The following is a 68300-nucleotide window of genomic DNA, read 5'->3' as shown; positions in this document are numbered from 1 at the left end:
GGTCCACCAGGTGAAAAAGCAGTCAGCGACCACTTGAAGGGTGCCTGGCAGCCCGTAAACACAGAAGCTGTTTGGCAACGGCAAAAAGCATACACACGCTAGTATATACGTAAAATTAACAAATAGACATGTGAAAACACACCTATACGCGAACAACAATGTATAAGTGTACACACTCTTACGTATCTTCCTAGATAACATTAATCATGACATACATTAAGTAACAATAAAAAAACGCATAGACACAATAAACAGAATTCTGAAATATAACAAAGTATTTTTGTAAGTGCTCGACTATTCATTTGAACTTTTGAACCTAGCCATCTATCACAGAAGCTCTGAGTGCTAGAAGCGGCCCCCACGCACACGTCTGTCCTGCAAGGATTCAGGGATTCTTATCTTTGGATGCCTGTGGGATAATAGGGAGTAGTTCTCAAAACAAAATTATGTTTCGCATTTCACACAATTATTAGAGAATAGGTGGGATTTTTAAAGCAACGCTTTTTACCTCTACCCCCCCAAGGGTGCTTTCCCGACCGTTGGTGTCAACTGAAAACTCCCGCAAACAAATAAAAAATATACTGACACCGGCACGAACCGAACCTGGAACTAAGAGTAACAAAGCGAGAGCTCGTTGTCTTACCGATTTAGCTACGAGCCCAAGCGGAGACCGGGATGACAAGTGGTGCATTCACCAAGCACATCTACGGGTTTACTCCCGGCATTCTCGCTGAATGCCACGTGATAGCGTTGCGCGACCTCTCTTTTGTCCTCTCGAGAATCACTTACGCCAACCCCCTGTCTTCTCCTCGGCAAGGAGGACATAAAAATGCTTTATATAATGATTAAAAAGGCAGTTGGGCAGGCCATTGGTCTTCCCACGAGTGCGCCAACAGAGAGGCTGCTTAGCACAGGGACCTACAACACGGTGGAAGAGCTGATAGAGGGGCATCTTTCTAACCAGAAGCTCCGAATGAGCAGAACTGTGGCGGGTCGCCGCATCCTTCACCAGATTGGCTTGGCAGCACAAAATGTCACTCCAGTTGATGTACTCCCGGACTCTTGTCGATAAGAGCGAAAGATGCTCCCTTGGTTAGAAATATGAACCCCTCACATGATGAGGGTCGCCGACAAGCACGGGCTCAACCGCTCAACGCCACCCTCGGTGGGGATCATGCAGTAATCTATACAGACGCCTCCCAACATCGAGGGCAGCAGTAAGCCATCATCGTGGCTACCTCCAGAACCAACCTCCTTGCGTGTGTCTCACTCAAGGCCCAATATATGACGGCAGCAGAGGAGGCAGCCATCGCCTTGGCTCTCACTCAACCAGGGGTTCGTAAGGTAATCACCGCTTCCCAACTGCCTACCGGAATTACCGGTCGGGTTGGGTGTTCCGGCCTGCATTGCGTGGGCTAAAAAACACTTTCCAAGCGGTTTCATTCAGCAAATGTGGACACCCGCTCACGCTTCCATGGAGGGCAACAAATACGCCCACCAGCGAGCCTGCGCTTTTACCCCCGTGCTATGGAGCTGCACGAGGACAGTTACCCGCTAGTCTCGTTCAGGGACATAACCCAGCATTATCACCTTCAGAAACAGACCCTATTTTCGCCTTACTCTGACCTTTCCAGAGAGCAACGAACTAGTACTCTACGTCTCATAAAATCCGGCTCCTTCCCAGACCCGACGTGTGTTCACTTAGTGCACCCAACCCCTTCGAGTCTACCTTAGATGTTTCACAAGGCATGAACACCATCCATTATCGGCTGTTTCTACTACGTGTTCGAGAAGTAGTTTTGCGGCAGCCATTTTGCAACACCAACATAGGATCCCATCAGGTTTCGCCCCAATAGGGGTTTCCCAGAATCCTCTGTGGGTACTATCAAAACCATCAATCCACCTTTCCATCCCGGGAATTGGGAAGAAGTCCTCTTTGCCATCAATAGCCCTCAAACAGTTGACTCTAGCGTTCTTGACAGACAAGTACGCCGGAACTGTACATGTTTATACTGATGGCTCTGTGACTGCATCCCGGTCTACCGCGGCTGTGGTAATTCCAAGCTTATCTGTTACCCGAGGATTCACACTAGACCACAAGACAACGTCTACTGCCACTGAGTTGGTTGCCATACGGGAGGCGATTCGTTTAGTCTCCCGTGATTCACCTCAAGCTTGGACCCTGTTTTGTGATTCCAAGCCAGCACTCCAGGTCCTCAACGGAGTTATGAGGCAGGGACCTTATTATGCCCTTGCTGCGGAAGTACTCGAATTATGCTCATTCGCACTGCAACAAGGACATGTCCTCACCATTCAGTGGGTACCAGGCCATTGCGGGCTAGCTGGTAACGACTGGGCTGACCAGGAGGCGAAGAAGGTTTCTGCAGATGCAGATGTTGTACGTCTGCCCTTCGCAAGGACGGACACGACCGCCCTTCTGTCTACCATTATCCGCCACGCCTCGGCGAGTCACTGGTCCCACCCTGGCAATCGTCATAGAAGACTACACCGCCTGGACCCCGACTGCAAGTTTCGGTTACCTCCTGGTATTCAGCGAAACTACGCCACGCTGTTTCACCGACTACGGCTTGGCGTAGCCTTTACCCATCGCTACAAGCACCTCATTGGCTTTAAGAGTGACCCCGACTGTGAGGCATGCCATGTACCAGAGACTATTTCGCATGTTCTCTGCCACTGTCCACGCTATGCGCATCCTCGAGAACAATTAACGAGAACATTGGCCCGTTTGGACTGTCGTGTGGTGTCGGAAGAAGTGCTGCTGGGACCTTGGCCAGACGCGAAGCGTTCCCACAAGGCATTTAAAGCTGTGCTGACATTTCTGCGCAGCAGCGGCCTCTCAGAGATATTGTAATTTAGGCCCGTCAGGCTTAACTTTAACACATGCACATGTCTTCTATACCTAGTCATTTATTTATTTCTCCGCCATCTTCATCTCTCTCGTCCTCTATCCACGCTCTTTCCTCCCCTTTCCCTTCCCACACACAGAATAGCTGGCCAGATATACTACCATCAGGCCGACCTTTCTGTGTTTTTTTCATTTCAATAAAATGCCTATCTCTCCCTTTAGTGCACCCAAAAACGCCAAGACGCTGAATGTAAATTTCCCTCAGAAATAGGAACACTCGGGGTTTGCAACTTTAGCCCTGAACACCTTCTCCTCATCCCACCGACTTCCAAGGAATAGCAATGGGAGATGCTTCTTTCCAGCCCCTCTCTGCCTACCCAGCTCCTGCTGGTGGACAGAGCACGGGCGGCGCGGACTGCATATGAGCTCCAGTGAAGAAGGAACCACTCCCCTGGGCCGCGCTCTGGGCTGTTCAGAAATCTGAATAGAAGTATTTCCCCTCCTCCCCGTTCTCCTCCACGTCCTCCTCCTGTGTTTCTGCCGCCGATATCGTCGCCTCAGTCCGCGGCGGTAGAGATGGATAAGTGAGATCGTCTAACACCCGCTTTGAGCTTCCTTTAATTTTGTAAAAAAACAGTTTCCACTCATGTGCTTCAACAGTACAACTCAAGCAACCACCATTCATGCATCATGCATTGATCTAACCTTACCAAGAATATCTCTTTGAAGTAATAGAGGGTGTGGTGAAGTGCATTTCACTTCTCCCTGGTATCACTATTTGTAGAGCGACGTGAGTGAATTTAAGTGACGTCGCGTGGGTAATCGTTGTGGGTCCCGTTTACAGCTTTGCTTTTCAACCACATTCACGGGTGAATTGGCGCGAATTTTTTAGCAGCGTGTTCTTTGTCATAGGCTCTAACCCGCCAATTTCTTAATGTAAACGCGCGTATAAGTCCGTTGTACATGTAAAGCCAGTCAATAATCAATTCTGAAAATCTGAACTCTTTGCGTGTTCCTTTAATCGTGCTGAAAGTGAAATAACCCCGTGTTCTTGTCTTCAAATTGAATTGCATAACAACGTACAAGTGAACTTTTTAGCCTGAGCGCAAACGGAAAGGACACGCAAAGAGACATGCAGACTAGCCCAACTGTTATACTTAATCAGCGTGCGGGTATCTAAAGGTATATTTGTACTACCGCGCATGCGTGATGCCCTTTCCTTTTACAATGCAGTGGAAGTAAAAAATGGTAGTTTCAGTATTCTTCGAATCTTAAAACACTGCGAAATTCCAGGTGAACAAAATTTATTGACAAACGGCAGTACCTGCCAGCTCGCACTTCGCAGCCGTCTTCCATTACCTGTGCAACAGCTAGCTTAAAGCTTACTATGTCATTCCAATCTGCGCGTGCGCCCTGCGTGGGCCATGGGGGTTCATCGCATAGGACGTATTTAAAAATTAAATTTTTCGCCGCGTAACATTGCGCATGAGTGCAGTTGTTCGGAAAGTGGCTTTGCTGCTCCTAGGAGCACTGCGCCGCGCGATGCCGTGCTCATGCTGAAATATTAGGGTAGTACAGAGGCACAGTGTGAAAATTAAACGGCTCATTTCAGCCTATAAGAACGACAAACCTCAAAATCTCCACATTTTTGTTTATTCAAGTCTGTGCAAATGTATCAAGTTTATACGCCTTTAAAAAGGGACACGTTTAAAAATACATTATGGCAGGGCTAATTCAAACGTAGGTTCTAAAAACACAAAGAAAAACACGAGCTAGGAAGAAATCATGGTTCAGTCTATAATTGTGTTCTTCGTAGTGTACAATGACTATCTATTCTAGATTATTCCTTATGAATGAAATTTAGGAGCATTTCACGTACTGGAAACAACATATGCGAATATTACTGAAGAACTATAAACAGAAAATGCGGAACATTACTGACAGTATACATCCTATTAAATTGTGGAAATATCGGATTGCAAATCATCGGTCTTTCGCCAAGGGTGCAGAAAGGGTGAAGAAATTACTTGCGCAGCCTCACAATCACGGGCGCCTTGGCCATGACGCCGCACAGGAAAGGTTGTTTTCAGTGGAGTTAGCGGCGTCCACATTCGGCGCCTTCCGTGAGAGCACAATTTGGACACGTAGGCCGGTTAAGTAACCACTGCGCAATGTCACGCCGAGTACTGTTGCTGAGCGGCGCATACAGTGCACTGCACAGCCTGCAAATATCATTCGAAGGAATGGTCACGATAAAATGGCGTCGTTGCAAAAAGAAGGCGGTGTAAAGATCGTGCGAGCTTCTAATTTCACTTAAAGTGGCAGAGACTTCCTTTGCATTTCGGACCCTGGAAGTGTCAACAAATGAATGCGGTGGAAGAAACCCTGTTAGAGTGGTAGCACCGAAAAATACCGATACTATGTTGTAGTCGAAGGAGTCGTAGATCATTTGAAGTGGGTGTTCGTAGCAGGGAGAGGATTCCATGACAAAGAGGAAAAAATACGCCTCTTCCAGTATGCTCAGGCATTCGTCGCGGGATGTGCAAAGTTCTGCACCGCAATTAGGAAGGAGATCAACTTGTACGTGGTGAAGCACCGCGCTTGCAAAGCGTTCAGTCCCCTTCCAACGACGGCTGGAGAACAGTTGATCACCGGCCCGTCCGATTTGTTCCTCCTCGCACTGGCTGATCATCCAGATAGCAGTTCTTGTCTTGTTGTAGAACACGCTGGTAAGGTTCGTAACAATATCTGTAGTCGACGTTGCTGTCCAATTCCTGTAGGGCACCACAACATCAGCATCTTGCCTGTACGACATGGTCCAGTTGAACAGCAGCGCCACCTCTCGGAGGTCCCGCGACAACGGCGCTTGGAAAAGCCCCCGAGCCCATAAAATCCACAGCTGGCTGGCGTGCCGATAGGATGGAAGATCAGTCGAGTTGACGCTGCCAGCATCGAAGACGATGGCGTCGCTTTTGCGGATGAGGCTGCGGTTAGCGGTGATGTAGCAACCGCTAGCTCCACTAACGAACGAGCATCGAAGGGTTGCGACGTTGCCAGTATAAGGCGTTTTCTCATGTTGCCAGATAAGAATTTGTGGTGGGACAGCGCTAGGGTTGCCGCTGCGTAGATGCCAGGGCACAAATTCCATCTGCGCTTCCCATCGTACTTGGAAGTCCTGAAGAGCACAGGACCCAGCGTACGCGCACCAAAACAGCATCGCAATCGTAGTGAGCAGTTTACCGGCCCAGAAAATGTCCGGGATATTTTCCCTCCATGCGTACACGCATTCGTAGTGTTGACGTATGGCAGCGGTGAGGGAGTCGCGAGCATCTTGCATGGTTTCGCGAAGACTGTTCCCGGTGCGGAAGGGACTGAAAAAAGAAGAGTAAGGTAATTGTTAGGCACCGGTAGATGCAGCGAGTTATACAAATATACACGGAACCACGACATCAGCTTTCCTGGGGTAACCGGTATCTTAAATATTTTATAAACTGGGGTTTTATACACAGCGTGCCGTAGAGCGGATTTCATATACGACTTAGAGCATCGTACATTTTTACAATGCTATCCAGGCCTTTGTAAAGTGACCGAATTGAGAGCGCAGGAATAATGCGGATCATGGTTCTTTTGCAATAAAATGCACAGCTGATCTCAAAGATGCGGGTTTGATTCCCGGCCGCGGCGACCACGGTGGCCGCTTTTCTGATGGAGGCGAAAAGCGAAAACGCCCGTGTGATCGAGATTTCAGCCACGTTAAGATCCCAGATGGTCAAAATTAATCCGGAACCCTCCACTACGGCGCGCCTCATCGCCTGTGTAGCGTCGGCGCGTTAAACATCTCAATCAATCAATTACTCATTCAATCAAATCAATCTTTTGAAATAAAAGATACCTCAAGCTTTGCCCTCTTTGCGTAGCGCTGCCACGAGAGATGTTTGGGCTTGACCAAACTGCTGAAGCGGTTGTTTAACTGCGTCCTTACTTGTGTGCTGGCGACATCAGGCTGTTTTCTTGGAGCGTCCTTGAGCTTCCCTTGCGGCTTCGTGCAGTAGGCATACAACTGTGCGTGTGCACAGCAGGAGGCGGTCCTCAGGCGTTGACGCTTCTGCGCCGTTGCGCTGGCAAGCGGGAAGCAAAGAAATTGAACGGATAAAGCAGCCTGTATTACTAACATTGCACAATTGACAGGAATTTCAGCGCAGCATTGACTTTTCAGATACTATCTTCAAGCTTATCTGTGGCACTCAAGAAATGACATCGTCACTGGTTGAATTGCACAGGAGGCTGCAACAAGGACGTCCTTGTTTGGTCGTATCATTAAAAAATACCATGAAATTTCATGTTCGTTTTCCTCTTCATGAAACGTTTAATGTGAGACAGGAAAATTACGGTATTATGTGAAGAACGTAAACGATCCGTATAAATAATTTTTGTCGATTGTCGCGGGAGCGTCGACCAATCAGGCGACAGCACCTTTGCGTGGCCCATTTAGGCGTTTGCGAGATCAAGATTAGGCTAGCTTCCCTCGCGCTTTGGCTGTTCACTGGCAAGCGGGCGCACTTCCATGAGGCGCAGTGACGGCCATCTTTTTTTAAAGCGATGCTTTCTTTGTCTGACTTGTGTCGGTGGAGAAAAAAAAAACGCACTGCACGAAAGCAACTTTACACTGGGGGAGGGTGCATGATGAAGAGGATGGCGACGCTGGTGGAACCTTTCTCCGATACAAATTCAAAGTCCGCAACCCAATCAGCCAAATTCCAAATCAACGACATTCGGATGACCCAATCACAAACTAATTGATATATAGAAAACTATAACATCGACCCGCCGCGGTGGCTCAGTGGCTAAGGCGTTGCGCTGGTGAGCACGACGTCGCGGGTTCGATTTCCGGCCGCGGCGGCCGCTTTTCTGATGGAGGCGAAAATCTAAAACGCCCGTGTGTCCGAGATTTCGGCGCACGTTAACGGTGTTGTGCCACTGTGCATTCTTTGTTGCAAACGTTTTATATTTCTTTAGAAAGCATGATACATGGTCTCACATGCACATATTCTGAGTAAAAACATTATTATCGCACAATTCATGCGAACAGGATTCGGTTTCGCTTTCTGGGCGCCGATTCACGCAGTGACGTCACAGTGTTGCGAGGACGCTGTGCCCCGTGTGTCTACCATGCGGCGCTGCGGTACGCTGCGACTTTACTGCGGCGTCTGCTCCCGCACACACGTGCTTCACCACGGAAGTAAACACGCCGACTCATCATGTCAAGCCGCGACAGCTCCGACACAGACTCTTTGTCTGCATCCTCTGATGCAGACAAATGAAAACCATGGATATGCAAACCATGGAAATGCAATTGGATATGCAAACCATGCCCTTAAATAACCGCTCAAAAAAAAAAAAAAAAAACTGCCCCCGCCGCGAACTGAACCCGGAACGTTCACAGCGTGGGTGCGACGCGCGAAACCAATGCGCCACCGCACAAACGGCGTCGCTCTGCGAAATAGGCGGTGTATTAGATGGGGGCCCATCCTTCGAGTCGTACGTCGGTGTTTACTAGCTAGTTTACACAATTCCTTGCTGGTAAACTGAAATTTCTTAAATAGCGCTTGCGCAGCAATTATAAGGTTCCCCGAAGCCCCCGCAGTAGCTTGTCGCCATCAACTGCTCCTTCGCGAAAGCGCTCGCAAAAATAAGTGTGCCCGGCTGCGACTGCGATTTTACACTGTAGGGATAGTGCTTGCCGTACTTTGGTTTTACGTTTTACGTTAAAAACCTTGGCCGATATCGATCTCTTATTACCCAAATTACCCTACGTAACTCTTCTTCTGCACGAAACTGACCTTATATTTTCTACAGGTGAGCCGATCGCACAGGCATATGCAGTTTGCAGCTCTGGGGTAGCGGCGTAGCCGAAGAGCACCGCCGAAGCGTCGAACGCCAAAATTGATTGATTGATTGTAGGGTTTAACGCGCCGACGCAACGCAGGCGATGAGGCGCGCCGTAGTGGAGGGCTCCGGATTAATTTTGACCACCTGGGGATCTTTAACGTGCGCCGAAATCTCGCACACACGGGCATTTTTGCTTTTCGCCTCCATCAGAAAAGCGGCCGCCGCGGCCGGGAATCGAACCCGCGACCTCGTGCTCAGCAGCACAACGCCTTAGCCACTGAGCCACCGCGGCGGGTGAACGCCAGAATACGGATCGCGTTAGCGCTAGTGTTGAGTTGTATGGGCTTCATGGACCTTACTGAGTTTATGCTACAACCCAACCCAAACTCAATATTTTTATGTCCTACAACTGAGCAGGAAGTTATATATACAATTATGAACTTGAAAAACAGCAGCACGTGTGACGCAGACGACATGCAAATTAAACCGATGAAGCACGTTGCGGACGTCGTTGCACCTTGTCTAACTCATATTTTTAATGTGATTTTATCATCAGGCTTGCTTCCTAAAAAATGCAGATGGCGAAGGTGGTCCTTATATTAAAGGTGGGGATAAAAATTTACCTAAGAACTATCGTCCAATATCTATCTTACCGGTGTTCTCTAAAGTAATTGAAAAGCTTATACATGCAAGGTTATCCGATTTCCTTGGCAAAAACCTATCGCAACATAGTTTTCAACATGGATTTTGCAAGCACTGTTCCACAGAAACGGCTTAACTGAAACAGAAAGAAATAATCCTGCATAACTTCTCGCAAAATATACTGACATTAGGTATATACATAGATTTTTCAAAGGCTTTTGATTCCTTAAATCGGCAAACATTACTGGATAAACTTCACACGTATGGCGTACGCGGGGTTGCTCGCACCCTTATGTCCTCCTACTTGAAATATCGAAAACAGTATGTCTGTCTGGGAGAATTTTCGTCCGAACTTAAACGCATCGGCTCAGGTGTTCCCCAGGGGAGTATTCTAGGACCACTTCTTTTCTGCATATACGTCAACGACCTTCCAAACGCTTTGTGTCACCCAAAAGCTTCGCTTGTCTGCTACGCAGATGACACAACCTTGTTAATAACTGGTACGACAACTGAGGATGTACAGGAAACTAGTAATGATATGCTTCCCCGTCTTGCAACCAGGGGCAGGCAAAATTATCTACTAATAAATACAGACAAAACAAAGGGTATTCTTTTCAGGCAAAAAAACAAAAATGTCTCGCCACTAACACTTACGATCAATACAAACAACATAGAATTGGTAACAACTATGAAGGTGTTGGAGTCAACTTGCATTGCAACTTAACCATGGATCAACATATCAACGAAGTGCATCGGTAATTGTGCAGAACTGTTGGCGTAATTAATAGAAATCGATATACACTTCTGGAACGCATTAAACTTTTGTTGTATAATTCCCTTATCTTACCGCACTTCTCCTACTCCCATTTAGTATGGGGTGCCACAACACAAACAAATATGACCAGCTTATTGACCCTACAGAAAAAGGCCTTAAGAATTATTGCGAATGTCCCCTATCACTACCACACAAAAGAGCTTTTCACCCAATTCCGTGTCGTTAATGTTCTAAGTCTTTACGATTTCAGATTGCTAAACTCCTTTCGTATAGCTGTTAAAAGTCGCAACTCATTCTTTAGTGACATATCTAACCTAACAAAAAACGCTGTGGCGTACCAAACGCGTTTTCCGTCCCTATGGTACACGCCGACACCCCGCAACAATTACCGTCTCCAGTCATTAACGTCTAACCTCCTGGTGTTGCTTAATAGATACGACACCATTTCCATTGATAATACCGCCTTTCTCCGAAAAATCTAAAAACATTGTTTGTCTCCTAAAAAGCCTTGTGTCAGTTTCTCTCATTGTTTTGAGAAATTAGCAATTGTATAAAGTACTTATTGGTCACTGTTTCCGATGTTTTTTGTATACAGCCTCCCTTCAAAAAAAAAAAAAGAAATTTTGCTTCCTTTTGTTGAAAAAAAAAGTTATTGTATATAATGCTTCTTTTGCCCATATTGTAGCAATTGTATACTTATTACCATTCCCGCTTCCACTAAGTATGGCCATGACTGTGATTTTATTTATTATGTCTTCCTTTTATTTCTCTTTTGTGTGTGCGTGTGTGTGTGTGTGTGGTGGGTGTGTGTGTGTGCGCGCGTGTGTGCGTGCGTGTGAATGTGTCTTTTTTTTCCCTCGGTTAATCCACAAGATGTGTAATGAAATAATATCGCATACGGTCGTGATATCTGCTGTTGCCGGAAACCGGGGCAGCCGCCTCGTCAAGCCGCTTGTAACAGTGGCTTTTTGCGGTTGTGCCCTCCTTTCGTAAAAGAAAGGAAAATACACGATTTGATTGATTTGATATTACACTCCAGAAACTAACAACATAGAGCCGCATTCATTGCGGCACGAATGTTGTCGGGGCGCAGTTTTCGCTTCTCGGTCGATTCCCAACGACGCGTCGGGCGACCAGTCGGGCGACCAGTCGGGTGACCGGTTTTGGTCGGCGAGTAAATCACACTACGGCGACTTTCTGTCGGCCGACGTGTTTGTGTCGCCGTCGGCGTAGTTTGACAACGCGGCAGTTGGCCGATGGTTTTGCGACTCAACGGCGTCGCCGTCGTGTCGGCCTAGTGTGTTGATACGACCAAGAGACCAAACAAACTGTGGTAACTGGAGTTCACGTTGACGTCGCTCGAGTCGCTAGCGTGGTATGACGTCACAAACTTTGTTATGCTGGCAATTCATTGACGCTAGCGATGGGTCCCGATCTCCAGAAGAGCATTTAGGTACTTTTTAGAAGCGAAATAAAATATATATTAAGCGCTTGCTGTACCCAGCACTTCGTGTTGAGGGTCCTTGCATACAGAGAAAGCCTACAGCAGGCGTTTTACAGACTTAAAATTTGGTGGCACAACCCCTTTAAAGATCCCCAGGCGGTCAAAATCCGGAGCCGTCCACTACGGCGCGCCTCATCGCCTGCGTCGCGTCGGCGGGTTAAACCCTACAATCAAACAATCAATTATAACATCACAACCGGCTCGCTCAGCGTTGTCATAGGTTTGGACTTTGGCTGATTGTATTGTGCACTTTGCATTCGTATCGCAGAAAGATTCGAGTTTTAGCCACTTTTCTCCCAGAAAGGGCCGCGAGGTCTTTATTTTGCCATCATCTTTGCCCCATCCCCGCTTGCCATCATCTTTGCCCCATCCCCGCTCGGATAGTAACTCTGATTCAGAGCACCGGAAACCATAAGTACCAACTTACCAGGGCACAGCAGGAACAAAGCGAAAATACGTATGTCAAAAATTGGCCGCTTATCTGTTTGCTTCGCTGAAAAATTCGACGAAAGATATTCTCCCGCCCCTGCCACGTAGCTCTCGCCTCCTGCTTCCCCACTCCCTCCCTGCATGTTCACAATGCTCGTGCGCCATCTGTTGGGACAGCGCACGTCCTTTTGTTTTTTTGCTCTGCTTGGAACAGTACTAGCTGATATTTTTTTAGTGTTCGCATTTATCTCGCCCATCTGCGACGCCATTTTAACGCGTTTTTTTTCTTTTGCAATCGTAAGATCCATTCCTCATTAAAAGACCGCTAGTAGTCTGGGTTATGTACTTACACTTTGCCTCAAATGTATTTTGCGCCGCATAATGTCGACATGTGTGAGCCATGCCAGCAATTTTAGTGCTTTGGAACGGTCTTGCCTACGTATACGTCGTGTTAAAGCATTCTTTCACTTCGGCTGGGTGGCTACACCGAGTGACAAACAGACAGACAAAAATTTCGCGTTTAGCCCAAGGACTATACTCTATAAAAATACAACAGATGTCATATGTGTGTTAGAAAGATAACGGCTGTTTTGGGAAGCTGTAAAAATGCAGCATGCATACGTCAGCAACAAAGAAATACACAACGAAAGTAAAAAAAAATGGCCCCGCCTCTCGAAAGACGATACCCTTCTGCTGCCCCTGCCCCGTCAATACCTCTCTTTTCTCCCCATCCACCTCGTACGCTCTTTTGCTCCCGTCTATTTCCCTCCCGTTGCCACGAGGCCTAGGCTCGGGCACGAGCTCTTGTACTTTTATGTCAAAATATTTTTTGTCAACGCGCATAAATCAAGCGCACATTTATTTTCAATTAAAAAAAACAGCGCATAGTATTTAACTAGGGATGTTCTGCCTCAAATGTGCCTAACGTTTTCTTTTGTTGAACAATGTTGATAAGTAGGAAGTATGGTACCAGATTGAGTGTTGTGGAAAGGTTTTGCGTATATAAACTTCTGATTTCAGAAACATTTTTTTCGCAGGGTGCCTGAATTGACGGACGGACGGACGGTCGGTTGGTCAGTAGGTCGGTCGGTAGGTCGGCAGATGAGACAGACATACGGACAGGCCAAACTTTTCGGGTTTAAGTAGCCCAAGTAAGACTTAAGGCTTGAAGACTTGAAGACTTCAAGTCTTCTAGTCAAGTACGTCAAGTCAAGTCTTCAAGTCAAGTAAGACTTGAAGACTTAGAAGGCTTGAAGAGCAGGCCTTAGGAGCCGCTAATTTTAACAGCACGTCCGATGGCTAGCGTCCACGGAAAATCGCTAAATCAACCTGCCGCGTTAAAGCCGACGTTGGCGTTGTCCCCCGTCTAGGGCGGCTCCTGACTGCCCATTGGCAGCAACGCGTTCCGTTGCGCCAGCCTGTATGTCAGGAATAAATGAATAAATTTATTGTACAAGGATAGCCCCCTAGTCTTTTGGGGAGACAGGGGAAATAGTTGGGTGTCTATAAAGCTCGTGTTTTATTGACGAGGTGAACCTCCCCCTCGAAGGACCATAGTCCAAGCAGCACGTTGTTGGCCCCATTCTTTGGGTACATGCAGCCCTGTAGAAATGTGACGCCAGGGGACTTGCGTCCGTTCGGATCCCTTCAAGTACCATACGTGACGCCAGTAAGTGGCTGATTGTCGGTCGATCTTGGTGGCACAGGTAACAGGGAGCACAGAAGCAGGTCTGGTGGAACTTGCGTGTTCTTGTGTGGCTGGTAGTGTTCCCAACGAGCTAAGATGTAGAAGCCAGGAATGCCGGCTGCTGAAGGAGGCGACAAAGCAGACGTGGAGCTGGTTTGCAGTTTCAACACAAGACTAATGCCAGGAGTCGGCCGGACAACAAGTTAAGCGCTCCCCCGAAAGGTGTCCGTTGAAGAGGGCGGGGGAATGACCTCCGTTGTAAGCCGGCGGCGGCGTCGCCAATACGCGTCTTTCACAAAGGCGCACTGTCGTCAAGCCGGCGGCAGACCGGAGGGAAAGGAGAAGTCTCCGTTGGCGGGAGCCGCTTGCGCGCGGGTGCCGAGAGGCTTCCGCTACAGAGGCTACCCCCCTAGACTGCGGAGCTTTTAAAGAAAGGCAGCAGTTACCGGCTGAATGGCGAAAGGTCAGAGTCCCCTGGTCAGGCACGTACCCAGGATTTTTTTTCGGGGGTGGGGGGCCCAACTTAAGGTAACTTTTCTATGCAAATTAGGGGAGAGGGCCGTTACTAGTACAAACACGATAAACGCCCAGCGTTTACTATAAAGGCGCGTAAACCTGCATAGAGAAATGAAATTAAGTGTACCCGCCCTTGTGATGGAGGCGAAAAGCGAGAAACTCGTATGTTCGAGATTTCTGCGCACGTTAAAGATCCCTACGCGAAGTTTGCAAAATTAAAAAAAACAACAGCAGTAATTAAAATATTTACAGGAATAAATACGCGTACTGCACAGTAACTATACATTCCCTCTGCTAATGTTAAGGCATATTTCCCGAGCAATCGAAGTCGGCATAAACGGAAGTGCATGTAGGCACTCGAGAGTTCAGATCTCCGTGGCAAACCTCTTGCGCTTCCATATTTTTCTCCAAACAACACCTGTGACTATTAGTTATGAAGGAAGGAAACAAAATGCTTGGTAAATCCGAGATGTCATACGCCTAATTCCTAGTGTTATTACCCTAAAACACCCTCAGAGTTCAACGTTTAACGGTCTACCATTCAAAGCACCAACGATTCAGGCCTCGGAAACTGCAGTATCGAGACGCACCGGGACTGCACTATATGTAGATTAAAAAATGGTGGCAAGCGTCAGCGCTTACCTATGGAAGTTTTGTAAACAAGCTTGTTATTTCCAGGGATGCGCCTTGTCGCTTCCTCGGCGTCGCATCGTGGATTGTCCTGCTGTCTTTGCCCATAGCAATGGCTCAGGATCCAAGTCGGGAATGGGCTTCTCCTCCGTCCTCTCGTTCGGCCCGTTGGGGAAGTAAACTCGTTGCTCTCTGCCGACACCTTGACGATACTCCGACATCGCGAGACTAAGTTATGTTTAATGCGCCTGGTATTTTCATCGCATGTACCCGGGTTTTTATAACTTCTATAATACAAACACACAGTTGGCAGTCCAATTTTTGCAGCCGAAATTTCTATCGCTCAAAAGTCTGGTAGGTATCCGTCGATATGTCCGGCCCACGTTCATTTTCACCGATCACCCGCTGCACACCCGTCTCTCTCATGTTGACGATTGGTTACCTTGACTCCGTGCCCCTCCCCGCTCAAGCCCGGTGTTCTCGAGGTCTGTTCATAGGAATGCAGCTCGGGGTCCGTAAACCCGCCAGTAAAGTTTGGTTCGTTAATTGTTGAGGTGGGTGGTGTCGTCGTGGAAGATGGTGAAGGACCCGATGACGAGACGAGGCAAGTAGATGATGAAGAAAAAGTCTAATTACACTTATTTACAGGAGACGACGAAGCATGAACATAAGATAACACAGGACGATGAAAACTGGGCTACCATTACCAGGCACCGCAGAGCACAAAAAGGGTATCGCGGCATGGTCCCTGATGGGGGCCCGGTGGCCAAAAAGGGTGCCGAACCGCCGCGCGGTTGTCGAGAAATTCGCGGGGCTCTGGCGCCCACAAACCACTACGGGAGCAAGTCTTGATGCGACCGCTCTTGGCCGCAGCTCCGGACTCAGCAAAATTGCGCATGCAGTCGGAAGCGAAGCCGCCCCCTCACAGCAGCACACGTACCAATTAGGATTTTGACCCCCGCTCCCCCCTGTCCGCCGCTCCCGAAAGTCGGGAGGAAACGATTTGTAGGAAAACGGTTTTGTAGGGCCCTTAAATTTGATGAGGCACACGTGTCGTCGTGGATGTGTGCGTAACGCTTCGATGGCCTTTAGGTCATCCGTGAAGATGATAGCCCTGGTTGTATTGGGAGCTATAACATCTGGAATCATGTGAACACCCAGGAGGGTGGCTGGCATCCAGTTCAGTAGCGGAAATTAGCTGATTTACAGAGAAACACTGCGCACTCGTTGGGCTTAAGTTCATTGCAGTAACCGCTATGAGGAGGCACTTTTCATCTATATATAACGCTCTATCTGGGTAGATGGTTGTGCGCGGGTTGTGCGCGCCTCCGTGCTTTAGGCAACGCATAGGGAGTGTTTACTGTGACGGAGGCCGAACACGAAAACGTCTAGGTGTTCGAGTTCCTGGTGACTCGTCAAGGATGTGTGATTGGGGTATTGTAGTCCCCCGCTTTACAGCAATCTATCACAGAAAGTAACCTGTGCCAGTACTCTGAATAGTGTATGCGTACACCGAGTCCTACCCTCCACACACGCGCACGCACGCAAGAACGTGCGTGCGTGCAAAGAAACAATTGCTGTCTCTAGGAGCACGTGCACTATACGCACGCAAATCCCCCACCATGCTGCATTGGGCAACGGTTGATAGCACGGATATATGCTGCTTTTTTTGCACGATATTCCGTGATTGGCGGAGCCGATAAGCCTAACATTCCACGCGCTTGACCGTAACTTGAGTTCATGAAGTAAAACATCGCTACTCTTTTTCTGCCACCGCTTCATCACAGCTTTGTAGCAGCGAATATGGTGCATAGTTAGTTGGGCCGCTGTGCTCCGTGTATAAGCATTCAGATTTTATTACGTTTCTTTTTTTTTTTTTCAGAAAGGACTTAATACTAAGTTTTTCAGGACGTGGCCTATACGTTTGCTTCATTGAATCATTTTAAAGGTGGCTACTAAATGGCGTCCTGCAATCAATTATTTGCATGTCCTCGTACCCGCGACATGAGTTAGCCTGATTATATAGACCCTGGAAACTGGAATTCGGTTCCCAGAAGTGGCGGCAAGATATTCTTTTACTCGTTGCACTGCGCATGCTCCTTATGAAGAGCATATAATTCCTATCGCGTGGGCAATTCTAATTATAGCGCTGAAAAGGCCACGAGTTTTGACTGGAACCCTCCCCGCAGGACACAGCGTGATGGCCGAGTCCCATGCGTATACGGCCCGCGGGTTCGCCCGCATGACTGGGAATAGCGGAGAGGGCAGCTCAATTCGAAACAGAAGTGGAAATCACTTAAATGCTTACGGTGCGCTTGCGCTATACAGGTCTCACCCCAGCTGTTAAAACGCTTATGATAACGCCCGACATCAAACTTGAGGAGACTTGCCATTTGAAAATGTCGCTGTAAACAACATACGCCAGGGACGAGACCTTAAAGCTTTCTTGAAACTTCGCTGCCTGCTACCAAAAAATCATTAGTATAACAAACATGTTCCCTTCTGGGGCCTACTGTTTCGTTCCTCGTATGAGCCACCCCCACGATATATAGGATAATCAAAGGAGCAAATAGCTTGTTCTAAAATCACACATGTTGTCTTTATTCATAAAAGTACTTAAGGGGTACTTCGTTTACAAACAATCAACGGGTCACACGCCAGGACGGGCAGTCCATAAAACTGTAGTTCGAAGCATTGTGCTGTATGTGTGCAGCCTTGCGCAGACTTGTGTGCAGGCCAGCTAGTCAGTCTTTTCTGGGCTACGGGTACCCAGACTACCCGGCGCCAGCAACAGAAAACTGTTCATAATCCCGCTTGTTGCATTCCGAACGACTTCTCCACCACTTCAGTACATCCCCGTTCGAAGTACTGCCTCGCTGTTCGTAGAGGGCGTCGCAAAGCGCGCAAAGGTGATTTTTGGGCGCGACGATTTCGTATTCCTTCTTCCAGGTCATGTACTCGCGGAACTTGTCAAAGCGGGTGAAAATTCCCAGGAGCGCATGGAGTATGGCCTCCACATTAGGAAAAGTGGTGGTATCCACGAACGACATTGGTGGAGCGATGTCACCGAGACTTGAACTTCCGAAGTAGACGGGTATGATGTCGTGCTCAAGGGCGTCTAGTATCATCTGATGGGGATGTTCAAAGCAGGAGGAGTTCTCAGCTACGACAATGTAGAAATATTGCGTTCGCAGTAGCTTTAGGCACTCAGCGCGTGTCTTGCAAATCTCACGGCCACATTTTTTGACAATCCGGGTGCCGCTGCCACCCACCACCAACTGCGAAAGCATCCACTCGAGAGTAGTCGGTATCTTCGTTGCTTTGCCTTCCCTGATTCGCTCTTCTTCGCACTCACTGAGCAGCCACACGCCAGGTGAGGTTGGTGTCGAAGAGCCTATTGATGTCGAAGACTTGATGTCGAAGAGCCTCTTGAAGGTTTCGCCCGAGTACGGAGCTCGCAATCGGGTCCAGCGTTTGAACGACGTGGTCACGTCGGCATCCCTGCGGTAAGACATTGTCCAGTTGAACTGCGTCCTGATATGTTGGAGACCATGGGACGCCTGAGAAGGAGGGTCACCGCGGGCCCAGAAAACCCACACTTGGCCCCGATGCCGATGAACTGGGAAGTCCGGCAAGTTGGCGGAATCAGCCTCAATCACGACGGCGTCGCTTTTCCACAGGTAGTCCCTGTCCTTTGTGACGAAACAACTACCGCGGGCAGACCGACGAGGGCAGTGCTGCATGACGAGCTCGCCCTCAGCTGGCAAGGGCTCCTTCCCCTCCCAGCGATAGTTTGGTGCTGACCAGAGCAAGATACGGGGGTTGTCGAGCTCGTCGTCCAAGGAGCTACCCGCCGGGTTGCGCTCGTGCCACGGACTCCAGGTACGCATCAGTTTCGCCTCCAACGCCGCTTCCCTCTGGTAGTTCACGAGGAGGGCAGGTATGCACGACGAAAGACCTATCAGCAGCGCAATGCCGACATAACGCAGGACGTCGCCCCACTCACAGAAAAGACAAGTCAGCGTACGCTTAACCTTCTTCCAGCAAGGTGCGAATCGGTGCCACCAGCTCTGCCGGCGTGGTGAACCCATTGGACCGCTGCGCCACACGTGGAAGCGGAAGAGCACCCTGAAAAGAAAAAAAAAATCAAGAACGTGTCTTCCATAAAGCAATACTTATCCACCCAACACACAAGCGCCCGCATTAAAGGCACGGCATACAATTGTTACCACGAACAAGTATACACTTTTATCTGCTTGCATGACGTCTGAAGCAATCCGGCTGCAGCAAAAGGCACTGCGCTAATAAAATATCCGCAAATTGGGGTGGCCGCTCTTTAACCCGACTCGTATTACCACGGAACACGATAACATGCGCTTTGTATGCGTTCTTCCGACTTCGGCCTGAATAACGAGCAAGGCGAAAATCTTAAGCGAGGCTCGAATTGCTCGTACTCAGCACAAAAGTACACAATTCCCTCGACAGCATACCTCCCGTCGCTGTAGTGGTCTGCGTTCCTTCTTCGCCGCATATGCAATGAAAGTATAATACTGCAAGTATAACACTGCTACGCGTGCATAATTTCTTTGTTTTTTTAGTAAATGCGTAGCCAGCATCTTCTACCATGAATTCCTAAGCGTGTGAAAACACTTACTCGGGCTACGTTGCTAGAAGCTCGCACACACGTTTAACGAGTCTCTATTGGTTTCCAAGAACTTGATAGTCAACGAAGATCATCCAGCCAGACAATTGCACCCACAGCTTTTGGTAACGCTCTCGCAGTACGCTCAGATATGTTTTAGTAAGAATATCTTCGCTGTTGCCTCTGCTGACAACAGAACGATCAATAAAAATAGAAAACAAGAAGTTTCCCTTATTGTGGAATAGCGATAATCTGTGTGCGTTCGTGCGAGTCCGCTGCTAATGGTAAATGCACTATCGCCATTGTAGACTTGAGAAAAAGAAAAAGAGACAGAGAGACTGTGTCCAGCTCATTTTGGTGAGATGCCGATTACGTTATCTTGGCCTCACTGCGCGGGCGCAACTCGCAGCCCCTAGTCTGCTTTTGCCATAACTGCGTGCAAGCACACGTAAAAGGCGGTATATCGCGGTACAAGCGCCTTAGTATCAGCCACTGTTAAGTGGGTGACGAACGGCAGCGTAACTCTATAGGCGCGCGCACTGGACGCTTGACAACACAGAAACATTTTGGCTCTGAGCTAAGTAAAGCCTCCACCGGTTTGGCTCATAGGTAGCTTCTATTATAACGTGATCATGATTAAAACTAAGCAGTTTCCCATAGGTTTCCTGGCGGGGAAGGGGGGGGGGGAAGCAACGGGCCTTACCTTCATGTTTATAATTGCTGTTTACTCGTTCGACTTGTGAGCCCCTATAGATAGCTGGTCCTGACGTCACTGTACTTCCAAGTTGGTGAACGGATAGCTTGCACTGACATCACTGTATCTGCCATGATGGTGCTCGGAGTGCATGGTGGAAGGCTGTGAACTGATGTGCCGCTCCTATTTCTAGCAGCGTTGAGAAAGCCCAGAGCAGTGCACCAGAAAGGGCGGTGGTGACGTCACGCGCGAGCCATGTATAGCATTGCAGTTCGGCCCATCTACCGCAGATGCAGTGCCAGTTCTCGCTAACGTCATAACTGCAAGCTTTGGGAGGTTACCTTACCACGGAAAGAAAAGCTGCAGGGCATAATCGCCCCCGGTATTCGATCTAACTTGTCATATTATAGTTGCAAATTTATATCAGTGTGTTGTTATAGGGTACACGTTGGCATAATTTAATAAAACAGTAAAACGGAACTGCCACTGCAGCAGGCAAAAGGATGGTTTAAATTTTAACGTTACCCGCCGCGCTGGGTCAGTGGCTAAGGCGTTGTGCTGCTGAGCACGAGGACGCGGGCAGCGCGCCTCATCGCCTGCGTTGCGTCGGCGCGTTAAACCATACAGTCGAAATTTTAACGTTAAATAAGACAACAAACTTTGAAACATTAGGACAGTGTAAGAAATAGCCATTTGCCTGCCTCTCGCTGCCAAGCGCCGCGGCTGGCAACCGTCGTATCTGGCTAACGTAGAAGTTTGAATGAATTGGTTTATCGTTAACTACAAAAAGCAGCGCATGAAACAAAGAAGCACAACTTGTGAGACACAGACAGAGCGCTGATTAGTATCTGATAGCACGAACACACATTATACAGTGTGTCACAGCTATCATGCACCAAGACTTAAAAAAAAGAGCAATGGCGTTACTCGAAGAAAATAATAGGGAATAATGTTTGCAGCACCGCGTGGAGAAGCGGACAGTTATTTTTTCGTTAATGAGACTTGACTAATTAATTGTAATTAATTACTTAACTCGAGAATTACTGTACTAATCACTGAAGTGTCAATGAGGCACTTGTAGGTACCCACGAGGGGCATCTAACTGCGGAATTTTCCGCGACGAAGTAATTGCGTACTCCTTTATTCTGACTGATAAAGAAAACCCGCGAAATATGAAAAATACCACGTGACGGTGCTTCCGCGCGCATTGTAAAGCAGCGTCCCGAAATAAGCTGATTGAAAGCAACTGCTTCGCCTGTCACCCGCCCGAAGATACAGCACATCAGCTTGATAATGACATGCATGGAAGCAGCAGCAACAGCAAGATTCGCGGGGCGCGTGTGCAGATAAGGCACAAACTCGGTCGCGATTTCTTCTTTCTTTCTTTAGTTTATTTCATTATGGCTAACTCAGAGGCAGCCTGTTTGAGGGCATTGCTTTACGATGCGCGCGGAGGCGCCGTCACGTGGTATTTTTCATATTTCGCGGGTTTTCTTTATCAGTCAGAATAAATGTGTACGCAACTAGTTCGTCGCTGAAAATACCGCAGACAGATGCCCCTCGTGGGTACCCACAAGTGCCTCATTTACACTTTGGTGATTAGGACAGTAGTTCTCGAGTTAGATAATTAAAGGAGCCATGAAGAGAAAATAAAATTTTGTTTTATTCGAAAGATTAGGTGTTTCATAGTACCGTAAGCGCTTTCCCGGAAGCAAATAATGCTTTATTCACTGAGAAATAAGGCAATTTAAGCCAAAATTTTAAATCTCCCGCTAAATTGCACATTTCGTGACGTGAACAATGGCGTCATACGAGCCGGTCCATGAAACAGATACTTAGTATGTCGACTCCATATAGCACCCACACGCGGGAATCAAACAGGAACCGGAACTCGTGCCGAAACCGAGACGGCGGCCATTTTAAAAATACTAGTAAAACCTAGTGCACCCGCAGCCCTAGTCATGGAATCGCCTGATCCGGAGAACAAAACTCTCGCCGAGAAGCTCGGGCTTGCATTTAACAACCTCACACCACTTGAACGCTCAATGCTTCTAAGTGCACGAGCGGCAGGAGTTGTGGGATACGCGGATGGACCGGAAAGCGACCATTCCGCGATAGCCACACCAGACGAACGCCCAGCCGTCGGCAACGCTGCCTCGTCAGCCCCGTCGCGACGGACGAATACAGAATGGTATACGTATGTGCCGTATTTTTATTACGGTTAATAATAGTTCAATTTCAGTAGCAGTATCGCTTATACCAGTTGGCCGGTGTCGTGTATGGAAAGCCGTTCGCGCGAGCTCTCTGCTTTGACCAGAAAGATACGAGCGTCAATGCGCGGTGTGTACGGCATTTTTTTCCCCCAAGGTCAGAGCGCTTTGACGGCGATTTGACGAAGTCGGCGACGAGCGCCAGCATGCCCCAGGAGTGAGCTAACGTAAGGGTCCCTGCCGTAATCACTTCCTCGGAAATGAAGCCAACACACTCGTACTTCCTTTAGCTCTCTTCCTCCTCCGTTTGCAAAGTTCACAAAACGTAGCCACTTGCTTCGCCGAGGTTCGTCGTTGGGCAGCACAAAGGAGATCTCCTCACCGGCGGGGATGTCGCACTCCCTCGACGATTTGCCCGCACTACATGGGCATTTCAAAACGTAGCAACGAAATTTCATTGTAACGTGCTCGAACAAACTGAAGTTTTCAGTGGTTGTAAACTGGAAACGAGCTCCTAACAATAGCAGCAAGCCAACACCATTCCGAAACTGCGACGACTGTCACCATCTCGTCGCTGCTTGCTGTTCCTTACTCCCCTCGTTTCTATTTTTACCTTTGCTGGTTGGCGATATGACGGCCAACCTCCTGTGAAGGGATTACGATACCAAGCAAGGTCGCGGCTGTGCGTGCTAGAACGGTTCGTTTACCCCGAAGAGCCTCGAACCCGAAAATTACTCTGCGCGACGGTGGCGACGGCGAGATGTCGAGTTCGGCTGGCGGTAGTTTCGTACGCATTGGCGTACACGCTTGCGTGTTTATTCGGAACTTCAACCGTTTACTCCACCATTCTTAGTGTCATAAAAGGAATGTGCAGTATGTTTAACGGGCATATAGCTCACTATGCAAACTGGTAAGCCCTGTCTATTGCGTTTGCTTTTGCCGGCCTCCGCCAATCGCAGAGCATTCTCGTGTGACATCATAGGTTCTGTTGCGGGAAATGAGCTGGTGGGTCGCATGGTCATCCCCTTTTTTCCGAATTATGTAGCCTATATGGTCCGAAGTTTGTGTTAAAAGTGGTGTCAGTATGGTTCTAATGAGGCAATCTTTCGAATGAACAAAACTTGTGTTTTCTCTTCATGGCTACTTTAATTACAATTAACTAGTTAAGTCATATTAACAAAAAAAATGCTGCCCGCTTCTTCACAGTACTGCAAACATTATGCAGTAGGTTTTCTCCGAGTTATGCCATTACTCTTTTTTTAAATCTTGGTGCATGATAGCTGGGACACCCTGTATAGCTCAAGACGGCACCCGGCATGTTTTAAAGGAGTCCTGAAATACCTTCCGCCGATGCATGGATGTACATGTAACCAAATAAAGCAATGTATTAGCTATCTCCTCCCGTAAAAATTTTGTTAAAGCGATGAGTATTAGCTGAGAAATCGTAAATCAAAAACCGTGCATTATCGTCGCGCCGCGTTTCCTCCTCCTTTCAACGTATTCTTCGCTGTTGACGGCGCACGAGCCTTCCTTCCCATGATGCTGCGCTCCTCAGCGGTGACGTACTTCCGCTATTGCGCTCCTCCGACTGCTGTCTGCTACGGGCAAGCATTGTTGACACCGTGAATCCCGCACTCCGCTCAAGGCTGGAAAAGCGAACGAAGAATCTGGCCGCATGTGTGCGGCGGCCTGGCCTTGCCCTTTCGCGGTGTACGTTTCTGCAGTTGCTATCGGCGGCACGTGACTTTCGATCGGCAGCGAACTCGCAGCCGCATGGGGAGGATCATGCGCTCGTTCCCTTTGATGCACCGCGCACTGTTTATCCAATAAACGCCGTATCAGATGTGGCCCCGCTGGTGCCGGGTCTTATTTTGCGGCAGTGGTAATTCCTGCCGGCGACATGCGAAAAAGACATTTTAAACCGATACAGAACCCGTGCACAAAACGCTTCAATCATGTGACCAGTTCAGCTTGGGGCGACGCGTGGTGGAGAGCGGCAACGTTGGCAAAACATGCTCCGGCGCGGCTCTGAGCTTTCTAGCGCTGGAGCGAGCGCCTTTCTTTGACGATCTCAAACATCGGTTGCCTTGGCAACAAGGCACAAACCTCCCCAGAAGTCAGTTACGGTTGCGTGATCCCGGTTCAGCTCGGGGCCCCACCTCGCGACATGTGGGCACTGCAGGCGTACCACTCAGTCTCATTAGGAATTGTGAGATGCGTTTGGCATTACAGGAGGCGATGGTGTGTTTGTTGTGGACGCCTTTGTTTCGCGATGAAATGCGACGTTGTGCTTCTGCGGGTGGATAGTGCTCCCATGGTCTGGATTATCTTTCTCGAGCGACGTACGACTCAACCTCGCATGGGGTATGTGCAGTGTGCGTGGCTAAAAGCCATCTCGGCTTGCGCGCCAGAGTTAAGTGACTTGCTGTTCGTCCCCGCAAACCGCGCGCGAGGTGAGTGCCGAATTTACGACGTGCAGGAGGAGGCAACCCATCGTCTGTCAATCGCGGTTCAGACTTGCAACGCATGTTATGACGTTGTGTTCGTTCGAAACGCATCTCTGGATTGTTTTGAAGTGGAAAAAAATGTATCCGTCAAACCCGGGCATTCGGCTTAGGGCGTTCTCTGCGATTGCACGAAAGAAGTGCCACGGGGCTTCAAGGCTTTCTTTATGGAACGTACTCCGGTAAGAGAATATCCATGTCGTGTTATGGCCAAGTTGCATTCAATACGAACGGTTAAGCGTTTGTTTACACTTGTTTCGTTTGTCGTAAAATGTTCAAGCACTCCGACACTCCCCTGGCAGATCAGCCGGCGAGTCGACGCTGAGCAGACGACTCATCTCTTTGCCGGAAGTGCGTGAAAAAGCCGCCCAATAGCAGGATGTCTAGCTCATGACGAACATCTGGGAATCGATGATGTAGACATGTGAAGATGGCGGCGTCCAAAAACACGAAGGAAAGGCTGAGAAAAAAGGGAGAAACTTTTCAACAAAAGTGTGAGCTTTCCGCTGCGCGTAAAAGAGTAATACTTGGCCCAGATGACCTTGACAACCCAATCTAACGATTGCGCTACTTCATTTAGTGTGCTCAAAATGCCTTTCAGGGCCGCTTTAAGTACGGGATGTGCTTGTTGACTACGTTCTGATAGGACTTAGGATTTAGAAAAAAAGTTTAAAAAGATGTTGCGGGATCCTTTTACATCAAGGTTGACCTCTTGGATAACCTTTATAACCACACAAATATGCCATACTAGCATTGGTAATACAGGGGGCTTTGACAATGCATCCTACGAATCAATTCTGACAGGCCTAGCTCCAACCAACTGTGGTATCCGATTATACGACTATGCGAAGACATCCCTCACAGATCGTACAGTTACCGTAGGCTCGGTCGCCTCGCAGTCCAACATACCATGCAAAAACACACTCTATGGAACATCTCAAGGATAAGCAATTTCGCCGCTGCTCAACTTAGCTATGAAGTAGCTCCCTCCACTTTGACATCGATACCACGCATCTAACATATGTGCAGACGATTTAGCGCTCTAGACATCGACTGGGTCCTTTGGGGACCAGCACGATGCCCTACAGGAAGCACTCAACGCCACTCAAAGATATCTGCAAGCTCGCAGCCTAACCTGGGCTCCGTAAAAATCATTGCTCCTTACCCTCATGAAACGCACTACAAAAGCTACGTACACGAAAATCCCAGATTCCACCATCTAGTTCTCCAATCAAGCCATGCCGATCGTCCCCTCTTTCCGTAATTTAGGCCTCAAGACTTCCAAGAATGGTGATGGCCTTAAACAGCAAGAAACGCATGCCGCGAACAAGCATTTATGTAGGAAGAATTACCTAGGGCGCGCCATACCTGCTTCTCCAACCCACCGAAATCAAGAAACTGGCCATCCTCATTCATCAAGCCTATAAAACGGCTTTGCCTCCCATTAATACCATCGACGAGAAACTCCTACAGCTAGGCATAAACAACGCGTGGTCTGAACTGTATGAAGTACATTTCACAGCTCAAATGCGTCGTCTCGCCCTCCCATCCACCGGACGGTACCTCATGACATCACATGGGCATTGAGCTCAAGCCCCGCAAGACATCAAACAAGCACGTCCATCACACATTGGTCAACATTTCAAAATAGCCCCAATACCGCATAACATGCAAATCACTCTGAACACTGCTCGCAGGCTATTCCACAGAAGATATATCTTAAAGCAAAATACAACAACCAAGACACTACGAGATACACTGACGCCTCCCCCTACAGTCAACACAGCGCACACGTTGCCAGCCACCGTGACCGGCAATCAGGACCGTAAAGTCGCTGCTGTCACCACAATGATTACGAGCTCAGAGACACCAGAAGAAGTCGCCAAGGCGCTCGCCCTTTTCGCACGTCAGGAGTGCATCATGATCATCACGGACTCTCAAACAGCCTGCCATAATTGCCTCAGTGGCCAAATCTCAACTCAAGCACTCCAGATTTTCCGACAACTACCCGAACGCTCCTTCGCCAACATCATATGGACACCTGGCCATACGGGGGTATACGGTGCAACGAAGCGGCACATGCCGCGGCCTGAGATCACGTACACCAGACAGTTGACCCCCAGACGCATGAAGCCTCTTTTCCCTCATCCGCAACGACTACTTTTCTCCTCACCTATCCAGATATTCTCGCCCACTACCAACTATCCCACCGAAAATTCCGCCACCCCATTCACAACTCTCTCGACACGAGGCTACCATCCCCCGAAAACTTCAAACCAACACATACCCACCGAACATCCTTCTACACGCCATATTTCTCCCAGTGCACAGCTGCATAGCAACACTGTCCACAATTACGCTCCCTCTTTCACATAACATTCGCATGCCCACGCATCAACTTTCTCCCCACTCTCTAACATTACACAGCAGTGGATGGAGCTGCTAACTAGCTCGACTATAGCCGCCCAGCGTCTGCAGTTGAGAGAGCCCATTTCGCAAGCAACCACTGAGGTACCCTGAAATGAATTCGCCTCCCAACGGAAGAGCGCCCGAAGATCGTGCTTGCTGCTGCATAAAGTTCCCACTCCACTCCACTCAACTCAGGTCAACTCAATTCAGGTCAACTCAAATCCACTTTACTCCACTCTATTCCACTCACTCACTCACTCACTCACTCATTTGTTGCCAGACAAAAATGTATACAATATATTATTTCAGGAGGAGGTCCGTAAGTCATACACTGAAAATGAAAGCTCCTGATACGCCGAATTACTTAATACGTAAGAATGTAAGAAACAAGAAACATTTTAGTTAGTGAAACAAAGCTAAAAAAATCCAAGCAAGACAAAAACAGTATATATACAGCACATCACAAAAAATAAACGTATCTATTCACAAAACATACTTAACAAAACATAAATGAACAAACAAAACTCAAATAAGTATATGCAAGACCAATTAATCTGGTTGCAATAGTAATGACACGGCCGGTAATGCATGCAAATTACTTTTGAGTATACAGTCGGACGGTGGCGTTTTAATAAAGACCGGTAACGTATTCCAAAAACACATAACCATAGTTTGTTGTTACTTTTGGTAATTAGAATTTTGTTTGAGGATAACCGAGTGAAGTTACGCGGGGAAGTTTGTCGCTACGAATTAAGCTAAGAGCGAAGTTTACACAATCAAATTGTCAATTAATAAGCTACGAGAATAGTTAACCAGTCCTGATAGTGTCAAGACATCATAAATACGAAGCAACGCAACTGGGAAAGGGAAACTACTTTTCCGGCGAGATTTTCTCTCATGGCCCGAAACCGGCTTTTAATCGATTGCTAAAAAATGAAGGAACGCGTGCCGCCTGGGCAATTTTTATAGAAGACAGACAAAAAATTTATACCTTTCAGCAAAATTTTAGCGCGAAGGATTCAGTGGTTTGTTATTGAGAATTGTTTCAAGGTGCTCCTTCATTGTCAACCCGTAGACATGGGCGCAGTCCCAGTTGCGCCGTACAGCGGCGGTATTACAGCACTGGACGCAGATTACTTTAATAAAAAAAATCGGCTATTTTTCCTCTCCCCGTAGTGAAATTGTGTCCCTTGGCTGCCAAAATTATTTTACAACCTCTACTGTCGTACTTAATAGCTATATTTGGGACTGACTTTCACTTTTCGTTCTTTTTGTGCAATACATTTTAGCAATAACCCAATGTTGGTTCTAAATTTCTCTAACTGTTAAAATCCTATTTGGACTTTCTAAGTTATTCCCGGCTATTCCCAGATATTCTTGAGGCTTCTTTTATTTGTATTCAGGCGGTTGTGTACTTAATACAAATATGCCGTAGCAACCTTTTTAAAGTGTGTACGCAGTCCCAGTTGCGTCGCAATGTGCCGTATTTGCTGCGCTGGACCCGCCTTATTTTTTTTTCGAAGTTTAGGTCATTCTAGCTCTTTCCACTTTGATAGTGCGTGGCCCGGGAAGTAAAATTTTTTGACAATCTTACGAATTGTTCATGACTACCTAAGTGAAGATTTAATTGAGTTTTAGTAGTGCTGAAGTGACATTTTTTTCGATAGGCCTACTCTCTATTCCAATTTTTTAGTACTGAATTAAAAAGATTTGAGCTTCTCAGACTATCGTGAACAGTTCAGCGGTATTCTCAGACTTGTCAAACACCTTTCTGTTAATAATGCAGACGTTAGTTCGCAGTAATTACTTTTAAAAGGAGTAAATTTGGGGAGCTCACCGAAAGGACAACTTCACCGACCCGCTGTTGTAACGGACGCAGACGAAACCAGTGATGTAAGCAATAACATGTTGCTTGTCTGTTTTTTGCTTGTTTGGAGTCGCTCTCACCACCAGAGTCGTATCTGCTCGTTAGCGGTGGTCATGGCAGTGGTTCTGCCACACTCTCGCGTGCGTTTCTTCTGCGTTTTTTTTATGTTTATTCGTGATTTAATTTCGGAATTCGACGGTACGTCCACCGCTTGCTTTGTATACATCCATACAGCTGGTCCTGGATTCCAACAGTGGCCGTAGCGTTTGTAATCGATGTGAGTTTGTGAGTACGGCGAGCACTTCCAGCGCGTACATTTTGTTCCGATTGACTGCTTTCAATACAGGGTGTTGCGACGATAATTGGAACACTTTAAAAATTTTTCCTGAGCGATCCGCCCCTCTGTTCGCGCTCAAACTTCACACAAAGGTCGCATTTTGTGGTTTATTTTGTTTGACACCGGGAACAACAACGGTACTTACCTGCGTATTCTGAAAATAAATAAAAACGATTTTCGCCTATGGGAAAATGGCCGCTGATTTGGACGTGCGAGCCAGCGCAGGTTGAGGTTGGAACGACGGAACCACCTGCAGAGTAAAACGCATGTTTGGGATTACGTACGGAGCCCAATGGTGCAGCAGACGATCAGAAAATGCACCTAGAAATGAGCTAACAGGCGATCAGAAAACCCGGTTTTCGGGCTCGCACGTCCAAATCGCCGCCATTTTCCCATACGCGAAAATCGTTTTTATTTATTTTCAGAATAAGCAGGTAAGTACCGTTGTTGTTCCCGGTGTCAAACAAAATAGACCACAAAATGCGACCTTTGTGTGAAGTTTGAGCGTGAACAGAGTGGCGGATCGCTCAGGAAAATTTTTTAAAGTGTTCCAATTATCGTCGCAACACACTGTACAAGTATGTTTTCTTTTTTGCTTTCCTGGATTCTCGTCGCGTGCTCTCTCCATGCGTACAAATTATATGAGCGGAGGAAATTTCCTGTAGCTTCTCGTGACTTGTGGAACTCGTTAGCAATGGTCCTAAGTGGTTGCCTCCGCAGCTTCGCAATTGGTTGCGCAGCCTGGATGCAAGCGAGCGAAAACGCGCACTCATTAACAAGGCAGACAGATACGACATGTGATCAAGGGCAGAGGGGGGGGGGATATAATAAATTTTTATTCTTCGAGCACAAGTTGATCATATTTTTGGCCTCGCCCCGTGAAAGGCTGCCTTAGTCCGGAATTCCTTGGCTTGACTAGCTAGGGAAACCCTCCACTGCTGGACGGAGGTGTTGGGGATAGCGTTGGTTGGGGAGAGGTAGCACATCTGGGGTGCGTTGGCATGCCCATACAATGTGAGTGTGAGTGAGTGAGTGAGTGAGTGAGTGAGTGAGTGAGTGAGTGAGTGAGTGAGTGAGTGAGTGAGTGAGTGAGTGAGTGAGTGAGTGAGTGAGTGAGTGAGTGAGTGAGTGAGTGAGTGAGTGAACGAGTTATTTGAATAGAAAGTGGTAAAGAAGTGGATACTATGTGCTATAGCGAGCAAGGCTGGAGACAGTAAGCGCACCGAGGAGTTGTTGGTTGGGGCAGATCAGGTGTAGGCGGAGGATAATGTTCGCCGCGGCCGAGTTGTAGCTTCCTTCCGTGAGAGGCGCCACTGCCGCGCTATTGGGGTGGTGCTGGGCTGCACCAAATTTGCGAATAGTGCGCGAGCGTCTTTGCGTATCCACTCAAAGAGGGAGGGGATGTTAAGGTTGGCCACAGTTGGCAGGGACTACGGTATACATATAACTACGGTATACACAGTATACCGTAGTTATGGGGGTCTTCAATGCTAAAGTACGCAAGAATCACGCTGGAGACAAGGCAGCTGGGAACTATGGTCTGGGCTGTAGAAATAGCAGGGGGGACCTACTAGTTGAGCTTGCAGAACGGAATAACCTACGCATGATGAATACCTTCTTCTGTAAACGGGACAGCCGGAAGTGGACGTGGAGGAGCCCGAATGGGGACCATAAAAATGAAATAGACTTCATATTATGCGATAACCCTGGCGTCGTGAAGGATATGGAAGTGCTCGGAAGGGTAAGGCGTAGTGACCACCGTATGGTAAGATCTCAAATTAGGCTAGATTTCAGGAGGGACCGTAACAAGCTAGTACGAAAGAAACCGATTAATGAGCTAACAGTAAGACGTAAAGTAGAAGAATTCAGGATCGCGCTGCAGAATCGATATTCAGCTCTTACCGAGCAAGCAGAGTTTACGACACAGAAAGCCAGCGACAACCTTACACGCATCATCACGGAGTGTGCAGTAGAAGTCGGGGGCACGATGGCTAGACAGGATTCTGGCAAACTTTCCCAGGACATGAAAGGTCTAATTAGGAAACGGCAAACCATAACAATCTCGACCCCAGCTGAGAGAATAGAACTAGCGGAGATTTCAAAGTTAATCAATAAACGTAAGACAGCTGACATACGGAAGTATAATATGGAGAGGATCGAATACGCTGTAAAGAACGGAGGCAGCCTGAAAGCAGTGAAAAGGCGTATTGGCGTGGGGAAAAATCAGATGTATGCACTTAAAGACAAGCAAGGCAATGTCATCACAAATAGGGATAAAATAGTCACAGTAGCCGAGGAGTTCTATAGGGATCTGTACAGTAGCCGGGGCATCAAGGATAATGCCGAACGAGAAGGTACTTCCGAGGAGATAGACATCCCACCAGTAACGACCGAAGAAGTAAGGAAGGCTTTGAAAGAAATGAAAGGGGGCAAAGCACCTGGGGAGGATCAGATAACAGCAGACCTCTTGAAGGATGGCGGAGAAATTGTAGTTGAAAAACTGGCAAACCTGTATACGCAATGCCTAATGACCGCAAGTGTACCGTTATCTTGGAAGAAGGCGGACATCACCCTAATCCATAAGAAAGGTGACATGAAGGACTTAAAAATTACAGGCCGATCAGCTTACTGTCAGTCGTCTACAAGGTACTTATCAAGGTAATCGCTAACAGAATTTCTGCAACCTTAGATTTCAATCAACCTAAAGAACAAGCAGGGTTCTGTAAAGGTTATTCAACAATTGACCATATTCACACGACAGAGAAGTGCGCTGAGTATACTGAACCCCTATATATAGCCTTCATAGAATATGAGAAAGCATTTGATTCGGTCGAAACCCTAACAGTCATTCAGGCATTACGGAACCAGGGGGTAGATGAGCATTATGTAAGAATACTAGAGGATATCTACAATGGGTCCACAGCTACCATCATCCTCCATAAGGGGAGCAGTAAAATATCTATAAGGAAGGGCGTCAGGCAAGGAGACACAATCTATCCAATGTTATTCACAGCATGTTTACAAGAAGTATTCAGAACGTTGGATTGGGAACAGGTGGGAGTAAAGGTTAATGGAGAATACCTCAGTAACCTTAGATTTGCTGATGACGTTGCCTTGCTAAGTAACTCGGGGGACGAATTGCAAAGCATGCTTTCCGCACTGGGCGAACAGAGTAGAACCGTGGGCCTGAGAATTAATATGCAGAAAACTAAAGTAATGATCAATAACCTCGGGACAGCACAGCAGTTTGAGATAGGTGGCGAGGCAGTGGAAGTGGTAAGCGAATATATCTACTTAGGCAAAGTTGTGACCCCGCATCCCAACCATGAGGCAGAGATAATTAGAAGGATCAGAATGTGGTGGAGTGCACACGGCAGACATTCTCAGATAATGAATAGCAGCCTACCATTGTCCCTGAAGAAGCAAGTGTATGACAGCTGCATCTTACCGGTACTCACCTACGGGGCAGAATCTTGGAGGCTCACTAAGAGGGTTCAACTTAAATTGAGAACGAGTCAGCGGGCAATGGAGCGGAAAATGATAGGTGTAACATTAAGGGACAAGAAGAGAGCGGAGTGGGTCAGGGAACAAACGCGTGTTAAGGACATATTAGTAGAAATTAAGACGAAGAAATGGACGTGGGCAGGGCATGTAATGCGGAGGCAAGATAACCATTGGTCATTAAGGGTAACAGAGTGGATCCCTAGAGAAGGCAAGCGTTGCAGGGGGCAGCAGAAAGTTAGATGGGCAGATGAGATCAAGAGGTTTGCGGGGATAAATTGGTCACAATTTGCACAGGATCGGGGTAAGTGGAGACTAATAGGAGAGGACTTTGCCCTGCAGTGGGCGTAGATATAATGATGACGATGATGAGGATGATGATGACGATGATGAATGTTCGCCGCGGCCGAGTTGTAGCTTCCTCCCGTGAGAGGCGCCACTGCCGTGCCATTGGGGTGGTGCTGGGCTGCAGCAAATTTGCGAGTAGAGCGCGAGCGTCTTTGCGTAGCCACTCATGGAGGGAGGGGATGTTAAGTTTGCCACAGTCGGCAGGGGCTCGGTGTATCTTATAACGCCTTATAACGGTGTATCTTATAGTGCCGATTCATTGCCAGGGATGTCGACGTGCCCAGATGTCTTTTACTGAGTTTTTTTTATTCAGTGACTTGAAAATGAGGATTTTCACTTGATATTCTCCTTGGCCATATGCTGTTCTAGCTACTTTACCTGCTATTTCATTTCCTGTGTTGCCGTAATGACCTTGACCTATGCTATCCGCCGCGATGGCTCAGTGGCTGCCATAGGTGTTGTGCTGCTGAGCGCGAGGACGCCGGTTCGATTCCCGGCCGCGGCGGCTGCTTTTCTGATGGAGGCGAAAAACAAAAACGCCCGTGTGTGCAAAATTTCGGCGCACGTTAAAGATCCCCACGTTGCCTCGTCGCCTGCGCTGCGCCGGCATTTTCAACCCTACAATAAATCAATCAACGACTTTGACGTATGTTAGCCGAATCGTACGTTTTCGGTTGATCGATTCTATTTTTTTGACATCGAATACTAATAATTTGATTTGCCGAACGTGCTTGCAGGACCGAGAAAGTGTCGGTTAAAATCTGTATTTTTCATTATTTTGTTTGCATTTATAAAACCTAAGTCCGTGCCAATGGCTATAACCTTCGCTTGAAAGTTGTTGGTATGTTTTGGGAGGTTGTATTGCTGCATATTTACCATCTTATTGCCGCTGTTAAATACCACAAATGCTGCTCCTGTTTTGTTTCCTTTTTTACCGGTATGTGCATACCTGAAGGTCAGAGTCTGTAACTTCTTTACTGTGAGGAAATGAAGTGATTTTCTATGTGTACTATGTTTATTGTGCTATGCCGTGCAAAGGCATCATCCTCCAATATGAAGCAGCTTTCTTGCTTCATAATGTTTTCCTAATTCTATACCGTTTCCTTAATTTCTACTAATATGTCCTTAACAAGCGTTTGTTCCCTGACCCACTCCGCTCTCGTGTTGTCCCTTAATGTTACACCTATCATCTTCCGCTCCATTGCCCACTGAGTGGTTCTCAATTTAAGTAGAACCCTCTTAGTGAGCCTCCAAGTTTCTGCCCCGTAGGTGAGTACCGGTAAGATGCAGCTGTCATACACTTTCTTCTTCAGGGACAATGGTAGGCTGCCATTCATTATCTGAGAATGTCTGCCGTATGCACTCCACCCCATTCTTATCCTTCTAATTATCTCTGCCTCATAGTTAGGATCCGGGGTCACAACTTGGCGTAAGTAGATATATTCGATTACCACTTCTACTTCCCCGCCACCTATCTCAAATCGCTGTGCTTTCCCGAGGTTATTGATCATTACTTTAGTTTTCTGCATATTATTTTTCAGGCCCACGGTTCCACTCTGTTTGTCCAGTGCGGTAAGCATGCTTTGCAATTCGTCCCCCGAGTTAAGAAGAAGAAACGGACGTGAGCAGGGCATGTAATGTGAAGGCACGATAACCGTTGGTCATTAAGGGTAACAGAGCGAATCTCTAGAGAATCCAAGCGTGGCCGAGGGCGGCAGAAAGTTAGATTGGCGGATGAGATCAAGAAGTTTGCGGGGGGATAAATTAGTCGCAGTTAGCACAGGACCGGGATAATTGGAGATTAATGGGAGAGGCCTTTGCCCTGCAGTTGGCATAGATAGGTTGGTGGTGATGATGATGATGATTCTTTTTTCGCTCGCTAGGTTAGCAGGCATAATTACGTTTATGTTTTACGAATGCTTGGTGTCATTCTAAATGCTGTCGCAACATTATGGAGGGCTATTTGCTGGGTAGATCACAGCTTTCGTTTTAAATGACATTTCTTTGTGCCATAGCGGTGCGGTATATATATCTACTACCCTTTGTATAACTTTCAAATAAATTATTATTCGATGTTGGCCAATACCATCAAGGTGCGGCCTATGCATTATTCCTTTTACAGCACGTAATGAAGTATTCTTGATGTTCGGTAGTGAATCCTTTTTTCTCACCTGCGAATTTTGCTAGATTTAGGACTGAATGAGCCAGTTTCTCTTCAATGAGGTTCGTGTTGCTTATATAGGTCAAACGAATGTCAATTGTTATTACTAAGACGTTGAACTCTTTTTCAACCTTTAAATTTGTAGCCTGTGGTTTTAAAATCGGTGCTATATGTCGGTATTTGGTCCTGATCACTATTACTTCATACTTTTCTAAACTGAATTTGAATTTGTTCTTATAGGACCACTTTTCAACTTTCGTGGGTGCCTCGTTTGCTTCCGCTGCAATTGCATGTCTGGTTGTGCTTTTAATTAGAATTATTACATCCTCCGCAAATGCATTTACGTGGCCTTGCTGACCACTCTTTTCCATAAGCAAACCTTGAATCATTATGTTCCAGGAGAGAGGACTCAACGGAGACCTTCGTGGTGCCGTGATCGGAATATGATGCTCTTTTTTGTAGCCTGTTTCAGAAATAATTGTCCTGTTTGTCAAGAAGCTTACCACTATTCAGTTAATTTGTTTTGTAGTCTCATTGTCTTATTGACCTGACCTGATTGAATGACAGGTGTTTTTGATATATAACGATGTGAGTATAACAGTCTCCCCATCGAGTTTGGCTTGGTCTTTTCATTTTCTTAATTCTTGTAAAGCATTCGTGATCGATGTATTAGGAATAAAACTTGCTGCTTTTTATAGAACAAATTTGTGTTCTACTTACAATAATGTATTCTATTTTTAACAATTTTTCATATACTTTTCCTAGTATTTCAAGGACTGCACATAAAACACATCTGCTGCCTAAACTTCGCTTACAGAAACGATCACTTCGCGTAGCTTCATGTTCGCGTAAAAAAATAATGAACACGTTAGAATTTTTTATCCACTCAAGGTGTAGACCTTTGTGATGTATAACATCGTTCAATTGATCTTCCTAACCAATCATCGAAAATTAATATTAAAACCGTGTGCCTCCAACCTTCTCATCATACTAGTGATGTCTGGATATTAAATTATATCGTTTAGGCTGTTTCAACTACATTGATGATTCCAGTGCACAATTATTAGGTGAAAATGTTCTAGGAGACCAACAAAAAACTTGAGGAGTGCCTCTAGCGTGAGTAAATAAATTTAGTGGCTCCAACTCCCACTGACGGGGATACAGCTGTCAGATGGCAACTGTCATGGGTAGCACTGAAATGCTTGAGCTATGATGAACACACCGGTTCTAAAGCATGTGCGAGCCCTTGTAACTTTCTGCATACCCCTCCCCTTTGTGCCTGTACATGTTACAGCGTGTTTTGTGGCGTGCGCAACGCACTGCGCCAAATTTCTGCTTTGCGCCCGAGAGAATTTTACGATAAGTAAAAATTGGCCGTATTGATGTTTGGATGTTTCCGTGTTTGCTGCGCTTGAACTATGACGATAACATAAAATTTAGCTTTATTCCAAATGTCCCTTGGTTCTCATCTTGCCACAGCCTTGTTCTACGGGCAGCGACGCTGCCAACACTTAGGAATGGAAATATAAATGTAAATATAAATGTAAATTTCAAGTTGCCTGCTTCTCAGCTTAATATGACTCACTTGGGGGAGCAGCCAAGGAGGGGCAGCCAGTATGCAAGTTGGACTATCACCGATTAAGCTTAGCAATACCTAACGGCATTCCCCTGTGTGAACGGATTTGATACCGGTTCTGCTCTTGCCTAGGATATAAAGCTCGGGCTAAGATCACTTCGCCGCAACTAGACAACTGGAGCCCACTCCAACTGTTATTGCATTAGTGTCACCATAAAATAAGGAGACTCATTGATGCGAGTTGGTCTAATTTGAAACATTTTAATTTGGCATTGGAGACGCCCAAATTACAATGCATCCGGTAAATGGGTCACACCACGTTGAAGGGCTGGCATTCTCTTGCTGTGAGATCCTTCGCAATAAAGGCGAAACTAATCGAAGGAAAAACAATATTTTATTGTTGCCGGTGAAAGAACTATGTGATGCTCGTCTGTTTCGCGTTCGCATCTTGTCCCAGAAGACCGTTATCGAGCTGCTCAATGCATGGCATCAATTCTTGGTCGCCACTACTACGTACTACGTTGTTACGAAGCAGGGGCAGCATGTTTCCTGTTTCTGCCGTTGTAGGCGCTTGTCGATGCTCCTCGTCGTCCGCATGGTCAGCTGCATCGCCCACAGCTGTATCAACGATGTAGCGGTGGGCAGCACTCCGGTAACGGTGACATCGGTTTCATACAACACGTACTTTTTCGTAAATTTGCCGTTCACGACCGCGTTCGGCCCGTATAGGAGCTAAGCGAATCGAAAAGAGACCCTACAAGCTGCCTGCAGCGGACGTTGCCTTGTGTTTCTCTGTCATAATTTCAAGATATCCGTGGTACAGCGAAAACGAAAACATTTCGAGATAGAGGGGACGAAATACATAGCGCCTATTGGAAGTAAATGTACGGAAAAAGATTCGACTTACTCGATATTTCGAGATATCCGAGTTCGAGTTAATCACGGATTACTGTATGTATGTATGTATGTATGTATGTATGTATGTATGTATGTATGTATGTATGTATGTATGTATGTATGTATGTATGTATGTATGTATGTATGTGTGTATGCATGTATGTATGTATGTATGTATGTATGTATGTATGTATGTATGTATGTATGTATGTATGTATGTATGTATGTATGTATGTATGTATGTGCTATCCTTTTGTGCTATCCGTAAGCGAGTGGAACGAGCTACCCCGCGAGATTGTAGCGGTGGATGACCCGTCTAACTTTAAATCTGCTCTGCGCAAATTTCTGAATGTGGAAAGTTCCGAGTGATACTTCTTGTGTGCCCTGTTGTATCTTGTGTGCCAGTGCAGCGTTGATGTTCGGCTGCCATGTGTACTTCTTGGCATTGGAATGTACTGCGGGTATGAGATGCGCTGTGTGGTAACTCCATGTCGCTTCTTGTTCTTCTTTTTTTTCCTTCCTTTTTTTTACGAATGTTTCTTTCGCCCAGTTGTCTGTTCTCTCAGTGCGGTCTTTTTTATGCGTGTTGACGTATGCATTGTATGGATAGTATCCCCCCCTATGTAATGCCTCTCGGGGCCTTTAGGGTATTCAAATAAATAAATAAATAAAAGTATGTATGTATGTATGTATGTATGTGTGTGTGTGTGTGTATATGTATGTATGTATGTATGTATGTATGTATGTATGTATGTATGTAAGAGAAAATGTTCCTGGCTATAAGGTTAACTGTACGTTTGAGTGGTGTTGCCACGTCGACATACAACCGCTGACAACCCGTTGCTGCTTACGGGAAGGCGTACCCGAGCCGAGCTCCGTCGCCTCCGACATGCTTGTGGTAGCGTGTTGAAGCGAGCGGCAGCCAATGTTGCTGCCTCGAAGAAGACCAGAAAGCCGAAGGCAAACTTGTTTACTTCATGGCGAGACATGGGCCGAAGCAAGACAAGAGCAATGACAAGAGTAACCCCGATGGGCGAGGTTACAGCACAGGACTCTAGCAGAGAGACAGCATTGATTCACTGCTCAAACAGGAATGAACTACAGCGCTTGGGGGGGGGGGGGTCTTATTTATACCCAAAGCTCTAACGGTGAAACAAGCGTTCCCTCCAGATTGTGCACACGACACGAACGGCACAGATACACACAACTCACTTTACAGAGTTCATGAGCGGTCGCTAGTAGTGGCGCACGCTGAGTCCGAGAGAGGGGAGAGAGGTCTCCGCAACTGCTTTCGCGTCCTTCGGACAAGTCTCTGCGTGTTGCGTCGGCCGCCAGCGAAGCTTGATTACGCCGATAGTGAGGCGCCCGCGATCCGGACATGTAGCGACGCGTTTGAATACGTTGGCTGCAAGCGTGAGTCACCGAAAGGGGGGCCTGCTTGAAAGGCGCACGTAGTGGAGGCTTCGCCACACGGCCCCGGACTGTTGCACAAAGCCCAGCGGCGGGATGATTAGGAACAGTGCTCACAGTGCTCGACCGGAGACAAAGATCGGTTCCCGGTCCCTGGTCGAAACGCTGGAATAAATATTGTTTTGCACTGTGACCGCTCACTAGTATATATATATATATATATATATATATATAAATCTAGAGAAAGATAAACTCACAAAGCGCGCAGAAATAGTATAAGTAAAGAGTCGGATACACAGCAAGAACAATAACAAACAATGTTTACTTACGTAGCGGAAACGGGACTTGCCTTCCCCAGAGTAAAGTTACATGATTTTGGTGTCGCAAACATTTTGAACACATTTCTTATATAGGTTTGCATAAAGCTGTGAGAAGGAGCGGAAAATGTTTCGGAAATGGAGAGTGTGCATACAGTCAGGCTACGCCTATGTCACAACATCAACAAACAAAAAAAAAGGGGGGGGGGGGAGCGAGAGAGAGAAAAAGGGGTCGTGTTAGCAATGCAGCGTTCAAGGTTGCACCATGACGGGTCAACGTATGCCGCGCGGGCTGCAAGTTCAGACAATGGGGGAAACTGGACAACCACGGTTTGAAAAGAAAGGGAAGAGTATACAATAAGGTATTCAGTGGCTGGGGAGACTGGTTCAGGTGGAAGCGAAGATGGGTGTGCCCCCCGCAGATGAAGAGAATAGATAGGGGGCACAAAAGAGCATTTCACAGAAGCTAGCAATTGAACAGAAAATAGGTAGGGTCACAAAAGGTTAAACATGAATAGATCACAAAGAGTTAAACATTCTTAAGTGGTGGTGGGAACGAGGCCTCCTTCCCCAGGACAAATGGCATGTTTGTTGAGCCGCATTAGGCTAATAAAGCTGCTGTATTAGGAGAGTTTCTGCGAATTCTGATGGCAAACTCGAGGGTAGGAATAATGAACATAGTTATAAAAATTATGAAGCCGCTAATTTTAATCGAGGGATAAGCACGTTAGTTTTCCGTAACTTTCATTAATTCCAAGTGTGGATGACCCAAACTTATAAATGAGATAAGATTCCCGAACCTCGCGGTCGTGGTGCGTTTTGAAGGCGGATTCTAAAATCGTTGCTTTAAGATGTTCAAATGCATGCCCGGGACTGTTCACATGTCTTGACAGGGGCAAATAAGGGCAGCTTTTTGCATGAGAGCGGTGATTATTGAACCGTATTCGGAAGGGCGTTTCAGTTTGGCCGATATATTGTTGCCTACAAACAGTGCACTCTAGAAGATATACGACGTTAGCGGAGTCACAATTAAAGTTACCTTTTATATTTACGTAGTAGTCTGAAGCCGTGCTGGTGGCGCGCTGTGTAGTGGTCATGTGTGGGCATACTTTACATCGGGGTTTATTGTAGGGCATGCAGCCAGTAGTTGCCGGTCGGTTGATACGAGAGTTAGTAAGAAAGTCACCTAAATTCTTATTACGCCGGTAGACAACGCGTGGTGGTTCGGGGAATATGCTTTTTAAGCGGTCACTTTGCATTAGGATATTGTGATGTTTTTTTAGCACGGTTGACACTCTTGGAGCGGAGGATTAGTGGGTTAAAACTAAGTTAGTTTGCGGGTTCCCGTTCGGGGCTTTTTTCTTACAGATTTCGTTACGGTCTAATTGGTTGGCTCGCACAATAGCGTCGTCGATAACTTTTTCCGGGTATTTTTTATTCAGGAGGGCGGTCTTGAGTTCTCGACAGTTTGAGTCAAAGCTTGGTTTGAGCAAATTCTCCTAAATCGGTGGGCTTGGCTGTAAGGTATTGCTGTCTTGCAGTGTCTGACATGGCTACTTCGGAAGCGCAAATACTGCCGCGTGTCTGTCGGTTTTCTATACAGTTTAGTTTGAAGCCGACCTTGGAAGGTAGTAACGGTGACGTCCAGAAAGTTTACACTGAGTTCCGAATAGGAATGAGCAAGGGAAATTGATTGATTGATTGATTGTAGGGTTTAACGCGCCGACGCAACGCAGGCGATGAGGCGCGCCGTAGTGGAGGGCTCCGGATTAATTTTGACCACCTGGGGATCTTTATCGTGCGCCGAAATCTCGTACACACGGGCGTTTTTGCTTTTCGCCTCCATCAGAAAAGCGGCCGCCGCGGCCGGGAATCGAACCCGCGACCTCGTGCTCAGCAGCGCAACGCCTTAGCCACTGAGCCACCGAGCAAGGGAAATACTAGGATGGACTAGGTTAAATGCCTCAATGAAGGTGAGGAGCTCCGCCTCACCGTGTTGCCAGATCATGAATATGTCATCAATATACCTTTTATAGTACATTGGCTTTAAGTTTTTTGGGTGTCAAGAAAGTTTGATTCGAGGTGAGCCATAAAGATATTAGCGTAGTTAGGTCCGATTCGAGTTCCCATTGACGTTCCGCTGACTTGCACGTAATGAACTCCGTCGAACTCAAAATTGCTAAGTTCAAGAATAAGCCTAAGGAATGTTTGGAGAGCAGAAGAATCGATAGGTTTGTCGCACGATGACTGCTCATACGCAAGGGATACAGCGGCGATGCCATCTTCATGGGGGATGTTAGTATACAGTGACGCAACATCAAGGGTGACTAGAAGGCAGTTATCAGGAATTTCAATTTTTGAGATGTCTGAGAGAAAGTCATTGGTATCCTTAATGAAGGAGGGAAAGCTGGGCGGAATGTCGCAAATGAGATTATCCACATAGCGCGAGAGGTTTTCGGTAACAGTGCCAATGCCAGAAACAATGGGGCGCCCTGGGTTGTTCACCTTGTGAATCTTTGGGAGAAGATAGAATTTACCGGCTACTGGGCTTAAAGGGATCAGGGAACGAGCCGTGGTTTCATTTATTGTTTTATTTTTAACAAGCTCAGCAAGTTTATCTTTGACAATTTGCTTATAATCTTGAGTGGGATCATTGGGTAGTGCTTTATAGAACTTCGATACTGATAGTTGCTTATTGGCCTCGTTAACATAGTCGGTTTTGTCAAGGATTACGATTGCGCCTCCCTTGTCGGCAGGTTTAATAATTATGTCGGGACAGCTTGCGAGTTCCTCTAGGGCTTTCTTTTCGTTGGTAGTCATGTTGTGGTGGAAAGAAATTTGTGTTTGGTATGCTTTTCGCACATCGCGTTGGACAGCTTTGATGTACATGTCGAGGCAACTATCACGCTGTGTGGGAGGGGTCCAGTGCTTATAGCTAGGTAGGGTTCTGCGGGCTTCTTCCGTCGCGGGTTGATCGTAGAAGTATTCTCGTAGCCTCATGTTTCTGGCGAAGTTATCTAAGTCCTTAAAAAGTTGAAATTCATCAAAACCACCAGTAGCCGGGCAAAAGTTTAGGCCCTTTGACAAGACGTTCATCTGAGCTGGGGAGAGGGTTATACTTGAAAGGTTCATTACATTCCCGGTAAGGTTTTCTTTTGTGACGGCAGGCGAGGGAAAAATATTAATACAGGGGTTTAACTGAACTGTTTGGGATGCAGTAGTCGAAGCATTTATTACAGTCGTAGTGACATTACCGGCCGTATTGTCAGAGTTGGGGCAGTTACTAGTGCCGGAGCTTGTTAGGTTCTTACGCATGTGGCCAGTGTTAGAAATCTTATCTCGGTTAAACTTTCGGTCTTTTGTTCGGGATATGGCGGAGGCCGTCTTAGATTCGTAGTTGCTTAAAAGGTTCAACTCTCTTTTGCTTAGTTCCTGACTAAGTAGTTCCTCTTTCTTTCGGAGAGAATGGGCCGTAGTTTCGTAGTGATTGAGGATTATTTCAGTTAATTGTAAATATGCTTTATCGAGTACCTGTTTCCACTTATTCATGTTGGACGAGGAGAGTTCGGTAGTAGCAGGTTTTATTCTAATCTTAAGACCCCTGGGAGCGACCGCGGCAGCCAAGTACTGTGCAAGAGCGGAAACGTGCAATTCGGAACGTATGCGCTTTTCGGTGATTTTTCTTAGCTTTAAAAACTGTCTTGAAACGGGGAAGGAGGCCGCGTTACCTGTTTTTTTGTGTTGTAGTCAGTTGCTGCTATGCCGATTCTTTCGAAGGTTGTAAGGGCATGTGGCACGGAGGGCTGGATTTTGGACCCCGGAAGGTCCGGCGGACGCGCTGCTGTTGGTTTTCGTGGGCTTGGCGGTCGCTGAAGATGCGGAGGTTGGGCGTGGCATGCTGTTGGTGCGGCGCCGGTCAGGGAGCTTCTTAGTGTCGCCGCGAGCGTTCCCTCGGGGCGTTGTGGCTGCTGCAGGTTTGCCAGTAGGGGTTGGCATGTCGCTGGCGTGCGTGGATGCTCGTGCGTGGACTTCGGGGTTGGGGCGCTGGCGCTCGCCCGGGGCGCCGTGGTTGTGGTGGATCTGGGGGGCGGTGGCGGTGGGCTGCTGGCACGACACTGCTCCGGGGTCCTTACACTGGATAGAATTGGAGGCAGTGGTGGAAAGTCGCTGTCATTTGGCAATATAGCCGGGGCTGCAACTGGGTCGGCGGTGCATGCGAAGTCGCGCCAGCCCAGAGGATTGCAGCGCTGTTGCATGAAGCAGAGTGCACGAATGTGGCCGGCCAGCAAGGCCACACCCTCGAAGCTCGGGTGTAAGCCGTCCGCAGCGAGTACTCGGCAGGCTGGAAGGTGCTCAAAGCCATGATCGACGAAGCGGACAAAGCGTGAGTGGCGGCAAAATTCGCGGAGAAGTGAGTTGAAACGGCGTGCCTTTTCGTTGCAGCAGCGAGCGAAGCGAGAGATGCGGTAGTCGCGGCGGCGGTTAGCGGAGCGGGGAAGAATGAGACTGGCGTTAATAGTGGAAATGTTCGGTCGAGATTCCAGAATGAGGTCAGTCAGTGAGCGGTAGTCAGAGAAAGCATGTTCAGCGGAAGTAGAGCTGAGATCATTAGTACCAACATGCAGAAAAACTGTAGTGGTAGAGGCAGGGATAAAGTCGATCAGTGAGCGTGCGTCAGCAATGCATGCGCCAGGCTGAGAAACAAAAGCGGGGGTTCCAGGGCAGAGGGGATAGAAGTGATGACACAGATATATATATATATATATATATATATATATATATATATATATATATATATATATATATATATATATATATATATATATATCTGTATCATCACTTCTATACCTATATATATATATAAATATATATATATATATATAGAGAGAGAGAGAGAGAGAAAGATAAACTCACAAAGCGCGCAGAAATAGTATAAGTAAAGAGTCGGATACACAGCAAGAACAATAACAAACAAGGTTTACTTACGTAGCGGCAACGGGACTTGCCTTCATCAGAGTAAAGTTACATGATTTTCCACGTCATGTAACTTTACTCTGATGAAGGCAAGTTCCGTTGCCGCTACGTAAGTAAACCTTGTGTGTTATTGTTCTTGCTGTGTATCCGACTCTTTACTTATACTATATATATATATATATATATATATATATATATATATATATATATATATATATATATATATATATATATATATATATATATATATATATATATATAGGACAGAAAATAAGGGCATCCCATAGCAGATTTCGGTAACGTTCGCGTTGATTGTGGATTTATTTCTGGTTTGTATGCCTGAAGCTTTCAGAAGCATCGGTAAAAAGAATTTGGGTGGCTGGCAGATGACGTGGGAACGTGGGAATGCATTTGTGATAAACATGCAGACCTCATTTTGGCATTTCTTTTTGCCGAGATGCTTCGTGCACAGGAGCAATTTGATGCACAAACAGACAAAACAGCATACCTAAAAAGTAAACGAGGAGTGGTACAGGATGCTATGGGGCAGAAGTCCCATTGGCACCCTGTGCTGTACAGAGGCTGCTGACAATGCACCACTTTCTCTAATAAATCCGCCTGCAATGCACTCTAAAGCTTTGGTAAACGGGTGGTAATTTCCTGAATAGTTATCACGCAGAGCCTGACACTGCACACAGTTTTGTGGAGACCGCACTGAAGTGCAACTTTTTAAGCAAGCCAAGAAAATTGCAGGGAATGCTCCGGTGTCATTCTTTTTTTTTTCTTTTACCGCCTAACCAGCTGTCACATCAAGACTCAGGAACACTTGATCTTCCGGGCTAGAACAGTAGTGATTGTTCTTGGCTTGCTGAACTAAAGAGGCCACCCACATTTATTTGATTTTAATCGGCTCAAATAGATGTTTTCCCAACAATCGGATTGGCCGACCGCAAACTCCATCACTGATATCGTGTGATTTTCACAAGTTCCTCAAACCGATGTTTTCTTGTGAATTCCATTATTAAACCAGTAACAAAATGCCTGTACCCTGGCATTTGGTTTTGTTCAAGTACTCCTAAAGCTCGAATAGCCGCATTTGTCAAATAAATGCAGCAGACTGAAATCACAGAACCTACCATACCTTTATTATTTCTGTTGCAAAGCCTTGGCCATAAAAATAAACACCGGCCAAACAAGAGATGCAAACCTTTTCAAAGACAAACAAGATGTTTTGGTTAAAAGAGGCACGACTCCTTTTGGCTTTACTAAAGGCAAAACTCCTCTAGTAAAGCCAAAATGTCGTTTGTTTTTGTTTTTAAAAGTTCTTTGGCCGATGTCGAACACGGTCCAACGAGAAACACCACTCCAGAAAGGACAAAGCCCCGACAACATCCTCCTACTCTCAATACAATAAAATTCTCTCTCCCTTCATCCCGACGACACGGGCTCCTGTCAAATTCTCACTCCAAAGCCTGGACGAGCAAAGTTTGCTCACACTTTATGTTATACTCAGGAGCTCTACCTCAAGCTCTCTTTGCTGGTTTATCAGCTGGTTCTCTCGCTGTATTTTCTCAGGTGCACCTCCTTATCAGCAGAAGGCGCAGGTTGTGCTCCTCCTGCAGAAGCTCCACCCTCGTGTTATCGTCAGCTCCGAGTTTTCACTCGAGGAGAGCCATATGACCGTTTGGTTGCCCTCCGGCATTCGTAGCGGGCGCTGCTGCATCACTGCCACCGCTACTGCCAGCTGCGGAAGCTGCAGCTGCCGCCACCGGACGTGGCTCCGAAAGAGACTCTCATGGCAGGCTGTCGTCTTGTGCTGTCGCAGCCCATGTTTCCCCTGGGGATGAGTCTGGCTTGGATGAGTCATCTGAAAGGAACAAGCAAACCATATCTGTTGAATGTGAAATCTGATGCGATATGTGAGTGCACAGAAGGGTAGGTAGACGTGATCTTCCTTTCAAGGCAAGGGTGACGTCACTGCCTATTCCACGACACACAAATTGGCTGCCTTACTCTTTACACAGCCATTTGAGTATGTACGGGGAATTAAAGGGGCCGGATGGAAAGTTGGGCGAGTTGGTGTTCATTCATCTTGAAAACAGGCGTGGAAAGACGTTGACTGAGTAAAGAAATACACAGGACGACGCGCTTGGACGACGCGCCTGTTTTCAAGATAAAAGGGCCGAGCGAGTTACCACTCCGCTTCTTCACCACATGGCCTGGGGCAAAACAAGAGTTAGCTTACGGCGTGGCATCTGACAGGTAAATGTGATGGCATGCAAGTAAAAAAGGCGCACACTGTAGCTGCGGAGAACTATGTCTCTGGGGTAGCTGTGACGTGACGTGTCGCCAGCCTGCTTGGGTTCGCAACACTGTGTCCTTGTGTGTGTATTGCCGTGAACTATGTATAAGTTTATTGTTTGTTTTTGCTGCCCAGCCATTCCCGGCTATGTTATGTGCGTCCCAAGCGAAGCGCGTCTTCCGTTCTTTATTTTTATGCCGCACGGGCTATCACATTCAGATAAGGATACTTTCTCCCCCTAACGTCATTAGCCCAGAATGATCTTCTTTGATCTACAATGTTCTGGATGTAAATCGACGGTTCCAGAAACACTCGCGCCAACAGATAAATAAAAGCCTGCAGAGCAGACGCCATGGCATTCGAATCGCCGACACCAGTTTACGCACGTCACTTTGTTGATTGCTGTATCGCCGCCTTGTATTCTTTGAGTTGTTAGGGGAGCACAAGTTCGCTCCAATAAACTTGTTTTAGATGCGGAGCATCTTATAGCGGTGGCCTGTCCCGCGTAGGCGTCGGCGTTGTCGGTGTCCGCACTCACACTGCGCATGCGCAACTCTCCTCCTTCCCTCTCTCCATCAGCTGCGCGTTACTCTCTCCGCTCTCTCTCTCTCTCTCTCTCTCTCTCTCTCTCTCTCTCTCTCTCTCTCTACCAGCTGCGTGCACTACGCGTGCGTTCGCTTCTACTCACACCGCGCATGCTCGGCGCTTGCGCATCTCTCCTCCTCTAGTTTCCTCTCCTTCAAGTGTGAATATAAGCAGCGGTAGCGCGCTGCGCGCGTCAGTGCAGCGCTTGCTTCGGTTGACGTCAGTTGACTCCGCTTGACTCCGTTGACTTCAGATGCAATGTGATGCAAGCAACAGCCCCGTCTACGAGTGGGCTGACGCAACTTCATACTAGCATCAGCACAAACGCACACAGCAACGTTACTTCCAATCAAGACAAAGAAGCGAAGGACACGCGACTCTGAACGTAAACGTTTGAAGCGAGCGGCAGAACTACGACAACGAGAAGCCGCTTCGAAACGACAACGTCGAGCAGCAGTACCTGAACTTCGAGCATGTGAAGCTGCGTTGGTTCGTGAACGTCGAGCGGCGGATGCTGAACTACGACAACGTGAAGCAGCGGCGGTTCGTGAACGTCGAGCAGCGGAACCTGAACTACGACAACGAGAAGCCGCTTCGAAACGACAACGTCGAGCAGCATTACCTGAGCAAGCAGCAGTACTCGCTCTGCATCACCCCATGGTTCCCCTCGGGAAGATGGTGTAATTTTCAACTTTTTTCTTGAAGACAACTGCGTCGTCTTTGGCAACGTGACATCTGGTAGAGGTGCTGGGTACATGCACCCTCAACCCTCTTCAAGTCGTCAAGCAAGCCCAACTCGTGCCAGCCGCCGACAGCAAGGCCTAGAGCCGGAGTTTGGACTACTGCCAGATAAATTGAACGCGGAAGACGTCATGGCCGTTGCCATGAACAACGCATCCACGACGACCACGAGCCATCCTGTAGTTCTGCAGCAACCCCGGGAACCACCATCATTTCATGGATGACCCAGGGAAGATCCTGAGGACTGGTTGGAGAAAGTGGAGCGTGTTCGGATCTTTAACAGGTGGGATGACGAAGAAACGTTTCGGCATGTCTTCTTCTATTTGGAGGATGCAGCTCGAACTTGGTTCGAGAACCATGACAGCTCTTTGACTGACTGGACTCTCTTCAAGAGCGAGTTCCTTAAAACGTTCGCCACCGTCGTGCGAAAGGAACGAGCCGCACTTTTGTTAGAAATGCGCACGCAACACCTCAACGAAGGGGTAGGGATCTGTGTTGAGGAGATGAAGAGGTTGTTTCGGCGTGTGGATCCGGAGATGAGAGAAGAAAAGAAACTAAGGTTTCTCATGCGAGGGGTAAAGCAGGAGCTTTTTGCTTACCTTGTCCGCAACCCTCCTAAGACGGTGACCGAATTCGCGTCTGAGGCGGCCGCGATGGAGAAGACGCTGGAAGTTCGAACAAGGCAGTACAATCGCCCAGTCAACGCGCTGGTTTCCGAGACGATCGGTGACGGGGCTACAAGCTCCGACACACTGCGCGAGACTATCCGAGCAGTGGTCAGGGAGGAGCTTCGGAAGCTTTTTCCGGCGACGCCGCAACCTCAAGTGGCTTTTCTGACTGACGTCATCCGCGAAGACGTTCGAAACGCTTTGGGCACTTCTATGCCATCCGAGGCACCCCTCGAGCCACAGGCGATGACCTACTCCACGGCTGTTCGTCGACCCCGCCCTGCTCCAGCCCATCTACAAGAAGCTCCGCCGTACCGCCGTCCACTCTCGCCGTCGTCCCCACTGTCGCCGCCATCCACCGTACCGCCGTCCACAGGCCAAAATCAGACGCCAAGAAAGACCGACGTTTCGCGAACCGCCGATAATCGTCCGCTGTGCTACCACCGCGGAGAGGCCGATCACATCTATCGTCGTTGCCCATACAAGAGACTCGGACTGCTTGGTTTCTCCGTCGACGCACCTCGCCCTCTCCCTGGGCAACGACCACGTGAGATCGACGACTACCTTTCTCAAAGCAGCCGTGGCACAGCCCGTGTCAACCGTTCGCCGTCGCCCTGCCTATACCAATCACCGAGCCACCGTAGCAATGCTGACTTCTCACGTGGAAGGTCCCCCAGCCCACGCAGGGGAAACTAAAAGCAGCAACTTCAGGAGGTAAAGTTGCATAACGGCGGAAAAATGAAAACCCTCCAACGACGCAGCGACTCGCTGAAGACAGTGATTAACGACATGCCCTCACCCCGACGACCCGACCTAACCCTGACGAGACTCCCGAACACGACGACAGCCACACTGCGCGACGGGTACCCGACATGACCGAATCTGCCGCTGAGAAGACGACGACAACGACGACGCACAGTGCGCGACCGTCAACACGCACAAGCCCAGATGCGACGCCCCGATGCACCCGGAACTCGAGCAAGGCGGCATCTGACATCAAGGTGTCCATCGACGGCTTTTATGTAGTCGCCCTCATAGACACGGGAGCCGACTACTCAGTAATGAGCGGACCATTTGCGTCTAAGCTGAGGAAAGTTATGACCAGATGGGACGGTCCGCACATCCGCACAGCAGGAGGCCACCTCGTGACGCCAAGTGGAACGTGCACATCGCGCGTCACCATAGACGGCACATCGTACCCGGCGGCGTTCGTCATTTTGCCAAACTGCTCGCGCGACGTCATCCTTGGAATGGACTTTTTGACGGACAATGGTGCAATAATTATCTACAGGCCAAGTCAATAACTTTTTCCTCCAATCACTCCATGACACCGGAACCGAACCCCGAACACCGTGCTTCTGTAAGGATCGCCGATGATCATGTCACCTTGCCACACCTCGCAAGCTTGATGATCACGGTTTACTGTGAAGATGCTTTTCCTGACGTCGACGCTATCTTCGAGAGGGATCAAAGGTTGCTCCTCGACCACGGTGTCTCCGTCGCAAGAGGCATTGCGCCCTTTAAGCAACGCCAATCCCAAGTTTTGGTCACTAATTTCAGCGAGGAATATTAGCATTTAAACAGGGGCGCTGCAATTGCGTTCCTCGAAGAAACACAAGAAACAAGTGACGTGATCGCAGTCGCCGACTTTGAACGCTCACCCGAAGATACCTTCAAGCTTCCGAATCCCTTCGACGTGAATCCGGCGTTACCGCAAGAACAGAAGAAATTATTGGATTTGCTTCGTCACTACAGCGAGTGTTTTTCGTCGAACTCAAAATTACGTCAGACACCTCTGGCGAAGCACCGGATAATAACCGAAGATGGAGCCCGACCTACCCGACAGTCACCGTACCGCGTCTCTTCACACGAGCGCGAAGCCATTCGTACTCAATTCGACAACATGCTCACCGATGACATTATACAGCCATCGAAAAGTCCGGGGCTGCGCCGGTCGTATCGGGAAGAAAAAAGACGGCACTTTAAGGTTCTGCGTTGACTCCCGGCGACTGAACAAAACCAAAAAGGACGTGTTCTCCCTGCCACGAATCGACGACGCCCTCGACCACCTCTGCCATGCCAACTACTTCTCATCGATGGATCTGAAGACGGCTACTGGCAAATTGAAGTGGACGAGAGAGACCGAGAGAAGACTGCATTTATAAACCCGGATGGTCTATACCAGTTCAAGGTGATGCCGTTTGGGCTGTGCACGGCGCCAGCAACGTTTCAAAGAGTCATGGACACTGTGTTAACTGGCCTGAAGTGGCACACCTGTCTCGTATACCTGGACGACGTTGTGGTATTCACCCGAAATTTCGACAAACACCTCGCAAGATTGGAGTCTGTACTCGAGGCTATTCGCATGTCGGGCTTAACGCTGAGGCCTGAAAAGTGCCGCTTCGCTTACGAGGAACTGAAGTTTTTCGGACACGTCGTCAACGCCGCAGGAGTTCTGCCTGACCCAGCGAAAACATCAGACATAGCGAAGTTCCCCAGACCGAAAGGCAAAAAGACCGTGCGAAGATTTCTCGGCCTGTGCGCATACTACCGGCGCTTCGTCGCAAACTTCGTACGCATTGTAGAGCCACTCACGCGCCCGACAAAAGATAGCGCCCCTTTCGCCTGGGAAAACGCACAAGAAAAAGCATTCTGCGAGCTGCAACTACGCCCTCTATGCTACGCCCATAGAGAAATAAAAAAATTAGAAGAGTGGACACACGGGCTTATCGCGGCCGAGTGGCCTGACTCGCGCGCCGTCCGGCTGTCGGCGCAAGTGGTAAAAAACTATATATTTAAAATAAGCTAACACACAATATTATACTTTTAAAATTTTGTTACACATTAGACTACACATTTTTATTTGTGTAATAAGTTGAATGGCTGTCAATGTAAATTTTTCTGGCTTCTTTGCGCCAAGCCTGGCCAAGCCGCCAAGCCGCAAGCGGAAGGCGCCATTTGGCTCTTTCGGCAGCGTTTGCACGTGCGTTTCTGCAGCCTCGTGCTAACCTCTGTTGTTGAGAAGGAAACGACTAGCGCTTTATTTGCGACATCGGTTTTGCATCCTGAACGAAAGGTGAGACTTTCTTTTTTAAAGTGCTGGTGTGGCGTATCATATTTACGTTTCCTTGTACTGCAAACGCTGCGAGCACTGCGTAACCTCAGGGAATCAGGCATAGCTAGTGCTGCGTCTTTAAGATAAGCGCTTTGGAAACGCCCCGGAAAGGCGTAAGACACCATTTTTTAGCTGGACGTAATGGTATTTTAGGCTGGTTGTGCCGTTTTATCTAGCGCTGAGGGATGCCAGCGGTACGCGCCCGTCGTCGCACGTAGCGTTTTACGTGCCGCAAACGACGGCTGTGAGTTGCGGAAGTGGCCGGCCGGCCGGCGGTCCGTAGGCGAAGCAGGCGTTGTGCGCTGTCGCTGCACTGAATTACGTGAGCCGCAGGCTGCGTTGTATTATACTAGCTAGCCATTGCTAGCTTGGCCAACTGTTACGCGCTGCAAAGCCGTCCGGGCTAACGTACACGGCGAAGTAGCCGTATCTGCATTAATTTGGCTTATCTGGGCATAGCCAGCAGCCGTACACTCATCGTAAGTTTTACACATGGGTGCATACCAAGCTGCCTGCGTACAAAGCGAACCCGCTCGCCGACGCCGATAACGCGCGCTCGTCGCTTCGCTTTGGTGCGCCAGGTACGGTAAAAACGCGTCTTTCGTCGGCAGATAACAGCTTTGCTCGAGGCGGGGTGAGCGCGCAGTGCATTGAAACCTTCAAATTTGGTCTTCGTTCTACATCGTATATCAATTCCGGTATCGCAGGCATTGCATACAACTGTTCCACACTTGCCGTTTTTTCAAGCGTTTGCTCTCTTTTCTCTGGTCATATTTTGGCTAGTTTCATTAAACACGTATTGCGCAGATTGCACCTATTCAGTCGGAACTGTGTGTTTCTTGTCATATCTTTTTAAGGCATGGCCTTTGGCGGTCAGTAGTACTCAGTACGACGCTCACTGCTGCTTGCCATGGTGCCCACACAGCGCCCAAATATACTTTCGCCAGGTGCCCGTTCTCGGGATGCGTTTCTTTCGCGAGCCCGTGGGGCAACAGCTAGGTTTGTTTAACGTTCAGCTCGCTCTCGCTCTTCGTCCTGATTTTACAAAAAAAGACAAAGGGATTCAGGCTATGTGAGCAGCGTTATCATTCTTGTTAACCCAAACAATAGGTGCATTGCATTAAGAATGTGCCTAACCAGTGTTGCGAAATTACAAAGACCCATATTTTAAGTGTTGCTAATAGCTTGACCGCATGATTGCTGAATAGAATAAGAGAACTTGTATTTTAAATAGGTGGCATGCACTGGAGGCAATACTTGAATACTAGTTGCTGTGAAATTTACAGACTATTCGCATATCATCTGTCATTGCAAGCAGTTTGTGTACTATATCACCTATCACCTGTGCAGGTCTACAGGTGCCCTCAAGACAGAGCCAACCACCCAGCTGCATTCATCATACCAAACATGGTGCAAGCACTTCATGAATCGTGCCCTCACAGGACTCACAAAAGTGGCCGTGCCAACTGTTCTCCCAGAGTTATTCAGTTGTATTGATGACTGCCTGCAATGCTTCTTGCTACCCTATTTATGCTTCTGATGGATACCGCAACTGTATTTCATCTATTGAACCTTGCCATTAGCACATAAAATCTAACGCAAGTCTCGGCACTCAATAAGGCGTGACCACTGAAAAGACTATCGTTGGCTCAAGGAACAAACGGTTTTTTATCACTGACATGCCTCACATCATTAAAACCACTAACAACAGCGTATACAGTCTCCAAACTCCACTCGCAAGTTATTGTTGCTGCTAGTTGTAATATTGTGAAAACAGTACTTTCACAAAAACCCTTTTACATTATGAAGACTGCCAGGGTAAGAGGTCATGCTAAATGTCGTTTGTCACCATACGTGCTGCCTGTTGTCGGACTGGCCTAGATGAAGAGAACCATGTTGGGACCTACGTTGTCAAAGGCTTATGGGATTCTGTAATGTACCACCATTGTCTCATACACGAGAAGCATATACTGCTTCCCTGTTTCTTATATTAGACTGTTCGTATTGACAGCGGAAGGCATGAATTTGTGTGCCTTAATCGAGCCTGGAACCTGTCGGTTGACTACGTGCACGTACCTAAAATATTCCCGCCTGGCCCTTTGCCTTTACTGGGAAGGCAACGCTTTCGGAAGGTAACCCGGCTTCTTGGGAAAATGCACCCACTAGGAAGTAGATTTTTTTCCTCTTAACCTTTTGCGTGTGCATCTCCACATAAATGGGATTTCTGTTCAATTACTGCTACTTATTTGAAGTTGCCCCGAGGCAACAGATCTCATTAGCGTTCATCAAATAAGCGAGGCCATCAAAGCCAAAGTTTTTCCCTTCTTTCACATCCTAACTGGAGAGATTGCCAGACTAAGAAAATTATCTGCGGAGATAGTGGTTGTAAACAGTTGCAAGTATCCAAGTGTCTAGATTATGTTATGGTTGATATTTTTGTATGACTGCAACAGCGCACAGAGTCTGAGGGTGTCGTAGATACAAGTAAACTTGTGGATGGCTGAGTTTCTGGGTTTTCTGCATTTTCAATTACCGTGGAGAAAAAAATCCTTTGTGTGGTTGTGATACCTTTACTTGTGCATTTTTTTTTCATTCCTGGAAACGTATTTTCCTCTCACTACTGTGTATTGTCTCTGTTGTGTATTACTCACTGTTTATTATTATATGTGTGTTGCAAAGAATGATGGCAATTTGAACTTGTTCCGTTTAGTGCCATGCAATAAATATTTCTTCATTTATGATGTGTCTCTTTTATGTGTCTCGGCAACATTTGAACACGCGACAGAATTCTTAACCAAGTGTGAGTGGTACTGTAAATTGCAATTTCACGTTTTCAGAAAAAGGTTTTTTTTTTGTAAAAGCATACGGGCACTACGCCTGAGAATGATATATTCAAATAAACAATAATTATTGCATGAAAGCGTCCGAATACTGTACCGATGCCCGTAGCCGTGAGCAGCGCTTTCCAGTCCTTCAAACTACCCGCCAAAATCGGTGTCCGCGAAACCGAAACCGAAATTGAACGTACGAAAGTGAACGAAAGTATGGTTAGTAGTTTGGCTCTCCGTCCGCTCGGTGCGCTACACTACAGTACAGTCATTCGGCCGCAGGGCTCTATGGGAGTGTCCACTCTTACCAGTATTTCTTTCTCTATGCTACGCCTGCGAAACCCTCCCGTGCTCGCTCATTTCGACGAAAACGCCGAAACGTAAATGCACACCGGCGCCAGTGATATAGGCTTGGGAGCCGTTCTCGTCCAAAAGCAAAGCGGTTGCGAAAAAAAAAAAATTGGCGCCAATCCACTTTGTGAATGTGGTTGGAAAGTTTACCCATGCGACATCACTTAAGTTCACTCACGTCGCTCTACAAATCGTGAAACCAGAGAGAAGGGAAATGCACTTAACCACACCCTCTATTACTTCAAAGCGATATTCTTGCTCAGGTTAAAAGAATGCATGATGCATGAATGGTGGTTGGTTGAGTGGTATTGGTGTAGCCCCTGAGTGGAAACTTTTTTTGTAAAATTATAGCTCAAACGCGGTGTCAGACGATCTCACTTCTCCGTCTCTGCCGTCGCAGACGGAGGCGACGAGCTCGGCGGCAGAGACGAAGCAGGAGCGGGAGGAGCAGGAAGAGGTGCAGGAGGAGGAAATACTTCTATTGAGATTTCTGAACGGCCCAGAGTGGGGCCCAGGGTAGTGGTTCCTTCCTGAGTGTAGCCCATATTCACTCCGCGCCGCCTGTGCTCTGCCCACCGGCTGAATGTGGGTAGGCAGAGAGGGTCTGGACAGCTGAATCTCCCATTGCTTTTGTTTAATAGTTGATGGAAAGAGAGGAGGGCGCTTTGGGCTAAAGTTGCAAACCCTGATTATGTGGCAGAGTGTTCTACTATGAGCAAAATTTACATTCAACATCGTAGCTATTCGGGTGCATTAAGTGAAGACGCGTCCGGTGTGGGAAGGAGCCGGATTGTATGAGCCGTATGGTAGTTTGTTGTTCTATAGAGGAGTCAAGGTAAGGCGAAGGTAGGGTCTGCCTCAGAAGATAATAAGCTGGGTTATGTCCCTGAACAAGACAAGCGAGTGACTGTCCTCGTGCAGCTCCATAGCACGGGGGTGAAAGTGGAGGCTTTGTGGGCGTATTCGTTGCCCTCCATGGAAGCGTGAGCGGGTGTCCAGATGAGCTGAATGGAACCATTTGGGCAGTGGTTTTTAGCACACGCAGTGAAGGTCGGGACACCAAACCCGACAGGTAATTCCGGTAGGCTTGTTGGGAATTGGTGACTACTTTACGAACCCCTGATTGGGAGCCAAGGCGATGGCTGCCTCTTTTGCTGCCATCATGTCTTCGGTCTTGAGTGAGGCACAAAGAGATTGGTTCTGGAGGTAGCCACGATGATGGCTTACTGCTGCCCTCTATGTTTGGAGGTGTCTGTGTAGATAACTGCGTGATCCCCACCGAGAGTAGTGTTGAGTGCTTGAGCCCGTGCTTGTCGGAGACCTTAGAGGGCTCCGACAAGCACGTTTGGCCGGTTAGGTAAAATCAATACAGACTGCTCCCGTCCAGTACAGCTGGTGTCGTTTCACAACTGCGAGTGATTAGTCTGTCTTGATTTTACCTAACCGGCCAAACCGCTTCCGCTCACTGACTATCCAGCGTCACTATCAATAATTAACAGTGACTCTGGCTAGTCAGTGAGCGGAAGCGGTTCGGCCGGTTAGGTAAAATCAAGACAGACTGCTCTCGCGGCGGCCGTCTCGGGGTAGGGGGGGGGGGGGGGGGATTTCACAACACCTACGCGGCCACAGCCTTTTGAGCATAGGAAAAAAGTCGCAGCAGGGCGCGTGAAAGAAACACGAATTTTTTTAACGTAATGCGAGACGGCAGTAACATCTATCGGTAGCGCATGCTAGGGTCTTTCAACAAAATTGCGAACGTGTTACTTACCGGCCTTCAATTCCTCTCGCTTTCCGCGGAAACTTTCCTCGTTCCACTTCGGCTTCATGTTGTTCCAGCATTGTTCAGTCGTGCCCCGTCTCGTTTCGTGGCACAAAAGACGGAGTTAAAATTCCGTAGCAACTTGTCGCCACTGGGCAGCTTTCGCTGCAACGGAAGATACGTCGTCCTTGCGCTATAATTTGCTTCGCCGCATCTTTAAAACCAACACAAGAAGAGTCTTTTCCCTTCTGTGAACCTTGGTGCAACTTTTCTGCGCATTTCTTGGATCCCTTTGCTGCGCACGCACAAAAATTCGAAGAAACGAACATGAAACCCACGAAACGCTGTCGAGAACGCCGATGCGGCTAGATTGCGAGCGCCCGGGTTGCCAGATTACATGATTACATTCACTAATGTCTGAAACGCGTTATGCTTTGAATGTAGATGATTGGGGATCGCTATTTGTTTAAGCAGACCATTGTTAACAATTACTGTGGGTAGTTTTTAGTAAAAGCGACTGTTTTATGAACTTGAATTGCATGTTAAAAGAAATAATTTGCGGTTACTCTCCATCCCAGCCGCGTCCGTCGCTCCCCGCTCAAGTCACCACCTGACTTGACGAAGCAAGCTCGCTGCAACGTCTATGAAACGCGAAGGTCGTCTTAGACCCGTTCAATCCGCCTGCTGTCTTGGAGTGGACTTCTTGAAGTACGGTCGCTGCTTAGGTTTAAGATAGACCTATGAATTCGGGGGCTTGGCCTTGTCAGAAAACGATACTAAGGTGGTCGCCAGAGGCGATCGGAAAGCTTTGCAGCCTGCTGTGCCGAAGTCACGCGGGCCTGGAGGAGGGTGGCCAGCAATGATAGGGCTGTTTAAAGACAACACATTCAAGACAAATAGTCGCTTCATTCAGATCTATTTTCGTGTGTATAGGAAAACACATTAAACAAATGAAGCTTGAAGGGCCACTGGAGGAGCCTGGTGAAAGAAGGCTGGGGGAGAAATAGAAGTTCTCCCAGCAAACAAACAAAAGTCGGACTGGCTTAAAAAAGCTATTTCCAAATATTGTGCAGGAAAAGGGATATAAAATGTGAAAGAAAATGACCGCCCCATAAATTCGAAAAAACCACCTGCGCCTACCAGTTTGTCACTAAAGGCAGCCTCTGCGGCAGCAAGTGCATGCTGCAAATCTCTCTATGTGAGCCTTCCAATGCGTTTGAAATAAATACATTGTCGGGATCCAGGGCCCGCTGCTCCTGCTTGGACGTGGGAGGTGCATCTACCCCTCAACAATGCCCCCCTCACGGAGGCTGAGCTCTGCAGTGCCCTCCGCAGCTGCAAGCGTAAGTCGACGCCAGGAGCGGACGGCCTCACCTACCAGATGGTTAGCAATCTGGATGAGGTCGAGTTCGGCCGGCTCCTGGCCGCCTACAACCTCATATGGGGCACGGGCCGGCTGCCGCCAGAGTGGCTGCTGGCTATCTTGCGGCCCGTCCCAAAGCCAGTCAAGGGTCTCGTGGCAGTCACAGCGTACCAGCCCATGGCCCTCACATCCAGCGGCTGCAAGCGCTGTGGAGGATGGAGGCCATCGCAGCGGAGAAGGAGGCCATCCCCGAGTAGCTAACGGGCCTCCGGAGGCACCGAGCAGCCACCGACTCCATCACCGATATCGTGGCGGCCCTCGAACATGCCAGGGCCTCCAAGCACGTGGCGACGCTGGTGCTGCTGGGCGTTAAAGGCGCCTTTGGCAACCTGTAGCGCCACGCCATCTCCCTGGTCATGGAGGAGGCTGGCATTGTGGGCAAGTTGCGGGGCTTCGTCGAGGCGTTCCTGACAGGCTGCATGGCGCAGGTGGGGGACGCCCTGTAGGCTCCCCGGCCGGTGGACATGGGCACCCCGGAGGGATCCGTCATCAGCCCCTTCCTCTTCAACCTGGTGATGGCAGCCCTCCCAGGCTGCCTGCCCAGAGGAAGGGGCCACCGAGTGTACATTTCGGTGTACGCCCACGACATCAACCTGTGGGTACTGAACCCAAAAGTCAGGGCAAAGCCATAGTGCGGCAACTCCAGGCGGCCATGGATGCAGTCCGGGCTAGCTGGCGGGCGTCGTATTTCAGCTGTCGGCGACCAAGACCGACACCATGCTGATACATCCGGACGCCGCCGCCCGTGGATGGACCCGGCGTCTGACCACCGATGGCGACGGACTCCAGTGGAGGACCAGGGTGCGCTATCTGGGTCTCACCGTGGACCACCGGCTGAACTTCTGACAATCAGCCAAGAAGCTCCGAGCCAGGGCGTGGATGGCCACCACGGCACTGCAGAAGATGATGGCCCGGGACAGTGGCTGCTCACAGCGGACGGCCCTCCGGCTGTACAGCGCTTCGGAGTTGGGTGTTGGGACTCCTTATGTACGCGCTACCGCTGGTGAGCCTGCGGAAACCAACCTGGCGGCAGCTGGAAAGAGACCACCGCAAGTTCGCCGTGCAAGACGATGCAGGCCGCGGCGGGGACGTGGACCCTCGAAATGACGGCTGACCTGCGGGCGCTTGGACAGATTGACCGCCTGCGGTGCGCCGAAGGGGGCGGCCCGCTGCTGCAGCGGCTGAGGGGCCACTACCACTCGTACATGGGGTGCATGCTGGCACTCTAAGATGAGGTGGTGGCCCCCATGGACACGGGACCTGGTGGTACGGCTCCTGTTCTGGCAGGTGACGTGCGGCTGGATATCGCACATGGCGCCCAACGTGGGGCTCGTCTTCAGGCGAATTCGAGGTTGCTAGCTCCCCGAGAAATGCGTTGCTGCAGTCGCAGCCCGGAGACTTCGGACGAAACGCCTCACGCCTGTCGGTGGCAGGCAGACAGTTATGGAAATGTGTAAACCTTCCTAGACGCACCAGGCGGTACGCCAGAAGGATACCTCCGAGCACCGCAGTCGCGAACCACTTGCGAGACGGGAGGTACGCAGGCCTTGTTCCAACATAGCGGCGGGTCGCCTTCCTCATAGCGCCGTCCCCGCGCAGTCGCGCAGTCGCGCCGGCGGCGCCGGTTGAAGTTTCCCGCAAGCGCGGCGGACACTACCGAGCGAGGGTGCGGTGTTTGGGAGTTCACAAGCCGAACGATGAGCCCGCCGCTACTGCGCTTCGAGTCCGAGGAGGAGTGTTTGCCGATTTGGTGCCTGACAAAGAGCGAGGCGGATCGCTGAAGAATCAGTTTCCTCTCGCTGCGGGGGGAAGCGGGAGCAATAGGAGAGAGAATTGCTTTATTGAGGTAAAGAGGCCAGATACCCTGGGGGGAGAGAGGTAAAAAGGTAGGGAAAAGAGCAGTTCAGCGGTGCTCCCTCCGCGCTTCCGAAGTGCGTGTGTCTCGATGCCGTGAAGTCTCCGCTCGAGATTGCATTTAGGCAGTAAGAGCTTCGCGCTGCTCGGTAGCGGGCTCGTTGGTCGCGAGAGATTGCCAGTAAGAGACGAACTCTCAGGCGACCTGTACCGGTGATGTGCACCCGTAAGCCGCTGGTATTGCGGTTGGTGCTGGCTCTACGGCAGCCTGTATTGCTGCGAGTGAGTTGCAGGAGCCCCACCTGCTTCGTGCTGACGCAGCTTTGCCGACCAACGCACAAGGCCGAAATAACTTGGACGGGTGTTTCGATGCCGACAACCCGTAATAGTCATACGAGCTGCCTCCAGGCGGGGGTGGCTGCTGAAGCACAGTTGCTGGACTCGTGATTCCGCAAGCAGCAAGCGAACGTGCAAGAGGGAGTACCCTCAGGCATCTTTGTTACCCTATTTTCCGAGGTCGTCGATAAGATTTCCGCCCAGTCACAGGAGATTGCGGAGTCCCGCTGCTCCCCACTTCAAGTTCGGGAGTCGTTGGCACCAGTCGGTGACAGCGAGACCTGCAGCAAACGGATTCCACCGGGAGCCACGCCAGTCACCACTGCTACGGACAGCGAGGATCGCCTGCTGAACCGCCGGCGGGGCCGAGCGGGGCCCGCGGAGCTACCGCCAGTTGCTGCTCCGGCCTGCCGGGCGGCAGCCAACCGTTCGAGAGGACCTGCGGCCGAAGCGGCCACGGTACCCAGGAGGCGGCGGGATCTGGCGCCTACGCGAGCGGCGCGAGCCTTCGGGCAGCCGCAGCGGGCGCGGCCGTTCCTGTTGCCACCTCGAGCTGGGAGTGGGGGGTCGTATCATGGCGCGACCCCGGCGTTCGTTGGCTGCTGCTGCAGGCTACCCCCGGGCCTGCCAACCTGCTGTGCTGCCCAGCCACGAGGGACTAGGAACCTGTGCAATGTGTTTGCGGGTTTGTGAGGCGAGCATCGCGACGACGGCATCGTGTGGCGAACCCTGGGTGTGGACTGGCGTAGCAGTGGCGTTCGCTGACTGTTTTGCTGACTTAAGGCGTCGTGACGAGTGTGGTGTAACGTGGCGTCACTCGAGCTCAATTAGCGTCCAGTTTTTAGGGGGCAGGAGTGTGGGAATCGTGGAGAACCGCGACCCGCGATCCCGAGCCGGCGCGCGCTTCGGGAGAGACTTGTGCGCTGAAACCGGTCCGGTACTCCGCTGGTTCGTCGGCTTCCCCCGAGAGATGGCACCACCGATCTGTGCGGGAATAGGCGCGCGGGCGCGGGCGGCGGAAACGTGTGCGCGCGGGAGTCGCGCGAGTTTCGGCGGAGACCCGGTCAGGGCTGGTTCGACAGAACATCGCGGCGGTGGCGGATACATGTATCTCAGGTAGGAACTTTGTCGCTCGCCGTGAGTGCCTGCCTCCCGTTCGCGGTCACGACCCGGACGGCGTGATTCGTGAACGCCGTCGAGCCTTGTGCTCGCAAGCTTTGGGATTCCCCAAATAAACGGCTGTGTTTCGGCACTACTGTCACCTGTTTCTCGTATCGGCGAACCTCGCTGGGCTGCCGTTGGTATTGGAGCCCGCGTGGTTGACACGCCGGGAGCTAACGTGGTGGCCAACCCCAGAGTGCTGCAGGCAAGGTCCCCGAGGAACCCCCGCATATCCCACAATTCATGCCTGCATGCATACATACATACATACATACATACATACATACATACATACATACATACATACATACATACATACACACACACATACATACATACATACATACATACATACATACATACATACATACATACCTACATACATACATAGTTTACCCAGTTCAGTTCAATGCATGGAACGGTGGGACAGGGAGAAAAGGTGCAAGAATGGATCTTCTGCGTCGCGTTCGGAATTTCTTAGTCGCTGTGAGCTGTGTTGTGGTGGTGAACGCATAGTCTATCTCAGGGAGTCGTCCATCCAACAGGGGAGTGGCACCCGCCGCATGCAATTTAGGGAGTCTATGCGCCAACTCTGGGCCTCGCCGCAGCGCCCATGAGGTTCTACGGCCGCTTAAGTTTTGGTGATTGAGCATAAAGCAGATGACATGCTTGACGGGGTTTCTGTTGGTGCTCAGTCGCTTACATTTCCTGTTTCTCTAAGTCTACGGACGCGTAGAATAAACGCAAGTGTTTTTCAGTTGCTCATTGAATACTCCTATGCTCGCTCCCTGCACACCCGCCTGCTGCGCAAGATTACTGAATGGCGTTCCTTACAACTCCTGCAATTGGCCTCAAAATAAAGCGAAAGACACAATATTTGCGGTACTTCAAGTCTGTTATTTAGCCCTATTGTTTAGCCAAATCTTTGGTGGTAGCCATATTCTTCGAAGCGGAGAGCAATCTACCCACCCCATGCAGAGCAGTCAGGCAGGTAGGTGCCTCAACGACCGTCCCAGAAAACACTCATATTCACTACGAGTCGGTAGGGACCGTCACCTTGTATTTCACTGCTAGGCCTGAAGATTCACAGCCCTCTTCTGGAGCACACAAGTGGTCCAGGGCTACTTTGACTCAACTCAGGTACGCCGGAGATTTTTATCCTTGTATGGTCGAAAAACAAAAATGGCGAAGATTGTGTCAACAGAAATGAACAATCTGTGGTATTGTATGCATGGTGTCGTGTTTTGCTTTGTGAACATTTTTATTGTCCTTTCTTTCTATTTCTTCTGTTATTTTTCAGGTTTCCCTGGTTTGTCCTGTAAGTTGGTATTCAGCACTCACACATTTTGCTCCCGTCCCTGCGCTGTTTCACCACAATGTCGTGTAACCAACTATAACAGAAATTCAACTTCAGTCAGACTTCATAGGAATGAATAATTGAAGCAGTGCGTAACCTAGCGGTACGCCGTTGACAGTCATTAAATGGTCGGCGGGTCTTAATAGCTTAGTCTAGCCATTACCCCAATTATAACGACCTTCAGAGAACAGGCGATTGCCCAAAGTCACTCAGGCGAACGCATTTGTAACGAGCTGCTTTAGAAGGCGCAGTTTTGTCTTTACACCGGTTCCCAACGTACGCACACTCTTTGCTGCATGAAAAAAAAATCGAGCAAGGAACAGGCCAGGACAGCCACTCGACGACCTCATATTTTCCCACAGCCTCGGCTGACTGCGGTACACCCTAATTAGAATAAACATGCGGCGCGGTTTCAAGTAGCACGGCATCATATCCTCCGAACATTTCCGTTTATTAAAAAAGGGCGAAGTCTTCACACCGAAAACGGTTGAGGTTGTCGCAGCAAAATCTACAATGTGATCGCTGCTGTCATTTTACCACAGCGTGGAAAAAAAGGGAGAAAATGAAAGAGTAAGAAGGATAAACAATCAAAAGGAAGTCTACTACGTGCTATTTCTTTTCCAGCGACTTTATGTAGGTCGTTAGCGCTGTTTCCGCAAAACAAAAACAGCCTTCGAACGCGATTTGAGTCTCAGCGCTGTCGTGTTATGCGTTTCCTATTTCGGTACTCCGCTGTGTGGAACTTCTCGCCGCGGACGGTCAGAAGGAGCGGTCACGCTGTGCCTTTTGGTGCGGCCGCCATTTCCGCGTAACACAGTCGTTAGGCGTACCGCTCCTCACGGTGGAGCACTTCCTAACCTGCCAAGCCGACTAAAAGACAGAAAAAAACCTTGCTCATTCATTCATTTTCTAAATTGAAACAAACACCTTGGCACGCAGAGCAACTGAATTGTCAACAGGTCGAAGCAGCAGGTGAATTGTTCTGCGTAGCTTAAAGAATGACTCCCGATTAGTTCAGAAATTGTGATCCGAAGCTTTTAAATGAACTGAACACCTTCCGAAAGGAAGCATCTCCGCGAGGGGCGATCCACACAGCCTGGGGATAGTGATTTGCAGGACTGAATGGCATACATTATTTTCTCCGCATGCAACCCGGAAATACCAAAAAGCCTTACTTTTATCTCTTCCTACGGAGAAGGATCTGGTCTACGGCAAAGATTTCTTGAATATTTCGACTGAGTTTATTTTTTGCCTTTGCCTTCAAAACAATGTATTCGGCCGGTTCACGTCGAGCTGGCGTCCCCGCGTTCATCGCCTCTGTGCTAGGAAAGGCTCCTCCGCGCGACCTGCTGTTTGGTTTTTATTAATTGTAATGTTTGGTATCTTAGTGGGCGAAGTTGCGAAGCAGACATGTAGCAATTGTGGATACGCGTTCGAAAAGTTAGAATGCTTTTAGCACTACTTCTGCCAGTCAATCAGGGAAACTTGGAGTAGTAGGACAATAATTATATGTGATCTGCATCAATTCACGCTCTCACACGTTCAAACAAATCAAGCACCAGGAGAACCACGCAACTCACTGCCAAAACTCTCATAGCTTGAGACTTACTTGGCTTGTCAAATGTAACTATTTTTCATATACTGCTTGTAATTGCTAGACCTGAATTGGTGGTTAAAATTAACCCACTTGGCGGAGCTGTTAGTTCATTTTTTGTTAAATAGTGGCACAGACGTAGTTCACTCTAGGTGCAAAAATATCAGCGTATGATGGACTAAACGTAGGATAACAGCTCCACAGAGACTAGGAGTCGCCACGTATTACCGGCACAACGAAGTGGATTCACCCGCATGAAGTACATAATGCGGTCTATTTTTCGAAAGATGTAAGTGAGGTAAAGAGCTGTACACTGCCTGCTCTACATACACGTGGTAGTGGAAAACACAAGGCAATGCTTGCACAGCCATTAAGTTTATTCATCTATCTTTAGGGAAGTGCGGCTGGAAATGAATTCTATCGAAATTCTATCGTTTCCCCTGGAAACCATACGAAACGGACAGACGACAACGATGGATCCGAGCAGTACGAGTTGCGAGGTAAACAGTGCCTAATTACGGACCCAGAAGAAGTCTGTTATGCTGTTTTTTTTTTTTTTTTTTTTTTGCAAATCTGGTTTATATTTGTCGATATTCTGTCTCTTCGCGTCCGCGATCAGCCCAAGGGACGTGTGGCAGCCAGTGCGTGACGAAACACGCATATGCAGCGCGCACTTCGTCGGCAACGATAAAAGCTCGGTCGCCATGCACCCAGCTTGCGCCCCAACAATCTTCCTTGCGTGCTACGGTAGACGAGAGGGCGGCCTGGGTGACACAAAACTGGAAAGATTCCAGAGGCGAGTACCGCCGGCTTAACCACGGCCGGTCTGGACGCGCTTCCGAGCACGTCCAGACCGGCCGTGGCTAAACAAAAAAAAAAAAAGCGTAAATGTGTGTGTTAATCACGTTTGGTAAATGGCAATGTGAACGGCCTTTTTTTTTGTCGCAGAATGTCTTATACCGTGCACATTACTACGACGTTTTGCTTATGTTTTGACGATGCGTATATTTGTTCGTTCTCCAGCGTTTTGATGCTCATCGCTACTTACCACTTTCTAGGTCTGAGCGTCGAGCTTCTGCCCGTGTAACAGCGGTTGCGTCGAGTACACACATCGCGAGAGATGCTTCGTTGCCGCAGGGAGATGGGACACGGGACTTTGCTTAAGATGCTGAAAGTGAACACTTGCTTTTTTTTGTTGTCAGTGAAGCAGCACCAGTACAAGAAAGCACGGGCTCCGTATCTGTGGTGAGCCGCCTACTTGCTTCTTTTTATGATTACACTTTGCGAACGTCAGTTCTTGGTACTCTGCTCCCATTTCGCACCAAAATCACGGAACTTTGTTTGTTTGTTTTTTCTCTAGCTTTGTTATTTCATCTGTCACGAGTGAGGAAGCCTTCATTGTTGTCTTAAATCAACACACTTTTACTTAGTGGCACTTTGATTATCACAATTCTCCACTGTTTTTATTTGACTTTGGCAGCATGATTGCAGGTTTATTTTATCACCTTCAGAGTGGTCACGTCAGCATGTGCAACATCTTTTACAGATGACTCAGACCGACGGAGATTTGGGCAAAGGCTCCTGCAAAATCTTCTTGTCGGTGACGTCGAATGGCACGGCATCAACCCAAGTGAGCCATGTTGGCAGTGAAGATTGTGCTACGCAGGTAGACCTTATTCCGAAGCCTACAGTTGTTTGTGGCGATGAGGAGCGAAGCTGTGTATTTACTGGATACAGGTAGCTAAATGAAAGGAAAGATTCCTTCACGCTGCTTTGTGGTGTAGGTGCCAATGCGTTTGCGCTCCTCTTGTCACTGTTGGCACCACTAGTGGTGAGAAGTACTGATGCGCCAATTCCTCAAAAACTCGTTATTTTTTTAATTAAGATGAAGTTGGGCCTGTCTTTTGCCAGCATCGGTGTGTTATTCGGCATCCACAGGACAACTGCGAGTCGGATATTCTACTTCATATTAAGCAACTTGCTGAGGGCCATGGAGAGGTGGATACCTGAACCACCGTCCTCTGTAGTGCAGGCAGCCATGCCTCCTTGCTTTAAGGGGCACTACCTAGAGTGTCGGTTTATTATCGACTATCGAGCTAAGGACGGAGGAGCCTCCCACCATCGAGCAGCAGAGCATTGTTTTCACACTGCAAGGGCAGCTACACCTTGAAGTTTCTTGTTGCAATCCTGCCAAATGGAACGGTGACGTTTATGTCCAAAGCGTATGGGGGCAGAGCCTCGGACACATATATTACAGTGGACTCCGGTTTTCTCGACCGAATGGAGCCAGGAGATGTAGGGTTCGCTTACAAAGGATTTCCTGGCACCAGGGCACCACTCCAAGGGTGTAAAGCCGTTCTAGTTTTACCACCTTTTTCGAAAGGCAATGCTCAATTCACACACGAAGAAATGCTACAGACATATCACGTGGCTCAAGTTCGTACACATGTGGAGCGCGTCATCAAACGCATAAAGCTATTCAACATTCTGAATGCAAGGCTGCCGATTGACTTAATCCCCTACATGAGTGACATCATGCGCATGTGCTGCAGCCTAACAAACCTTCAGGCCCTTTAATAAAGGAAGGTTCATAGTGATGATGGGAAGACATGTACGAGTGAAGAAAGTCCCCGTGAAGTTTTCATGTGCAGTATGCGACACGTTGTGGTTGATTGGTTGTGGGGCTTAATAAACTGAAGCTATACCTGGGCTATGAGGTGCCCGCCAACGCCCGTGGTACAAACCCCAAGGAAATGCTGGGCGCCCTCAATGCGATGACAGCGCAATCCGATAGACGCCAATTTCATTACGCGAGGGACCCAGGTTCGATTCTGACCACAGGAAGCATTTTTTCTTGAAGCGCACGCTCCCAACACCTGCTTGCGGACTCATTGCCTCCGCACCACTTTTTCTCACACTTCTCGGCTACCATGTTTCCTTCTCCCATTTGTCCAGTGGAGTTTTTTTAACGTTCATTATGGCGAGCGCTCAAGCGTGAACAGCTCTGCAGGTAAAAATCACACCAAGTTCCAAGAATCCGTGCCCGACCCAACCCTTGGTCACGTTCTTGTGCTGAAGTGTCTCAGGGGCTAACATTTGTTATGCTCAACAGTATTTACAGGATTTTCAGAAAAGGGCGGCGTCAGCCACGTCAAAGATTTAGCAAGTGATCAGTGGTGTAGCTTGTTAGTAGTTTGGACAAAACCGTTCAGTTGCAGATGTGTTGTAACTAAATAAAAAAGTGTGGAAATTATTTCATTCTGTTTGTACTAATTCCCCCCCCTCACCTCTGGTCATACCTCCTTAATACTGCCCTGGCACACATGGCAAGTATGGGTAGCAATTACAACAACCTTGACACTGCTATGCTGTGGGTTCAGTTCCAGCAACTGTAACAAGCATGCCTTGAATAAAAGACCATGGCTTGCGAGCTGCTCTTTA

The 68300-nt window shown here is 48.4% G+C and overlaps 2 protein-coding genes and 1 long non-coding RNA gene across 10 annotated transcripts; 1 reads left to right on the top strand and 2 right to left on the bottom strand.

The window, feature by feature from the left end:
• Window positions 1–4251: 4251 nt before the first annotated feature.
• On the bottom strand, window positions 4252–7116 carry LOC144171076 (alpha-(1,3)-fucosyltransferase C-like). Of its 2 annotated transcripts, none has more exons than XM_077700964.1 (2): window positions 6759–7116; window positions 4252–6237 (listed from the first exon to the last, which is right to left on the bottom strand). In XM_077700964.1, exon 2 carries the CDS (start codon window positions 6201–6203, stop codon window positions 4962–4964), a length of 1242 nt encoding a protein of 413 aa, XP_077557090.1. In that variant the 5' UTR covers window positions 6204–6237; window positions 6759–7116; the 3' UTR covers window positions 4252–4961. The 2 variants fall into 2 exon arrangements, with proteins under 2 accessions (XP_077557090.1, XP_077557089.1); XM_077700963.1 differs by having other exon boundaries at window positions 4253–6237; window positions 6849–7116.
• A 10400-nt stretch (window positions 7117–17516) lies between these two features.
• LOC144171000 (alpha-(1,3)-fucosyltransferase C-like) lies at window positions 17517–20445 on the bottom strand. Of its 7 annotated transcripts, none has more exons than XM_077700962.1 (3): window positions 19429–19569; window positions 18966–19066; window positions 17517–18855 (listed from the first exon to the last, which is right to left on the bottom strand). In XM_077700962.1, exons 1-3 carry the CDS (start codon window positions 19467–19469, stop codon window positions 18785–18787), a joined length of 213 nt encoding a protein of 70 aa, XP_077557088.1. In that variant the 5' UTR covers window positions 19470–19569; the 3' UTR covers window positions 17517–18784. The 7 variants fall into 7 exon arrangements, with proteins under 7 accessions (XP_077557088.1, XP_077557087.1, XP_077557084.1 ...); XM_077700961.1 differs by lacking the exon at window positions 19429–19569 and adding an exon at window positions 19168–19278; XM_077700958.1 differs by lacking the exon at window positions 19429–19569 and adding an exon at window positions 20284–20445 and having other exon boundaries at window positions 17517–19066.
• A 31588-nt stretch (window positions 20446–52033) lies between these two features.
• Window positions 52034–54934, top strand: LOC144155029 (uncharacterized). Its single transcript, XR_013319496.1, has 2 exons — window positions 52034–52157; window positions 53547–54934. It is a non-coding gene; the product is annotated as an uncharacterized LOC144155029 (long non-coding RNA).
• Window positions 54935–68300: the final 13366 nt, after the last annotated feature.

The sequence above is a fragment of the Haemaphysalis longicornis genome, unplaced genomic scaffold (genome assembly GCF_048455015.1).
Source record: "Haemaphysalis longicornis isolate Haplotype H1 unplaced genomic scaffold, Haemaphysalis longicornis Haplotype H1 scaffold_1, whole genome shotgun sequence".
In the NCBI taxonomy this organism is placed as follows: Eukaryota; Metazoa; Arthropoda; class Arachnida; order Ixodida; family Ixodidae; genus Haemaphysalis; species Haemaphysalis longicornis.
This window is presented reverse-complemented; position numbering and strand designations above follow the sequence as displayed.

Excerpts from the sequence above, each read along its gene's own strand:
- LOC144171076 (XM_077700963.1), bottom strand. The coding sequence starts at position 6,922 with ATGCCTACTGCACGAAGCCGCAAGGGAAGCTCAAGGACGCTCCAAGAA. Across the intron at positions 6,238-6,848 it reads CTGATGTCGCCAGCACACAA|TCCCTTCCGCACCGGGAACA; the intron begins GTAAGGACGCAG and ends TTCTTTTTTCAG.
- LOC144171000 (XM_077700955.1), bottom strand. The coding sequence starts at position 19,469 with ATGCGGCGAAGAAGGAACGCAGACCACTACAGCGACGGGAG. Across the intron at positions 19,067-19,428 it reads GACCACTACAGCGACGGGAG|GGTGCTCTTCCGCTTCCACG; the intron begins GTATGCTGTCGA and ends TTTTCTTTTCAG.